Raw genomic sequence first — 72,089 nt, 5'->3', positions numbered from 1 at the left:
TTAGAGGGGGAGGTTCATTAAGAGGGCCACTGAAGCTTGCATCAGTACAGTCAGGCACATGAATAAGAGAACATTGTTGTCTGCATGGAGCGATCTTCACACACTATCAGTGAAGAAACACAATGAATGGCATCGAAACGGTAATGAACTTCACACCCAGTTTACGTTCTCCAAACTCTTCAGAATTTGATATGCTGGTTTTAATCCTGTTGGTGACCCGTATCTGATCTAGTAGGATGCAGCCGGGCCAGACAGGACACTGTGTCCCTTCTCCTCCCACTCTATCTCTTTGATGCTGCTCTACCTGTCCTCAGCCTGCCCTAGCCTCATCTCATCACCACAAGGTTGCGTTCCAAATGGCACCCAATTTCCTATGTAGTGCATGCACTTCTTTTGACCAGGGCACATAGGTCTCCGGTCAAACGTAGTGCACTATATCGGGAATAGTGTGCCCTTTGGGACGCATACCATGGCTTAGGTTAAAGTACGAGGGATAATAGCACATGGTAATGTGGATGGCGGATGGCGCCTTATGAGTTAGCAGCTCTGTCCTGACTGAGAGATTAGCTTACTGTATGTCCTGGTCTGCTGAGAGATTAGCTTACTGTATGTCCTGGTCTGCTGAGAGATCAGCTGGCACCACGCCCTATCAAGACAATATTAGAAGATAGAGGGACACCATTTTTACTGACTGGAATATCATGTTTGAATAAATTAAACAAAATAACATTTGTCCTACCCCATCAAACTAATAATGAGAAGAGAACGGAGAATGTTGGGGGAAAAACAACCCTTCCATGTTTGGCGATTATATTAAATAGTTAAAGGGAATGTTTGTTTCTGGTAGAGACTGAGAACAAAGGATGATGTCCTTCGTGATGAGAGAGAGCTATGAAAACATTAAATAGTCAGTCACTGTCTATGTTAAGCCAGAGGACTTATTTTAAAAGTAAGCTACCTAGTCGCCTCTCCCACACACACGTTCCATTATCACCAATCTACCAGGTGATTCAATGGGAGTTTGTAATTACTCACACGTTAGTAGATGTTTAGAATAGAACAGTGACCTAACCAGTGTCCCATGCATACATAAATGTTGACACAACACACTCCTCAGCTCTGATTCAGTCCCAATATCAATGCTTGTGTTTGCGTTACTGTGCCGTCTCCATAGATACCTAGTCAGTTGCACAACAGAATGAATTCAACTGAAATGTGTCTTCCGCATTTAACCCAACCCCTCTGAATCAGAACATCTGAACATTCTGTACATTTTCATTATCTTGAACAGGCCCCAGGTGTAGATAATCAAGTCAAACCAATCCACCAATGATATTGTGTACAGATAAGTATAAAAAGTTGTGACACTGTACTGCACAGCAAATTCTCCAGTGTTACTTAAAAAATATATCATTTTTAAGGCTTTACACTAAGCAGTGTTAAATCAAGTGTTGAGTCTGTGGCTCCATATAGACACCGGAACAGTGTTAAATTAACACACTGCTTAGTGTAAAGCCTTATTCAAATATTTCCCAGAGTGCCCTGTATTTGTTAAGGACAGAGAAATGGTTGTTGCATTCATCCATTTTCTGTCCGATGGACTTCACCAACTCAGATCCTAAGCTATCATAAAATTGTTTTGTTTAAAATGTTAATAGCATGCTTATTTCATAAGGCCTTATTTGTTTTATCCTAATACTTGAAACTCATACACTTGAAACTCATACACATCACTTTAAACAAAAACCACGCCCATCATTAAATAATTTCCTAGCATGCACTATTGCTGGTTTATTTTTAGAATTGTTTGTTTTAATATCTATGTTTGTGCATGTACATATATTAATTCATTCATTAATTTATCTGCTGCTACTCATATAAATTGCAAACAGTTTCTAAACTAATGCAATATGTTACTCGGACTTATTGCACCCATTACTGAAATGGTTGTTCCAGTTTAGATGCTTTAGGTAGTCTCATAGTTTAGTCTTCCAAACTCTGGCAGTCATTCTGAATACAGGTTGCAGGTAATAAAAAATCTAATAGGTGGATGTCCCCACACTGGGTGGATTACAATAGGAATTACACAACACTTTATGGCCTTTAAATGTCACGCCCTGACTTTAGTTATATTTGCTTTCTTTATTATTTGTTTAGGTCAGGGTGTGACAAGGGGTGGTTTGTTTAGTTTTTGTATTGTCTAGGGGTTTTTGTTATCTATGGGGATGTTGTATTGTCTAGGGGTTGTAGGTTTATGGTGGCCTGAGTGGGTTCCCAATCAGAGACAGCTGTTTATCGTTGTCTCTGATTGGGGAGCCTATTTTGGTTGCCATTTTCCAAGTTGGTTTGGTGAGTAGTTGTCCATGTTTAGATGCCGGTGAGCACTACGTTGGTGGTTCGTTTGTTAAGATTTCTTTGTTGAATGAAAAGATGTATTCCAATTGTTTTCACCTAGGTCCACTCTTGTTAAGATTTCTTTGTTGAATGAAAAGATGTATTCCAATTGTTTTCACCTAGGTCCACTCCTTTAAACGTTCGTGACAGTAAACCATGATTTCCAGGCTGTTGTATAGCTCTCTAATATATATATATATTTTTTAGATTTGTTCTTAAAGGGGTGCAAACACTTCCCAGTAAAGTTATCCTTTGTACCTTTTAATTGGGAGTGCATAATTGGCATGTGAGTAGGCTCGCAAAATCCTGTTTGAAGGATTCTGGATATCCTGCTTCCATTTCCAGAAAACTTCCAAAGAAGACTTTTGCAGAGTTTTGGAATTCTAACTGCAAGTCATACAGTATTAATCTGGCTTGCAAATGGAGTGTCTAATTTCTACTGGAATCCAGCAGGAGTTATGCTACCAAACAGTTAGAATTGTTATTCACCTACAACCTGCATTCAGAATGAGCACCAGGGTTAGAAATATTGGGTCGAGACTACCTAAGTCAACTAAACTGGAACAAACAGTTCAGTAATGGTTGCAAAAAATCTAACTGAATGGATTTGTTTAGAAAAATATATGTTATGTATCTTCGGGTAGCATAAGATTAATCAATGTGAATACAAAAGCATAGCTATTGAAGCAAACAATTCTAAAAATCAAACTGCAATAGAGCATGCTGGGAAATATAATATAATGATGGGCAAAGTTATGTGTATGCGTTTCAGACCCCTTTATTACGGTGAAAGTAGGCTCTCAAAAGGCCTGATGAAATACGTATGGTATTGGGTTCAATAAAGTTTTTTTAATGATAACATGCTCACTTAGGATTTCACATTGTGAAGTCCATAGGACCGAAAATGTATTGTATGAGTAAAACAACCATGTCTCGGTCACTAACAAATCAGTCATGGATGGTAATGGTACGATTTTCTCGAAAGGCACTCTGTCAAATATTTGAAAAAGGCTTTACACTAAGCAGTGTGTTAATTTATTACTTTTCCGGTGTCTATGGGTCAACAAACTCCACACTTTCAGTGTTTATTCAACCCTGTCAGTGTTTATTATTATTATTTATTTTTTTTGAACACAAAAATGTGTCTTACAAGTCCATGTCCCAGGTCATTTGTTGTGTAGTTCCATGTATATTCCTCAATGCTAAATGGAAAGATAAGTGCTATGTAATTCCCTGGTTCATTCTGTGCTTATCTTTTCCATTAATTTGGGAATGAGGGATGTACCTGAACCTACATAACTGATGGCATTGGACAGAATAAGGAAATTATGTTTGTTTCAGCATCACTGGAAGAACGTTCAGGTCTGACCGTTGCTCAATGATTGACAAAACATTTGATACGCTGATGTTCATAAAATGCAATCACCATCTTAAATGATTAACCAAGAACCATAGGCAATGACAATGATGTAAACATTAATGTAATGCATGATGTAAAGAAATCCTGAAAAAGAAATGTTAACCAATAAAACAAAATCAGTTTGTATTACTTTCCATAATTTATTTCCATTATTTCAATTGATAAATACTATGTGTTAATGATAATATATTTAGACTAATTAAACTACCTGTTCTAGTTTTTGGTTCTTCATCAAATATTTAGCAGCCAATTAATCGTTTTTTGTTATTTTCAAATAACTTCAAATATCTTCAATAATTATTTGGTTTTCTGAGACCTGTATTTGAATATCAAAGGAAATAGTTGCCAATAGTTGCCTTTAGTTGATTCTCTATATTCGACTACCTCGAGTATTTCAAAAGTTGGCATTTTCAAACAAGCTACAGAATACAACTGTTTCCTGCACAGGTCTGATTTGCACTACCATTGTTTCTAGAGGGTGCACAGTTGAATGCACAATGGAGATAATAGAGTTAGGAGCCAAATCAGACTTAGGAAATCTATACATTTTTTACGTGTTTTCATTTAAGCACTTCACAGTATTTGGTATTCAGACTTACCTTATGCAAGTGCGTAACGAGCTCTTTGTGTGTGGCTCCCTTATGCGCACTGAATAAATTTAGTTAAACCGCCAAAAATCCTCCCACTTGTTGGCCAACAGATTTTGTCATGGAATTTTCAGTAGGTTTACATTTATCTAAAGCTATCCCTTTAAATACGGTGTACCTTTTAATTTTATCGACAGACTCACTAGAATATATTGAGAGAACAGGGCTCAATAAAGAAAGCCATCAAAATACGCATATTAATCTCCTTTTAGTTGATCAAAAAAATATTCAGATATCAGAAAAGTATTGCGACCCCACCATGTAAAAAAAAAAGAAGGTAATGCAGTCAACAGTCAGTGTTAATTTTTTTGATTTGTGGCTATGACAATTACATTATAACAGCCAGCAGCATACCACCGCTGGCTTACTTCTGAAGCAAAGCAGGGTTGGTCCTGGTCAGTCCCTGGAAGTGGTGTTGGAGGGCAAGTAGGAGGCACCCTTTCCTCTGGTCAAACAAATATCCCAGTGCAGTGATTGGCGACACTGCCCTGTATAGGGTGCTGCATTTCGGATGGGACATTAAACGGGTGTCCTGACTCTCTGAGCTCATTAAACATCCCATGGCACTTATTGTAAGAGTAGGGGTGTTAACCCTGGTGTCCTGGCTAAATTCCCAATCTGGCCCTCAAACCATCACGGTCACTTACAGTAATAATCCACAGTTTACATTTGGCTCATTCATCCCCTGTAACTATTCGCCAGGTCGTTGCTGTTAATGAGAATGTGTTCTCAGTCAACTTACCTGGTAAAATAACAAGTCAGTCTGACAGTATTTCAATCAGTTTACCTTGTTGATCGAATGTCATCACATTTAATATTTGTTGTTGTTGTTGAAAGTTTGGAATTACAGACATACAAGGAGTGTAGCGACACGAACAGTAACGTCTTACAAATTGAGTTTGATAGCTCAGCTGCAGTCCAAATATAAACCTGATGACCGCGACAGCTTTAGTTTCCCACTGAAAACTGAACTGCACCCTTAGTATTTGTTTCATTGTCAATATTACAGATATGCATGGATGATAGCAATACTGACGTCTTATAAATTGAGCTTGATAGCTTAGCTGCATCTGAGTCTGAGTATAAACCTGTTTCTCCAGTGACCCCATTCTCAAATAAGGCGACCCTCCATGTTAGGGAAACCCTGATTTAGAGTTAGGAGAGTATTTATGAATCTACCTACTTCATAAAAAGAACAGATCATCCTGAAAGTTGCCATATTCAGTTCAATCCATGAAATATTGGAAGGGGAGAAAAGTGTACAATAGTGGCTGAACAATAGTCATATCAATCTACCTTAATTCTCACTGATGATGGAACTGTGATGACAACGGTCCAGTCGTCATGAACTGTGATCCAGGCTTCAGGCTTAAACTGACACATTTTGTCTGCATTACATAATGATTCAAATAGGCTACATGTTCCTTGTAACTTGTAATTCAAAATGATTCATTATTGCTAGTGACCCTCAGCAACAACCACAGGGACGTGGCAGCGTTTACAGAGGAAACAAATAAAAATGGTCTAAATCGCACTGCATCGCAGTGCTAGCTGCGCCACCAGAGTCTCTGGGTTCACGCCGAGGCTCTGTCACAGCCGGCCGCAACCGGGAGGTCCGTGGGGCGACGCACAATTGGCATAGCGGTTGTCCGGGTTAGGGAGGGTTTGGATGGTAGGGATCTCCTTGTCTCATCTCGCTCCAGCGACTCCCGTGGCGGGCCGGGCCCAGTGCGCGCTAACCAAGGGGGCCAGGTACACGGTGTTTCCTCCGACACATTGGTGCGGCTGGCTTCCGGGTTGGAGGCTCGCTGTGTTAAAGAAGCAGTGCGGCTTGGTTGGGTTGTGCTTCGGAGGACGCATGGCTTTCGACCTTCGTCTCTCCCGAGCCCGTACGGGAGTTGTAGCGATGAGACAAGATAGTAATTACTAGCGATTGGATACCACGAAAATTGGGGAGAAAATGGGATACATTTTTTAAAAATAATAATAATAAAAAATAAAAAAATTGTCTAAATCAAACAATGTATTGAAATGTAAGGTAAGCCTACCAACTGAAAGTAACTAACACTAAATTGGCAGTTAAATATGTGTGGTTATTAGTTACGGTTGCTACCGATATTGGCTTATAACATTGAACATTGAACATGTACTTTTCATTTTGCCGCCATATGACTGATTGTATTTGTTTCCAGCAATCATAGCGTCAAATAGATCTAAAAACAATTACAAATGTATTTATATTTATCCCCTTATCCAAACAGATTACTCATTTACCAACTCCTATCAATAGTTCTCATCACTTATAAATTAAAAATTACAGTGCGTGCAGAACGGTGCTAATACTATTGGGGAAATGAAAGTAGCTGTTTTTCTACTTCGAACTGAAAGGTTAGCTAGACGTTATTCATGGTTTCCTCGTGCATAAGAGTGGTGGAATCATGAGGGAATTAAGTCAAGGTCTAATTATGTGGCATCTGTAGTCACACCTCTGCCACACCTCCATTTATGTGATCTCCACCCTAAACGAATACATGGCTGGCACATGAATTTCCCCATGCTTAAATTGTCAGAATAGACACAGAGAGAAAATTGCATAAATCGGGAATTAAGTTCCACATAACTTAGGTCTGAATTCCACCCTTATAGCCTAAATCAGTGGTTTATGATCTTGTCATGGTGGTTAAAACCATGACTGGTTGCTTGGGAACACTGAATACCTAGAGCCCTCAAACTCAACTCTGCACCTCAAAGCTAGTTCCACTGAGTTTTTCATTGTGCTCCTCTAATCAGGAACTGATCAGTTTGGCACAATTAATTATCACGTAGAACAAAAAACCAGCAGCCGACGGCCCTTGTAGGTTAAGAGTTGAATACCCCTGACCTAGAGGAGGACAACATTTGAGAGCTGAGTATCTGACTAAGTTGGATTGATTGAGATTAGAAGTTGAATATGTATTTATATAAAGAAACTAACCATTGTCCCTACGTATATTATTATTGTTGTCTGTTTTCTTGTTGTACATTTCAGGTCCGAAGGTTGTGTCCCCATACAGCGGCTACAGTGGTCAGCTCCGCAGTTCTGTCTACCAGCCCACAGAGCTAGCTATCATTAGCAAGGGAATGGGGAATGTGAGTACTGGCCATCACGCACACACACACACACACACACACACACACACACACAGACACACAGACACACAGACACACAGACACACAGACAGATAGACAGATAGACAGACAGACAGACAGACAGACAGACAGGTTGTTGTTTTGTTTTTCAATTATCTCTTAAAAAGGAGGAGGACCCTTATTAATATCCATTTGTTTAAATATTCTTCCCTTCTCTTTTGTCTGGATGCTGATCTGCATGTTGTGGCCCATGTGTATCGCTGGCTGCAGCAGGAAATGTCCTATGAGTCTCGCATCCCCCGAGCCTCCATCAACAACAGCTCCCCGGCCCACAGAGGAGGCAGTACCCTGTCAGCATGCACCGACGAGGCCTCAGACACACAGACACAACAGGGCCACAGTGTAGGTGGAGATAGACAACCCATGTCCTCTGCAGTGCGTCCCAAATGGCACAGTCTTCATTTTATATTACACTACTTTTGACCAGAGCCCGGTCAGAAGTAGTGCACTAAATAGGGAATAGGGTGCGATTTGGGACGAACACCTGCTGTACTCGGACACATTCTCCTCACCTTTCTCTAGCCTCTGTCTGCACACAGCACAGGCAATCCTCTCAACTCTGCCGTATACCTGTATCCATAGCAACTTGTTCTACCTACGGGTTCCTCCTCATGAATTCTCTCTTTGTCTGTGTTTCACCTTGACGAGCATGTGTATTCTCTTCCTGCTCTTGTACACGCTTATTGGATGGTGTTTAGTTCTACATTCCTATCGGATGGTTTTTAGTTCTACATTCCCATTGGATGGTTTTTAGTTCTACATTCCCAGGGAATATATTGTTTTTGTTTCTTTCTTTCCATCTTTTTCTCTTATTGAGATGTTCCTGTTTTGGGCCTGTCTTATCTTTCACTTCATTCGTCCTGTGGGTTTCTTACTTCCTTCTGGTGTTATGGACAGTCCTCTTATCAATTCAATCTTTTTTCACATGCACATTGCATTAGGACTATCATTACACTACGCATATTTATGACATTAGCCTCATGTGCAATTCCACGATAACAGAATTACAGTGAGACTCAGATGTTTTACTTCCTTGTTGAAGGTAGACCTTCTGCATGGAGTTGTGTGGTTTGTTAAAGCTTTTGAAATCAATGTTTTTTGTTTGGCATACATTTTAAAGTGAAAAATCTGAGTCCCAGCGTAATTCTGTTACCATGGAATTGCCCCTAAACAGTTTTTAACAATAACATCTCTCTTTTTTTCAGGGTAATGGACTGCACAAGAAATCCCAGTGGTGAACACAGACTTTACGTTACACCTCTCTCCTCGAGACATTTTTGTTCATCCATTTTATTCAAATCTGTTGACTCTATTATGCTGTTGTCCATTGGATTCTTAATATGAGCTGGCTCTAAAGCGACCAGCCTATCAGACTCCAGAGGTGACGTTTGGGTGATCGATACAAACAATTTGCCTATCTATAAATGGACAGTCCTGCACAGCAAAATCAATGGTGTACATTTAACTCTGAAAGTGTTAAATGTACACTATTTTCAGTGAACATATGAGTCCCACTGAACTGGTGTTAATATAACACTTTTGAAACTGCTAAAGATTGAACTCTGTTGCAGTGTTCCCCATTCAACTCTTGCACTGTTCATAGGAACTTGATTGTGGTGTTTGCATAGCTCTACTGTAGAGTAATACGCAACACCTACAGAGTAAAACGTAACACTTGACTAATTTGCTTATTTCCCAGAGTGCCTTATCTTTCAAGTGAATTGTAGAGTTACCACCCATGACTGTATTTGTTAACGATAGAGACATGCTTACTGAATTCTCTCATTTAATAGGCCTGTAGCTTTCACCTACTGAGTATCTAAAACTATGACTCTGATAGTACATGTATCATGACCTAGTTTCATCCTAACACAAAGGTGTTAAGAAAGTCATGGTTTGCACACCAAAGCAGGTCTGCAAATGACATTATGCTGGCTTTCGAAGTGATGTGTAATTCCTATTGAAATCCAGCTAGAGTTGGGATATCCTACAGTTAAAATTGTTATTCACTTGCAACCTGCATTCAGAATGATTGTCAGGGTTCTTCTTCTTTTGCAAATTGATAAGACTACCTAAACCATTTAAACTGAAACAACCATTTTAATAACAGGTGCAATAAATTTAACTTAGTGATTGGATTAGTTTAGAAAAATGTATGTTATTTATCTTTGTGTAGTTTAAGATGAATCAATCAATGTACATGTAAAAACACAGACATTAAAAGCAATCCTAAAACAATCTACCTGCAGTAGAGCATGCAGGGAAATATGATAATGATTAGCGTGCTTTTGATGGGACTGTTTTAATCTCCACAGTGTAAAACAATAACTATGCTTATTAACACTAACACTTGGGGATATTTTACCCAACTGAGTGTTACTTTCACTCTTACAGAGTGAATTCATCTCCTGAATAAACACAAGAAATGTTACACTGAAAAATCAACACTGGCCAATTTGCTGTGTGTGTTTGACATAACCCTCTATAGATCAAAGCAACCTGCAGTCAAAGCAACCCACAGAGCAGACGGTACACCCATGGCTTAGGGAGAAAACAATATATTTTGCAAAGGTTACCATTCCGCTCACTGTGAGCTGAGCTAAGCTCTCCGCTGGACGTACTGTGACAGATGAACTGTGAGAATGCTGGAATGGTGGAAAATAATAGTCAGACTTTCTCTTAGCATGGGGTGGAGGGTATTTTGGCAACAAAGGTGGCTATATAGTAAACATGCACACACTCTCTCACACACACACACACACACACAAACACACACGTCACATGGAAGTGCAGCCAACGACAGGATCAGTTAAGCGAGGGGCCAACAGGTGTGACGGTGTCATGGGATTTACCTGCCATCCCAGGGTTCCCAGACGAGGACTCATTAAGAGTGGAAAATTCCATATCTGGAACTACTCTATGGTTCCATGGAATCTTGGGAAAGGACTCTTCTGTCACTGGGATACCACCTAATATGAATACACTTAGTTATAGGTTAAGCATTAAGCATTCAAATAGTGTGCACTTTCATGCTTTAAATGAAGGGCCGATATTAATAAATCAAAATCCAATCAAATCTAATTTTATTTGTCACATGCGCCAAATACAACAGGTACAGTGAAATGCTTACTTACGAGCCCATTCCCAACAGTGCAGTTTTAAGAAAATACCTTAAAACTATGTCAATGTTTAGTGCTTAGCTTGTGGATATCACTTTCATAAAGTTCACATGGCTATTTCAGTTGTAGCTAAAGGGTGTTGAATGAGTTCATGTAAATACCATGCCAATGAATGTCTCCTCACTACATACTGTATGTATGGAAGCACTTGTTGTCACGATCGTCTTGACTTTGTAGAGAGGACCAAAACGCAGCGTGTGAGAAATACATTCTTCTTTTATTTGAGAAGAGCAACGAATGAAACAAAACAACAAACTGACGACCGTGAAGCTATATAAACAGAAATGGTGCTGACACTGACCACTACACACTGACATAGACAATTACCCACAACAGCTAAAGCCTATGGCTGCCTTAAATATGGCTCCCAATCAGAGACAACAATAACCAGCTGTCTCTAATTGAGAACCAATTCAGGCAACCATAGACTTTCCTAGACACCTACACTGAACACTAAACTATCTACTCTACTTAACCCCCTAAACCATACAACACCCTAGACAATACAAAAAACACACAAAGACAACCCACCCCAACTCACGCCCTGACCAACTAAATATATAAAAGAAAAAGGAACAATAGGTCAGGAACGTGACATAACCCCCCCCCCTTAAGGTGCGAACTCCGGGCGCACCAGCATAAAGTCTAGGGGAGGGTCTGGGTGGGCGTCTGTCCACGGTGGCGGCTCTGGCACTGGTCGTGGTCCCCACCCCACCATAGTCACTACCCGCTTTCGTAGCCTCCTCCAAATGGCCACCCTCCACATTAACCCCACTGGATTAAGGGGCAGCACCGGACTAAGGGGCAGCGCCGGACTAAGGGGCAGCGCCGGACTAAGGGGCAGCGCCAGGATAAGGGGCAGCTCCGGACTGAGGGACGGCAGCTCCGGACTGAGGGACGGCAGCTCCGGACTGAGGGACGGCAGCTCCGGACTGAGGGACGGCAGCTCCGGACTGAGGGACGGCAGCTCCGGACTGAGGGACGGCAGCTCCGGACTGAGGGACGGCAGCTCCGGACTGAGGGACGGCAGCTCCGGACTGAGGGACGGCAGCTCCGGACTGAGGGACGGCAGCTCCGGACTGAGGGACGGCAGCTCCGGACTGAGGGACGGCTCCTGGCTGGATGGCGGATCCTGGCTGGCTGGCTCTGGTGGATCCTGGCTGGCTGGCGGATCCTGGCTGGCTGGCTCTGGCGGATCCTGGCTGGATGACGGCTCTGGCGGATCCTGGCTGGATGACGGCTCTGGCGGATCCTGGCTGGATGACGGCTCTGGCGGATCCTGGCTGGATGACGGATCTGGCTGCTCATGGCTGGCTGACGGATCTGGCTGCTCATGGCTGGCTGACGGATCTGGCTGCTCATGGCTGGCTGACGGATCTGGCTGCTCATGGCTGGCTGACGGATCTGTCTGCTCATGGCTGGCTGACGGATCTGGCTGATCCGGTCTGACGGATCTGGCTGATCCGGTCTGGCGGAAGGCTCTGGCTGATCCGGTCTGGCGGAAGGCTCTGGCTGATCCGGTCTGGCGGAAGGCTCTGGCTGATCCGGTCTGGCGGAAGGCTCTGGCTGCTCCTGTCTGGCGGAAGGCTCTAGCGACTCCTGTCTGGCGGAAGGCTCTAGCGGCTCCTGTCTGGCGGAAGGCTCTAGCGGCTCCTGTCTGGCGGACGGCTCTGTAGGCTCATGGCAGACGGGCGGCTTTGCAGGCTCATGGCAGACGGGCAGCTTTGAAGGCTCAATACAGACGGGCAGTTCATGCGGCGCTTGGCAGACGGACAGTTCAGATGGCGTTGGGCAGACGGACAGTTCAGGCGCCGCTTGGCAGACGGGCAGTTCAGGCGCCGCTTGGCAGACGGGCAGTTCAGGCGTCGCTTGGCAGACGGGCAGTTCAGGCGCCGCTTGGCAGACGGGCAGTTCAGGCGCCGCTTGGCAGACGGGCAGTTCAGGCGCCGCTGGGCAGACGGCAGACTCTGGCCGGCTGAGACGCACTGTAGGCCTGGTGCGTGGTGCCGGAACTGGAGGTACCGGGCTAAGGACACGCACCTTCAGGCTAGTGCGGGGAACAACAGGGCACACTGAACTCTCAAAGCGTACTATAGGCCTGGTGCGTGGTACCGGCACTGGTGGTACCGGGCTGAGGGCACGCACATCAGGGCGAGTACGGGGAGAAGGAACAGTGCATACTGGACCCTGGAGACGCACATTTGGCCTAGTGCGTGGTGCCGGAACTGGTGGTACCGGGCTGGGGACACGCATCTCAGGGCTAGTGCGGGGGGGGAGGAACAGGGCATACTGGACCCTGGAGACGCACATTAGGCCTAGTGCGTGGTGCCGGAACTGGTGGTACCGGGCTGGGGGCACGCATCTCAGGGCTAGTGCGGGGAGGAGGAACAGGGCATACTGGACCCTGGAGATGCACATTAGGCCTAGTGCGTGGTGCCGGAACTGGTGGTACCGGGCTGGGGGCACGCATCTCAGGCCTAGTGCGGGGAGGAGAAACAAGACGTACTGGACTCTGGAGACGCACAAAAGGCTTGGTGCGTGGTGCCGGAACTGGAGGACTGGTACGAGGGGCTGCCACAGGAGAGTTAGCACGTGGAACTGCTACAGGAGGTGCAGGACTAGGGAGGCGTACAGGAGGCCTGGTTCGTGGGACTGTCATTCCCAGACGGTTAGCACGCACCTCAGGACGAGCATGGAGAGCTGACTCAGGTAACATCACTTCCCGCACACGCTCTGTCGGGTGGATTTTGTGCCTCACGCACCAACACAGCAGCTCCCTCATTTCACTCTCCTCCAACCTCCCCAATAAATCCTTAACAGTCTCTGTATCATTCCCATTGCTCACCTCCAATATCAGCCCGACTGGCTCAGGTTCCTTCTTAGGGTCCTCACGGGTAGCACGGGAAGTTGACGCAGATCTCCTATCTGGACTCGCCACACTCCTAATGAGCCCCTCCCCAAGACATTTTTGGCGTTTCCTCGAGGGCTTCCTACCACGCCTTCGTGCTCGTTTCTCCAGCTCCATAATCCTGTAACCCTCCTCGCACTGCTCCAGCGAATCCCAGGCAGGCTCCGGCACTTTCTCTGGATCGCACGCCCACCTGTCTATCTCTTCCCAGGTTGTTCTCCACTTATCCTTTTCCCGGGTCCATTCCTCCACTAAGCGCTGTTCCATCCTTTCACGCTGCTTGGTCCTGGTTTGGTGGGTAATTCTGTCACGATCGTCTTGACTTTGTAGAGAGGACCAAAACGCAGCGTGTGAGAAATACATTCTTCTTTTATTTGAGAAGAGCAAAAAACGAAACAAAACAACAAACTGACGACCGTGAAGCTATATAAACAGAAATGGTGCTGACACTGACCACTACACACTGACATAGACAATTACCCACAACAGCTAAAGCCTATGGCTGCCTTAAATATGGCTCCCAATCAGAGACAACAATAACCAGCTGTCTCTAATTGAGAACCAATTCAGGCAACCATAGACTTTCCTAGACACCTACACTGAACACTAAACCATCTACTCTACTTAACCCCCTAAACCATACAACACCCTAGACAATACAAAAAACACACAAAGACAACCCACCCCAACTCACTCCCTGACCAACTAAATATATAAAAGAAAAAGGAACAATAGGTCAGGAACGTGACACTTGTAGGAACTGTTGTATGAATTTGAAATATATTTTTAACATAGCTATTTACAGTACTTACTTTTTTATCAAATCAGATTTGAGCCTACACTTGTAATTGCAATCCTGAAAGGTAAATCTAATTTGACGTTTAAAAACCACAATTAATTAATTGATTGCACATTCTGTATCAACAGCCATTGATGTCCCAAATAATAAAGATTCACTGGTGAAATACATATAGTACGAAGAGAATCTGTCATAAATAAAACCCTAATTCCGGTAATATCTTATACTGTTAATTACCCTTATACTATAATAAATGCCCATATCAGAGACTACATAATATACTATACACTGAGTGGCCAGTTTATTAGGTACAACACCCTGTTCACAAAAACGGTTCGCTCCTACAGACAGTGAGTCATGTGGCTTGCTATATAAAGCAGGCAGACAGGCATTGAGGCATTCAGCTACTGTTCGACTGAACGTTAGAATGGGCAAAATGAGTGACCTAAGTGAGTTTGAGCATAGTATCATCGTTGGTGCCAGGCGCACCAGTTCCCGTATCTCAGAATCGGCTGTCCTCCTGGGCTTTTCACGCAAGACAGTGTCTAGGGTTTACCGAGAATGGTGCGACAAACAAAAAACATCCAGTCAACGGTAGTCATGTGGATAAAAACAGCTTGTTGGTGAGAGATCGAAGCAAAAATCATGCAAACTAACAGCTAGCCACAAACAGGCAAATAACATACAAATACAAATTGATACAAATTGAGCAATGTTTCCACGCCCTGAATAAGTCATGCTGTTCTGGAGGGAAAGAGGGGTCTGACCTGGTACTAGATGAGTGTATCTAATACACTGGCCACTCAGTGTATATTATATTATAGTTATATTATAGTTGTCAACATTGCTATTACAATGTGTGGCATGCAAATTCATGTGATGGGGAAAAAGCACAGCAAAGCTGTAACCCCGTGTGTTCAGGTCACTGGTCTGTTGCCGCTGTGTGAAGAGACTGTAGACATCAATAGAATAAGGAATTAGTAAATTAATAGGATCTCTCTGGAAAAATGCTAGTTTCCCTCGGCAGACGGGTTGCCTCCCACATTAACAATGTTCCAACATATTGTTGCCCTAGGTATGGGATTTCCCAGACTAGATAGATGCCATCTCAAAGGACACAGTTGATTGGTGGCGGAAAAGTACTTAATTCTCTGCTCTCTCGCTCCCTGTTGCATGGGTTATTTCCATAGCCACCTTTGATAAGGGCCTCTGTGGAACTCCCCTCAGGGTCTCTATGTGTCACACTGAGTGTTCATTCAAAATGGCACCCTTTATCCTATAGTGCCCATAGGGTTCTGGTCAAAAGTAGTTCACCCTGTAGGGAATAGGGTGCCATTTGGGACGCACAGGGTGATATAAGAGTACAACAAAAGGTTAGTTAAGGCCAGGGTTACAAGTTGGATAACAACACAGTTTTTAAGTACTAATTTTATTAGAGTGGTATAATGAGATAGCTAAAAGAATGTAGAGTGGTGTGTTGCATTCACAGCCAAGAATGTGCTATTGTTTCAGGAGTGAGACTTGTGTGTTGACTTTCACACCCCTCATTTGTTTTGCCTATCATTTTACTAATCACGGGGTTCCGTGTGGTTCAGTTGGTAGAGCATGGTGGTTGCAATGCAAGGGTTGTGGATTCCATTCCCACGGTGGACCAGTACGGGAAAAAGTACAAAAATGTATATACTCACAACTGCAGGTCACTCTAGATAAGAGCGTGTACTAAACCACAAAGGCCCGTTGTGTGTTAGAGAAGATAAATCAGGTGTTATAGAGTAGCTGGCCACTACATGGGCAATTTGGTTTAGTTAGGTTGTTGTGGAAAAGAACAAATTAAACTGTTCACATAATCAAAAATGATTATAGTTAAATAGTTTACTATGCCATTATTTGTTAGGTGTCTGATGACACATATACTTCTAATACTCAGACATTATGATACACTAGTGGACAGAGAATTGGGAGACACCCAAAAACAGTTCTGCTTATTTTCATAATAGCATGGCATTAGATCATGTGTGTGGTCATAGTAATATTGTATCCAGTTACACTGACTGATATTAGATCGATGGAACGATACCAGTCATCAAAGGGTATGGAAATAATTCATTTATGTTTGTTGTATAATCTATTCTGTGCTTTCGATATGAAAGATACAGTATACAGTATGTATCCATAGTTCTCTCCCTGGTTGTATTATGACAACATAAGAGAGGCCTAAAATAAGACAGTATATCTATCCAGAGTTCTCTCCCTGGTTGAATTTTGACAACGTAAGAGAGCCCTAAAGTGGTCCAAAATATCCACTCGTCCCTGGTTATAGAGCTTGCATAATACTGTACAAATCAAACATCATACTATCTTACTATCTGGTCCAGTGAATCACCACCCAAGTTACCATTGCAGTTGCCTGTTGTTTATCTGTTATCCTGGCCAGTGTTAGTTGGAGCGATTCCACTCTCTGGGATGGGCTATTCAGGTCTCTATATCTGGGATGGGCTATTCAGGTCTGTATATCTGGGATGGGCTATTCAGGTCTGTATATTTGGGATGGCCTATTCAGGTCTGTATATCTGGGATGGGCTATTCAGGTCTGTATATCTGGGATGGGTTATTCAGGTCTGTATATCTGGGATGGGCTACTCAGGTCTCTATAGGAATACCTAGGATAGGATAAAGTAATCCTTCTGACCCCCCCCCCCCCCCCTTAAAAGATTTAGATGCACTGTTGTAAAGTGGCTGTTCCACTGGATGTCATAAGGTGAATGCACCAATTTGTAAGTCGCTCTGGATAAGAGCGTCTGCTAAATGACTTAAATGTAAATGTAAATGTCTATATCTGGGATGGGCTATTCAGGTCTGTATATCTGGGATGGGTTATTCAGGTTTGTTATGATGACAACTGCTGGTGCTGGCAACACCCTATACAGGGCTATAATCCTAGGGCTGTAATGGATAGGGATAGACTGAGAGGAGGGTATGCTTTGAATGTGTTGTGCATCTGTTGAAGTCTGTCAGTAAGCACATGTGTATGAGCTTCCTACCCTCAAGCCTAGGCCCCATGCCATCGTGGCATAAACTGACTGCTGCCTCCTCAGTCTTGCAACCATGAAAACTAAAGCTAATCAACGCAAACCTTCCATTGTGATGGCACCTATTCTCTCTCTCACACTCTTGCTCTCTCCTGTAAGTGGGCGTCAGGTTGGCTGAATGTGATTTATGTCTGATTCCAACTACAGAAGGTTGACCTTGATATCCTCCAAGCGCTAAATAGCTAGGGAAGGGCTCCCCCACACAAGTCGAAACTATCTCTATCAAGTGTTGTTGAATGCAGCTGGCTCAGGAGGAGGAAAAGCTATATTTTCTTTGATGGGCAGAGAAGAAGGGGAACCGGATATTTTCTAGGACAATCCTACCTCAACAATGTAGGGTCACGAAATGGTTGTAGGCTTACAAAACCCATTCTGTGATGAAAACAATGTAGGATTATGAAACCCATTCTGCGATGTATGTACAGAAATGTGGTTATAACAAAGACTTGATATATTATGTAAGGGTGGGTAGATTAAATAGGTAGATGTGGTTCTTTGTGTTAGCGCCCACACATAGGTTAAGTTCAAATGACTCTGTTACACAATGGTCGCATCCCAAATGGCACGCTATTCCCTATTGTCACGTTCCTGACCTGTTTTCTGGTAGTTTTTGTATGTGTTAGTTGGTCAGGACGTGAGTTTGGGTGGGCAGTCTATGTTTCTGTTTCTATGTTTGTTTAAGGGTGACCTAATATGGCTCTCAATTAGAGGCAGGTGGTTTTAATTTCCTCTGATTGAGAGTCATATTAAGGTAGGTGTTTTCACACTGTTTGTTGTGGGTGGTTGTCTCCTGTGTCTGTGTATGTCGTTGCGCCACACGGGACTGTTTTCGGTTTGTTTGTATGTTCGTTCTTTTATGTAGTCAGTTTCCCTGTTCATGCGTTCTTCGTTATATGTAAGTTCGTGTCCAGGGGCCTGTTGCACAAAACTAGGATAAGGGATTAAGCCAGGATATCTTGGTGATCCTGGCTCAATTGATCCGTAATCCGGTTGCACTAAAGATGGATAGGGGGCAAGAGGATATGTTATGGTATAAATTACCATGGAGATTTATTCTGTGGAGCTAGCCTGCTCCAGACCAGGCTAAATTCCAGGATCTATTTAATCTCATCCCTAATGTCAGTCAGCAGTCACCACAAATGGAAACCAATAGTTATTTCACTGCTCACTATACATTGTTATCACATATAACTAGACCCACTGTCATTATTTAAACGTTTGTGATCATTAATTTCAATGATTTAGGATAAAAAATAATTTTTAGATGATGTTGCTATCATTAGATAATTTACAGTTTCCCATAGACTATAAGGCTATATATAAAATGATAGAATATTAGGGCCACAGAGGGGGAAAAAAACACAAGTAATAATATTGTAACCAGTTGTTTTAAAGGAGGACAGTTGTTAAAATGACAGATGTGGGGCATTTCGTGAAATTGTACTTCAGTATGGTTTCATAAACAAAGACATGCTGATGTGCCAGAATATTAAGTATCACATTGTCATAAGTATCAAAACTGTAAAAACAATATGTAGCTTTTCTGCAGAAAGAACCAGCCTCATAAATTTATCTTCAGTGTGGCCCTAGTACTCTGTCATATAAACAAATACACATTCCATATGAATATAAAAACACAATGTGTAACATTATGTTCCTTTATTGAATAAGGACAAAACAAAGCAGGTAAACCATCAGCTCCTTTCGAAACTGAAGTCACAGTGACTCTACAAGATGGAAAGCACAGAATCCAAGCATATTATACAAAATGATACATACACATTCAAAGGTCTGTATATAACACACCCTGCATGTCTGCACACTAAAATAAATGCAGGACAAATCCATACACATCAACTGAACAGACAAATGAATGGATGCAGTAGCCTCCCTGCAGCCTTGTATTACACACAGTATACCGCACAAACATCATAAGAGGCCAAATTCGTAAAAAAACGAACCCAAAAAAAACCAAATTCCTCTGCCACCGCAGGACATATTTAACCAAAATTGAAAGCACACATACTAACTAAAATAATTCAACACATATTGGTCCCTCAGCAGCCGACCACTGTCGTCATCAGGGAAGATTGCCGGATTGTCCCAGTCCATGGCTGGTGGCACTCTGGGGGCCCTCTCCTTCCTCAGGCAGGCCACATTGTGGAGGACAGCACAAGCCACAGTAATATCACATGCCCTAACAGGGCTGACCCTTAATTTGTGAAGGCAGTGAAAGCGTGCCTTCAGGAGGCCAAAGGTCATTTCAACTCTGGCCCTGGTCCTGGCATGGGCATGGTTGTAGGCCTGCTGTGCTTCCTGGGGGTCTGTGAAAGGTGTCAGGAGAAAAGGCTGGCAGCCATACCCCCTGTCTCCCAGCAACACACCAGAGAATTCACCTGTCAACACAAAATCTCATCATTACTACCTCAAACACAGTGATATTCTTGACACAGCCATGATGGTTATAAATAGGGGTTGTGTGGCTTACCTTGTGATCGGCACTGATAGATTTCAGAGGCCCGAAAGATTCTGGAGTCATGGACTGAGCCAGGCCATTTTGCCACAACATTGCTGATCACACAGTCAGCATTGCAGACCATCTGAAATCATAAGATGAGGAATATTACACCAATCAATGCACATCACTGGCAATGCAGAGTGTTCGTCAATGGACAATATCAAAAAGTTATGTTCACCTGAACATTAATGCTGTGAAAGGATTTCCTATTCACAAAATCGCCCTCAAGGGCACCTGAGGGGGCTTTTATCCTTATGTGTGTGCAGTCCACTGCACCAATGACATTGGGGAAACCTGTCACACAAAGTAATGAGTATCCTACTATGTGTTAACAGTTGTCCTGTAATTTGTAGATCCTCTTACCTGCAATCCTATAGAACTCCTCTTTGATGTCACAGAGTCTTCTGTGGCCAGGGAAGGAGATGAAGACATCTGCTAATGCTTTGATAGCCAGACACACACTCCTTATTGTGCGGCAAATTGTGGCCTTGTTCAGCTGTTCTGCATCCCCCACTGAGTACAGGAAGGCTCCACTAGCAAAAAAGCGCAAGGCCACACAAACCATTTGCTCCACACTCAGTGCATGGCTCCGTGCAGTGCGGTGCTTAATCCTGGGACCCAGTAGTCTGCATAGATACCTGATGCCATCTGCAGAAAACCTGTATCTTTCATATAGATGGTCATCAGGGAAGGCCAGTGGGTCCAACCGGTCCCTGAAGACCCTTTCTCGCCTGAAGGCTCTCCTCAGCACAAGTGCTTCTTCATCCACCACATCTCGCACGAATGGGCATGCCATTGTCAGAGCAGAAAGGAACACACAATTTTGGGCCTTCATATAGGCTAGTGGCCACACCTGGTGCTGGGGGGGTGGGCAAAAGAGGGCGATGCCTTATAACGATGACTTGGTTGTACTGATTGCTGGGAAAATAAAAAAAAACCTTAGAAAGATGCCACCGTCCTGTGTGCTCACAATAAGAGCTCATATGTCATGGCTCACTTGACTTTACGAGAATATACCTAATTTTTATTTTGAGCTGTGTCATCTTCTTGGAGCTGGGGGAGGAAAGAAAAATAATGATTAATACATTTGTGTTACAGTTAGCATACAGTGTACATTGAAGGCATATCTCACCTCCCTCTCAAGTTTTTTTATTTCAAGGTCCAGTTTCCTAATTGTCCTCTTTTTTATTTCGGACTCCAGTGCAAGATTTTCCATCTTTTTCTTCTTGTACTGAATGTCTATGTCTGCCAGTTCTATTTGGCGCCGGAGGTGGTTGCCATACAACTTTCTGATAGCTTGTGAGCTCTGTGAACACAATACAATTAGTGCAGCTGGAATTTGGCAGGATGTGGTGTCCTTTTATTAATACGCACTATGTTGCCAGGCTGGTTTTCCCACTGTATAGCATCTGGGTCCTGTAAAAGAAATTAGATTTTTTGATTTTGATGACTCCTCCTCACCATTGTAGAGTAAATAGTACTTTCACAGTCTTAACATGATACCTCATGCCTTCTGGAATCCAGAGAGATGGTCTCCTCCTCATCATCGTCTCCATCATGTGCTGTTGCTGCTGCACTGGGGCCTTCACCCTATCACATTTAATCGGATTCATATTGAAGCTAGTAGACAAGACATGCCAGGCCTACAGTATGCCTTTGATGGAGTACTCACTGGATCAGCATCGTCTGGTGCTTGTGCTGGTGGCTCTAACAGGAACACAGTGCTGCCAGACACTGCAAGGCAATAGGTAAACCAAAGTCAGACAGTCCAAATTGATTCAATATGAATGTGGTTGTATCCCATGTAGAGATGGAAGGACATACCTTGAATGAAGCGGGTGGCATCTTGGGAGGAACCTATGCTCGTCTCTTTCCCCCCAGGGATCCCCTCTAAGACGGGCCTGCCTTTATTTAGCTCCAAGGCCATGTCCTCTGCTGGGGTAAGGTCAGCCTTTGGTGACCCACCACCCGTGCCTTGTCTGTGGGTATTCTTTTTCACTGCTAAAACAGTACAGACAATGTGTGAGCAGGCACCTTCTGGGTACAATATATGCTTGTGCTTTGTTAAATATTAGTAAGGGACCATACCATTCTGCAGAATGTTCTTGTATTTGATTTTGACCTGCTGCCATGTCCGTTTATGTTTAATCTACACACACACACACACACACACACACACACACACACACACACACACACACACACACACACACACACACACACACACACACACACACACACACACACATTTAATGGAGTCACACTGCAAAAAATTACTAGGTATTTTTGTCTTGTTTTCAGTAAAAATATCAAAAAATTTATCATAGCTTTATACAGTGTGATGGAGTTACTTTACACAATTTCACTCATATCTGCAGTGCATTTCAATGAAAAATTGAACCGTTTCATAATTACAGTACAACTGCATTTTTGGAGATGTGAATTAAATATTTGAATTGTAATTGTGATGTTTCAGCGGAGCGGTGACTGTGTAATTGTGCACTTTTTACGCATTCAGGCGGTCTGCAATACTTTGCCACGCTTTTTCTCTTTGCTTTATCACTGTGGCGGTGTTGCCTTTCTTCTTAATTATATATTTTACCTCCTCGTATGCCTCCATGAGGATTTGTGCTTCCGACGGGGAAAAGTACGCGGCTCTAGTTGCCATGGTAAATCAGTTAATCTGTGATCTGTGGCGGGGTCTATTTGAGTGAGCCGTGAGCGCGCACCTATCCAGGATTGGTTTCACCTGGCTTAATGAATCCGTGTCTGCTCATCCTGGCTTGGTCTTTGTGCAACCAATTAAGCCTGGACGCACATGTTTTGGCTTCATTGAGCTCAGCTGAGTCATTTATCCCGGATGTCTTAATTCTACTTTTGTGCAACAGGCCCCAGGTCTGTCTACATCGTTTATTTGTTTTGTAATTTTCCAAGTGTTTTTCGTGTTCGTCTTCAAATAAATTCATTATGTCATCATACCTCGCTGCACATTGGTCTTCCGATCCCTCTCTCCTCTCCTCGTCCGAGGAGGAGGAAGAGTATGAAAGCCGTTACAGAACCACCCACCAATATACGACCAAGCAGCTTGGGGGAGCGCAACAAAGTAACCAGGACTCGTGGACATGGGAGGAAATATTGGACGAAAAGGGACCCTGGGCTCAACCAGGAGAATATCGCCGCCCCAAAGCAGAGCTGGAGGCAGCGAAAGCAGAGAGGCGGCGATATGAGGAGCTGGCTCGGAAGCAGGAAAAGGATCTGGGCTACACTACGTGGGAGGAGATCGACAGGTGGGCGATCAACTCAGGGCGAGTGCCGGAGCCCGCCTGGGATTCTCTGGCGCAGTGCGAGGAGGGATACCGGCGTATGGAGGCAGCACGACAACGTGGTAGGATGCCTGTGAGAAAACCCCAAAAAATTTCTTGGGGGGGGGGCTTAAAGGGAGAGTGGCGAAGTCAGGTAGGAAACCTGCGCCTACTCCCTGTACTTACCGTGGAGAGTGAGAGTACGGGCAGACACCGTGTTACGCAGTAGAGCGCACGGTGTCTCCTGTACGTGTGCATAGCCCGGTGCGGGTTATTCCACCTCCCCGCACTGGCAGGGCTAGATTGAGTATTGAGCCGGATGTCATGAAGCCGGCCCTACATATCTGGCCACCAGTACGTCTCCTCGGGCCGGCTTACATGGCACCAGCCTTACGCATGGTGTCCCCGGTTCGCCTACATAGCCCGGTGCGGGTTATTCCACCTCCCCGCACTGGTCGGGCAACGGGGAGCTTTCAACCAGTTAAGGTTGGGCAGGCTCAATGCTCCAGGGAGCCTACACGGTCCGGTATTTCCGGCGCCACCTTCTCGCCCCAGCCCAGTACCACCAGTGCCTACACCACGCACCAGGCTTCCAGTGCGTTTCCAGAGCCCTGTTCCTCCTCCACGCACTCTCCCTATGGTGCGTGTCTCCAGCCCAGTGCCTCCAGTTCCGGCACCACGCACTAAGCCACCTGTGCGTCTCCAGAGCCCTGTATGCACTGTTCCTTCTCCCCGCACTCGCCCTGATGTGCGTGCCCTCAGCCCGGTACCTCCAGTTCCGGTACCACGCACCACGCCTATAGTGCGCATTGAGAGTCCAGTGTGCCCTGTTGTTGTTCCCCGCATTAGCCTGAAGGTGCGTGTCCTTAGCCCGGTACCTCCAGTTCCGGTACCACGCACCAGGCCTACGGTGCGTCTCATCCGGCCAGAGCCATCCGTCTCACCAGCGCCATCTGAGCCATCTGTCTCACCAGCGCCGTCTGAGCCTTCCGTCTCCCCAGTGCCGTCTGAGCCATCCGTCTCCCCAGTGCCGTCTGAGCCATCCGTCTGCCCAGTGCCGTCTGAGCCATCCGTCTGCCCAGTGCCGTCTGAGCCATCCGTCTGCCCAGTGCCGTCTGAGCCATCCGTCTGTCCCGAGCCATTAGAGCCGCCCGTCTGTCCCGAGCCGTCAGAGCCGTTAGTCAGTCAGGAGCCGCTAGAGCCATTCGTCAGTCAGGATCTGCCAGAGCCGCCAACCAGACAGGATCTGCCAGAGCCGCCAACCAGACAGGATCTGCCAGAGCCGCCAACCAGACAGGATCTGCCAGAGCCGCCAACCAGACAGGATCTGCCAGAGCCGCCAACCAGACAGGATCTGCCAGAGCCGCCAACCAGATAGGATCTGCCAGAGCCGCCAACCAGACAGGATCTGCCAGAGCCGCCAACCAGACAGGATCTGCCAGAGCCGCCAGCCAGCCATGAGCGTCCAGAGCCGTCAGCCAGCCATGAGCGTCCAGAGCCGTCAGCCAGCCATGAGCGTCCAGAGCCATCAGCCAGTCATGAGCTGCCCCTCAGCCCAGAGCGGCCATTTATCCAGAACTGCCTCTCTGTCCGGAGCTGCCCTTCAGTCCGGAGTTGCCCCTCTATCCTGAGCTACCTCTCTATCTTGACCTACCTCTCTGTCTTGAACTATCTCTCTGTTCTGCACTACCTTATCCTGGTGCTGCCCCTTATTTTGAAGTTACCTATTAAATTAAGTAGGTGTAATAGGAGGGTGGTCATTTTAAGGGGGAGACGTAAGCTGGGATTGACTATGGTGGGGTGGGGACCTCGCCCAGAGCCTGAGCCACCACCGTGGTCAGACGCCCACCCAGACCCTCCCCTAGACTTTTGGTGGTGCGTTCGGAGTACGCACCTTGAGGGGGGGGTTATGTCACGTTCCTGACCTGTTTTCTGGTAGTTTTTGTATGTGTTAGTTGGTCAGGATGTGAGTTTGGGTGGGCAGTCTATGTTTTCTGTTTCTATGTTTGTTTAAGGGTGACCTAATATGGCTCTCAATTAGAGGCAGGTGGTTTTCATTTCCTCTGATTGAGAGTCATATTAAGGTAGGTGTTTTCACACTGTTTGTTGTGGGTGGTTGTCTCCTGTGTCTGTGTATGTCGTTGCGCCACACGGGACTGTTTTCGGTTTGTTTGTATGTTCGTTCTTTTATGTAGTCAGTTTCCCTGTTCATGCGTTCTTCGTTATATGTAAGTTCGTGTCCAGGTCTGTCTACATCGTTTATTTGTTTTGTAACTGTGTCAGGTTTGTAGGCCTCCTTGCTCACACATGCTTTTTCAGTTCTGCCCACAAATTTTCTATAGGATTGAAGTCAGGGGTGATGGCCACTCCAATACCTTGACTTTGTTGTTCTTAAGCCATTTTGCCACAACTTTGGAAGTATGCTTAGTCTTGTCCATTTGGAAGACCCATTTGTGACCAAGCTTTAACTTCCTGACTGATGTGTTGAGATGTTGCTTCAATATATCTACATCATTTTGCTTCCTCATAATGCCATCTATTTTGTGAAGTGCACCAGTCCCTCCTGCAGGAAAGCACCCCCACAACATGATGCTTCCACCCCCGTGCTTCACGTTTGGGATGGTGTTCCTCGGCTTGCAAGCCTCCCCCTTTTTCCTCCAGACATAACGATCATTATGGCCAAACAGTTCTATTTTTGTTTCATCAGACCAGAGGACATTTCTCCAAAAAGTATGACCTTTGTCCCCTTGTGCAGTTGCAAACCGTAGTCTGGCTTTTTTTGGGGCGGTTTTGGAACAGTGGCTTCTTCCTTGCTGAGTGGCCTTTCAGGTTATGTCGATATAGGACTCGTTTTACTATGGATAAAGATACTTTTGTACCTGTTTCCTCCAGCATCTTCACAAGGTCCTTGCTCCAGAGGAGAGATTTCCACCTTGCCACCATCCAGAGGGTAAATGCCAGCCTCTCTTCGGGACTGTGTGCTATGGCCCAATGTACACCTGGCCCACCATCCTACCCTCAGCCTGGACTGTCTTTATGACAATGTACACCTGTACAAAGAGACAGTTTCCACCTTTGCCAGGACATTAAAGAATGTTGCTCTGGGTGGCCAGTTCATCTCACCCCACAGGAGCAGCAGACCAGCCACCAACTCCCAGAGACAAATCAGATGCTCCTTTGGAATGGCATCCGGTGGCACCTAACAGAGACTGGAGAACAGCCAGCAAACACTGCTCCCCACACCACTTCTCTCCCAGGACCTGCATGCAGATACACTGAGCTATGCCCAAGCCGTATGCAGTCAAAGAGGTCCCGTGCAGAGTTTGGAGCATTCAACGGCCACACTGCCCTCCACACCACCCTCTTCAATTTCCCCTACAACCTTCCTCCCATGCTACCAGACCAGATCCACCTCAGCACAGCTATACCAGACGAGGCCCACCTCAGCACAGCTCTACCAGACCAGGCCCGCCTCAGCGCAGCTCTACCAGATCAGGCCTGCCTCAGCATAGCTCAGACCCAGCCTGCCTCAGAACAGTTCTACCAGACCCGGCCCATCACAGCACAGCTCAACTTGACCCGGCCCATCACAGCACAGCTCAACTAGATCCGGCCCATCTCAGCACAGCTCTACCAGACCAGTCCCACCTCAACTTAGCCCAGCTCTACACAGCACTAACCATTACCATAGGGTCTGGCAAACACTGTCGATGGGTAGTGGACCACATGATACAGTCCACACCATGTACAGTATCATTCACATCATCAGCACTCATATGCTGAGAGTTTGGCACTTTGCCAGCTGGGAGTTTCATCCGGGTGAACTGAGCTCTGGCAACACTGCTCTCCCAGTTCCTGCCCGAGCCCCTGCATCCAGTGACTTGATCGAGGTCTGTCAAATGCTTAGCCTGCTCTGCTCTCAAGTGGTTGGCCAGGGACCTTGGCAAAGTTTCAACTTTCTCATCAAATAGCTGCAGATGACCCTATGCCTGTTAGCGCTTATAGGAATGAGCTAAATACCCCATTTGACTTTAAATCTCGTAGGGGGCTTGGGCTATGATTAAAAAAAAACATTTACACAACTGTAATTTGGGTAGAGGACTCTTGTCCTGACATTCTGGTCTCTGAAACATGGTTAATGGTTCTGTCTCTGATAAAGACATTGAAGTGAATGATTATAATGTATTTAGATGTGACAGATTACAGAAAGGTAGAGAAATGACCATATACAGTACCAGTCAAAAGTTTGGACACACCTACTCATTCAAAGAGTTTTTCTTTATTTTTACTATTTTCTACATTGTAAAAAACTGTGAAAAAAACTATGAAATAACACATGGAATAATTTAGTAACCAAAAAAGTGTTAAACAAATCAAAATATATCTTATATTTGAGATTCTTCAAAGTAGCCACCCATTACCTTGATGACAGCTTTACACACTCTTGGCATTCTCTCAACCAGTTTTTCCAACAGTCTTGAAGGAGATCCCACATATACTGAGCACTTGTTGGCTGCTTCTCCTTCACTCTGTGGTCCAACACATTGCAAACTATCTAAATTGGGTTGAGGTCGGATGATTGTGGAGGCCAGGTCATCTGATGCAGCACTCTATCACTCTCCTTCTCGGTGAAAAATCCCTTACACAGCCGCAAGGTGTGTTGGGTCATTGTCCTGTTGAAAAACAAATGATAGTCCCACTAAGCGCAAACCAGATGGGATGGCGTATTACTGCAGAATGCTGTGGTAGCCATGCTGCCTTGAATTCTAAATAAATCACTGACAATGTCACCAACAAAGCACCATCACACCTCCTCCTCCATGCTTCATGGTGGGAACCATACATGCAGAGATCATCCGTTCACCTACTCTGCGTCTCACAAAGACACGGCGGTTGGAACCAAAAATCTCAAATTTGGACTCATCAGACCAAAGGATAGATTTCCACCGGTCTAATGTCCATTGCTCATGTTTCTTCGCCCAACAAGTCTCTTATTATTATTGGTGTCCTTTAGTAGTGGTTTCTAAGCAGCAATTCGACCATGAAGGTCTGATTCACGCAGTCTCCTCTGAACAGTTGATATTGAGATGTGTGTGTTACATGAACTCTTTAAAGCATTTTTTGGGGAGCAATTTCTAAGGCTGGCAACTCTAATGAATTTCTGCTCTGCAGCAGAGGTGACTCTGGGTCTTCCTTTCCAGTGGCGGTCCTCATGAGAGCCAGTTTCACAGCACTTGATGGTTTTTGCAACTGCACTTGAAGAAACTTTCAAAGTTCTTGAAATTTTCCGGATTGACTGACCTTCATGTCTTAAAGTAATGATGGACTGTCATTTGTCTTTCCTTATTTGAGCTGTTCTTGCCAAAATATGGACTTGGTCTTTTACCAAATAGGGCTATCTTCTGTATACCACTCCTACCTTGTCACAACTGATTTGCTCCAACGCATTAAGAAGGAAATAAATTCCACAAATTAACTTTTAACAAGGCACACCTGTTAATTGAAATGCATTCAAGGTGACTACCTCATGAAGCTGGTTGAGAGAATGCCAAGAGTGTGCAAAGCTGTAATAAAGGCAAATGGTAGCTACTTTGAAGAATCTCAAATATAAAATATATTTTGATTTGTTTAACACTTATTTGGTTACTGCATGATTCCATATGTGTTATTTCATAGTTTTGATGTCTTCACTATTATTCTACAATGTAGAAAATAGTAAAAATAAAGAAAAACCCATTAACCTTGACTGGTCCTGTATGTAAAATCAAATGTCATGGCATCCCAATCTTTAAATACTTTTATTCCCAAGAAATCTGAGCTCCTGGTTGTAGATGTGTCCATAAACCAGAATACACATTGCTGGGATTTAATGCACACCTGCTGCCATGGCAGACGCTATTGGTGCTATATCCGAGTGTTTAACAGCTTTTCTGTCCTCGGGATTTGTCAGTTTAGGTCGATTTGAATCTGGATTGGCTATCCCCGGCCAATTTAAGACTATGTGCATTGATTTTAATCTCTCAGTTGATCTCAAAACCCATATGGCTAAATGTGAAGAAAAAAAAACTTTTTTGTAGAAATCCTCATTGATTGATTTTATTCTTACTAGTAATCCCCAAAAATATTTGTCTAGTGGAGTATTTGCATATGATCTCAGTGATCATTGTCCTTTAGCATGTATTAGAGATACCAAACAGCAAAATACTAATCCTCGTTTAATTAAGAAGATACATTTTAAAATGTTTTCTCCTCAATGGATTTTACATGACATGTTCTACTATGATTTAGCCACCATCTCCTGTATTCCTGACTCTGACTTGGCTCTATAAAATGTGTTCTCCATTATTTATTCCTCTGGCAGATAAACAAGACACTTTTAAACAATTCAGAGGCTATTCGGGGCTATTAGCTATCTGAGCTCATTCCTTGCTCAGGCCTGGGCCAAAGCAAGGAAAACTGACTCTGAGTGGACTGGCAATCTTTCAGACAATTGAGAAACAGATTTACTATCTCAATTAAGAAAGCTAAATCAAGCTACTTTTTAAGCTCTATCTCGGACTTTGCTGGTGATCCTTTTAAATATGACATCATAACTGAGAAGAATGGGATAAGTGATGCTTTTAATCATAATTTTATCTCGGCATGCCTGGGCCAAAGCAATAGCGGTCTCTGACTTGTGGTCAGACTCACTCAGTTGGAACAAACATAAACTTGCGCCTATTTTCAACGCTGAATAAAATGTCTTTGAGAAAACATAAAAGTGTCATAATGTAGTATTTCACAAACATCCTTTCTGAATTTAAATGTATTCCAAGAAGTAATGATCTATTTTTTCAAAAGTATCTGTAATCTGATTACAGTATGTTTGCTGGTAACGTAACTGATTACAGTTACAGTTGTTTTGTAATCAGATTACATGAAACTGATTACATGAAATCAGTTACTCCTCAACCCTCGTAGACAAAAATATGACTTCAATGGGAAAATCAACACCATTCCTGGATAAGCTTACATTACTAGGAATCAGAAATGACTGTGTGTATTCTGGTCACTGAAGCCTTAGTATCTCTCACAACAACAATTTGCATATTTTCCAGTGTGCCTTTCAAGTGAATAGGAGTTACCACCCATGACTGTATTTGTTAGCGACGGAGACATGGTTGTTCTACTCTATGGCTTTCAGTACTGTAGCCTTCACCAAGTGTGTCCAAAGTGAAGGTTGCGTCATTCAATGTATACTCTGTCTGACCAGACATGCAGTGTCCTCAGAAAGTATTCAATTCAAACCCCATTACTATTTCCAAATCTATTGTGTTACAAAGTCAGATTAATTGATTTAGTTGTCATTTCTTGTCAACAATCCACACAAAATACTCTGTGATGTGGAAGAAAAATGTTGATCTTTGTAAAAAAAGAAATATGAAAAAAACACATATCGCTTGATTAGATAAGTATTCAAACCCGTGAGTCAATACATTTTAGATACACGTTTGGCAGCGATTACAGCTGTGAGTCTTTCTGGGTGAGTCTCTAAGAGCTTTCCACACCTGGATTTTGCAACATTTGCCAATTATTCTTTGAAAAATTATTCAATCTCTGTCACATTGGTTGTTGATCATTGCTAGACAACCATTTTCAGTTCTTGTCATAGATTTTCAAGCAGATTTAATTAAAAACTGTAACTCGGCCACTTAGGAACATTCAATGTCTTCTTAGTAAGCAACTCCAGTGTAGATTTGGCCTTGTTTTTTTTAGGTTATTGTCCTGCTGAAAGGTGAATTCATCTTCCGGTGTCTGGTGGAAATCAGACTGAACCAAGTTTTCCTCTAGGATTTTGCCTGTGCTTTGCTCCTTTAATTTTTATCCCGAAAAACTTTGCAGTCCTTAACGAGTACAAGCATATCCATAACAAGACACAGCCACCACTATGCTTGAAAAAATATGGAGAGTGGTACTCAGTAATGTGTTGTATTGGAATTGCCACAAGCATAACACATTTACTTGCCACATTGTAAAAGTGTGTTGCTTTGCTACATATTTTGCAGTATTACTTTAGTGCCTTTTTGCAAACAGGATGCATGTTTTGGAATATTCTTATTCTGTACATGCTTCCTTCTTTTCACTCTGTCAAATAGGTTAGTGTTGTGGAGTAACTAAAACGTTGTTGATCGATCCTCAGTTTTCTTCTTCTCGCAGCCTTCGAACTCTGTGTTTCAAAGTCACCATAGGCCTCATGGTAAAATCCCTGAGTGGTTTCCTTCCTGTCCAGCAACCGAGTTAGGAAGGTCGCCTGTATCTTTGTAGCAACTGGGTGTATTGATACATCATCCAAAGTAATAACTTCACCATGCCCCAAGAGATATTCAATGCCTGCTTGTTTTTTTATACCAATCTACCAATAGGTCCCCTTCTTTGCGAGGCATTGGAAATCCTCCCTCGTCTTTGTGGTTAAATCTGTGTTTGAAATTCACTGCTCGACTGAGAGACCTTACAGTTAATTATATTTGTTCGGTACAGAGATGATGTAGTCATTCAAAACAAATGTTAAACAGTATTATAGCACACAGAGTACATGCAACTTATTTTGGGACTTGTTAAGCGAATATTTACTCCTGAACTTATTTAGGCTTTCCATAACAACAGGGTTGAATACTTATTGACTCAAGACATTTCAGCTTTTCATTTTTATTTAATTTGTAAAAAACTCAGAAAACATATTTCCAATTTGACATTATGTGGTATTGTGTGTAGGCCAGTGACGAACAAAATCTAAATGTCATTTATTTTAAATTCAGTCTGTAACACACGAAAAATGTGGAAAAAGTCAAGGGGTGTGAATACTTTTTGAAGGCACTGTAAGGCATTTATTTGAAGTCCTAGTTACACCTAACACAGTGGTCTGAAACTCCTGGTTTAGAGGCCACAGCAAGCCACATTATCAAAGTGATGTGTAATTCCTATTGGAATCCAGCCAGAATGAGGATATCCAACAACTGTAACTTTTAATCAACTGGGCCCGGATTCACAAAACACCACTTACGTAAAAACGTAAGAAGCTTCTTAAGGGAAAAAATAAGAAGTTCATAAGATAGTTCTTAAGTGCAATTCCTCAAAATGTTCTTAGGAATTCATAGTTGTCTTAGGAACTTCGGAAATATCTTAAGAACTTCGTAAATATCTTCTTATGTGGCATTGACATTAGTGATGTGCTTGAAATCAATAAATGAGCCTGTGTGACAGGGATGATAGGATTTGGGCCACTATAATAAAGTGTCGATATTTCCATTTTATTACATTTATTTATCTGCTTTATGTCTCGAGAATAAAAAAAATGTTGTTGGCTCGCGAACCCTTTATACACACACAAAAAAGTTTTTTTCACACATCTTAGCCATCAGACTAGCTATATCAAAAACAAAATGGATAAATAAGTAAAGCGCAATAAAAACTTCAGCAAACAAGAGCTTAAAGTAATGGTGGAGGAAATAGCAGCCAGGAAAAGTTTGCTATTGGGGAGGATGGGCGAGAATGGCCAAGTCCAGTCGTGCAGCTAACGTTACACTTGTTACTTCTCTCATCATATCAAGCCTACAGTTCTTGAAACGTTGTTGTCATGCTGACATGATGTGCCTGACCTTCCAGAAATAACACTAGACCTCATCCATATGCCCCTGTGCTCAGATGTGGGAGCCATAGATCATCATGATCATATGACAGAGGTAGTTGTTTGTTTGATTTCTAATTTAACAAGTGTATTATTCTTCTATAATAGGCCTACAACACATAATTTCCATAACAGATTCAATGTATTTTCTCAACAGATATCACTGAAGACAGAGAAGAGATGAGCCTGTCTCGGATCCTTATCCATCATACCCTAATCATACCCTAATGTACGAGCCAGTGCCACCCCGGACAAGGAGGCTTGGTGGTGTGGAGGAGATGGTGGCTGTCCAGAGGATGCTCCTGGGGTAGGTCACAGCCCTGCGCAGGGTACAGGAGGAGCTGCTAAAGGTGGAAGGCGAGAGATTAGCCCTGGAGAAAAGGAAGCTAGCCCTGGAGAAGAAGTTTGCCATGGAGAAGCAAAAAAGACTTGAAGATTAATTACCTAAAATAAATCTGTTTCGATATCATACAAAACTTTTTGTCATGTGAATCTCCTCCTTATGAGGTCATTTCTTGTTTGTAGGCCATCACTGCATCAACCAGTGGCATTGTGGTCAGCGGCAACATCCTGATCAGGTACAGCTGGTGGAATGTCAGATGTATTGGGATGTGGCATCCTGTTTTGTATGCAGATGTAGCGCAAGATACATGCTGAGGTTATGATCTTGCATGTTTTTTCTGGTCTGTATGAAATAACGCCCCCAGATCGGTCAATGCATCTGTATCTGGATTGTAGGAATCCAATAGTTCTCTCTACTAAACTCCTCATTTTCATCTGAACATTGTTGTAGTTATCTTCTGCATTGTTGTTAGTGTGTAGGATTGGTGTCTTGAGCCACGTTTTTTGTCCATAGGCACTATCTTCCTTTCCAGGTTGGTGCCCCCCCCCAACCTGGAAAGGTTTGTGCCGTGGGGGAGATCTTCGTGGGCTATACTCGGCCTTGTCTCAGGATAGTAAGTTGGTGGTTGAAGATATCCCTCTAGTGGTGTAGGGGCTGTGCTTTGGCAAAGTGGGTGGGGTTATATCCTGCCTGCTTGGCCCTATCCGGGGGTATCGTTGGACGGGGCCACAGTGTCTCCCGACCCCTCCTGTCTCAGCCTTCAGTATTTATGCTGCAATAGTTTATGTGTCGGGAGGCTAGGGTCAGTCTGTTATATCTGGAGTGTTTCTCTTGTCTTATCCGGTGTCCTGTGTGAATTTAAGTATGCTCTCTCTAATTGTCTTTCTCTCTTTAACTCTCTCTCTCTTTCTTTCATTCTTTCTCTCTGAGGTCCTGAGCCCTAGGACCATGCCTCAGGACTACCTGGCCTGATGACTCCTTGCTGTCCCCAGTCCACCTGGTCGTGCTGCTGCTCCAGTTTCAACTGTTCTGCCTGCGGCTATTGAACCCTGATCTGTTCACCGGATGTGCTACCTTGTCCCAGACCTGCTGTTTTCAACTCTCTAGAGACAGCAAGAGCGGTAGAGATACTCTGAATGATCAGCCATGAAAAGCCAACTGACATTTACTCCTGAGGTGCTGACCTGTTGCACCCTCTACAACCACTGTGATTATTATTATTTGACCCTGATGGTCATCTATGAACATTTTAACATCTTGGCCATGTTCTGTTATAATCTCCACCCGGCACAACCAGAAGAGGACTGGCCACCCCAATTGCCTGGTTGCTCTCTAGGTTTCTTCCCAGGTTCCGGCCTTTCTAGGAAGTTTTTCCTAGCCACCAAACAGCATTGTTTGCTGTTTGGAGTTTTAGGCTGGGTTTCTGTACAGCACTTTGTGACATCAGCTGATGTAAGAGGGGCTTAAAACCCTTTCTCAATAGGGGGTGCTGTTGGGACTTTGTAATAATAACGTTCCCAAATTAAACTGCCTCGTACTCAATTCTTGCTCGTACAATATGCATATTATTGGATAAAAAACACTCTCTAGTTTCTAAAACCGTTTGAATTATTTCTCTGAGTGAAACAGAACTCATTCTGCAGCACATTTCCTGTCAGGAAGTGAGATTTATGAAATCGAGGTCCCTGTTCTAGGGTCAGTTGATAAGTCCCCATGCAAGCTATGGGGCTATATGCACTGCATACGCCTTCCTCTAGATGTCAGTAAGTGGGGAGAATTTGAACGGAGTGGATTGCGCAATCTGGGCCACTATAAATGATCATGGAACGGAAGTTCCATTCTTTTCAACTGGACATCTGGCGCAAGAAGACATCACAATGGCGTCCTGCAAACGCTTTCGTTTTAGCAGTTCTATATCTCCGGTCATGTTTTTATTCGTAATAGGTGTTAAAGACATCAAAAGGTAGTTAATTTAAACCGACTTATAGCAGTTTATATCAGTTTATTGCGATTTTCCTGGATTTCTTTGTGACGCGCTTTCACTAGTTGGGCACCTATCCAGTGGGTGGCTGTCGTTAGCTGCTATTTAGCATTGAGAAGAGGACATCTTTCAACCAAAAGACGATTGTTCTGGAGAAAGGACACCTTGCCCAAGATTCTGATGGAAGCTCGGCAAATAGTAAGCAATCTTTATGTTGTTAATTCGTATTTATGTTGACAAATGTCAAATAATAATTCCGCCATGAGACCGGTGCGGTCTCGCTTTAGCGCACGCTGTATGCTTGAAGTAACGTTAATTTTAAAAATGTAACCCAGCGATTGCATTAAGAACTAATTTGTCTTTCAATTGCTGTCCAACCTGTATTTTTTTAGTCAAGTTTATGAATAGTTTTCGATTAGAATAGGTGCCTCTCCAAGATGGCGCCGGACAGATTTCTTGAAGTTTTGGCCACTAATCACATTGTATAACCACGAATTGTGCCGCTAAATATGCACATTTTTGAATAAACTCTATATGCATTGTGTAATATGATTTTATAGGACTGTCATCTGAAGAATTCTGAGAAGGTTAGTGAAAAAAATTAATATATTTTGGTGGTTTATACGTTATCGCTATTTTTGCCTTGAATCAATGCTGTTGTGATGTTTGCTATTGTGGTAAGCTAATATAACGCTATATTGTGTTTTCGCTGTAAAACACTTAGAAAATCTGGAATATTGGCTGGATTCACAAGATCTGTGTCTTTCATCTGCTGTAAGCTGTGTATTTTTAAGAAATGTTTTATGATGAGTAATTAGCTAATACACGATGGTCTCTGTAGTTATTCTAGTCGCTTTGGTGAGAGTTGTGATGGTGCCTGCAATGGTAAACTCTGATTTATACCTGAAATATGCACATTTTTCTAACAAAACATATGCTATACAATAAATATGTTATCAGACTGTCATCTGATGAAGTTGTTTCTTGGTTAGTGGCTATTTATATCTTTATTTGGTCGAATTTGTGATAGCTACTGATGGAGTAAAAAAATGGTGGAGTAAAGAAGTGGTGTCTTTTGCTAACGTGGTTAGCTAATAGATTTACATATTGTGTCTTCCCTGTAAAACATTTTAAAAATCAGAAATGATGGCTGGATTCACAAGATGTGTATCTTTCATCTGGTGTCTTGGACTTGTGATTTAATGATATTTAGATGCTACTATTTACTTGTGACGCTATGCTAGGCTATGCTAGTCAGCTTTTTTACTGGTGGGGGTGCTCCCGGACCCGGGATTGGGAGGAAGTAGAAGTTACTAAATACATTTGATTGATTGATTGATTGATCACCTGAAACCCCAAACATACAAAGTAGTAAATTGATATCATAAGAAGCAACACTATTTTAAGTGTGCTGTGGACCACAAAACAATTACACAGGTAACAGGTAAAGGAAAGAAGGGGTTAGTGATTTCTGATTTCTTCACCTAATAGCCAGCCATTTGGGGGCTCCCGAGTGGCGCAGCGGTCTAAGGCACTGCATCTCAGTGCTGGAGGCATTACTACAGACACCCTGATTTGATTCCAGGCTGTATCACAGCTGGCTGTGATTGGGAGTCCCAAAGGACGGCGCACAATTGGCCCAGCATCATCTGAGTTTGGCCTGTGTTGTCACGATCGTTATAAGGAGTGGACCAAGATGCAGCGTGGTATGTTTCCATACTTTTATTTGGAAGAGAAACTTAAAGAAACAAAAACAATAAAGCTTCTCGGCAGCTCAGGGTAATTGTTCGAACTTCTAATTTTAAAAATTAATCTCTCCAGAAATAAGTCTCTCACTGTTGCCACCTGCTACCGACCCCTCTCAGCTCCCAGCTGTGCCCTGGACACCATTTGTGAATTGATCGCCCCCCATCTAGCTTCAGAATTTGTTCTGTTAGGTGACCTAAACTGGGATATGCTTAACACACCGGCAGTAATACAATCTAAGCTAGATGCCCTCAATCTCACACAAATCATCAAGGAACCCACCAGGTACAACCCTAAATCCGTAAACATGGGCACCCTCATAGACATTATCCTGACCAACTTGCCCTCCAAATACACCTCTGCTGTCTTCAATCAGGATCTCAGCGATCACTGCCTCATTGCCTGTATCCGCTACGGGTCCGCAGTCAAACGATCACCCCTCATCACTGTCAAACGCTCCCTAAAACACTTCTGTGAGCAGGCCTTTATAATTGACCTGGCCCGGGTATCCTGGAAGGATATTGACCTCATCCCGTCAGTTGAGGATGCCTGGTCATTCTTTAAAAGTAACTTCCTCACCATCTTAGATAAGCATGCCCCGTTCAAAAAAGGCAGAACCAAGAACAGATATAGCCCTTGGTTCACTCCAGACCTGACTGCCCTCAACCAGCACAAAAACATCCTGTGGCGGACTGCAATAGCATCGAATAGTCCCCACGATATGCAACTGTTCAGGGAAGTCAGGAACCAATACACGCAGTCAGTCAGGAAAGCAGAGGCTAGCTTTTTCAAGCAGAAATTTGCATCCTGTAGCTCTAACTCCAAAAAGTTCTGGGAGACTGTAAAGTCCATGGAGAACAAGAGCACTTCCTCCCAGCTGCCCACTGCACTGAGGCTAGGTTACACGGTCACCACCGATAAATCCATGATAATCGAAAACTTCAACAAGCATTTCTCAACGGCTGGCCATAACCCTAACCCCCCCCCGCGCAGCTACTCGCCCAAGCGTCCCCAGCTTCTCCTTTACCCAAATCCAGATAGCAGATGTTCTGAAAGAGCTGCAAAAAGAGCTGGACCCATACAAATCAGCTGGGCTTGACAATCTAGACCCTCTATTTCTGAAACTATACGCCGCCATTGTCACAACCCCAATTACCAGCCTGTTCAACCCTCTCTTTCATATCGTCTGAGATCCCCAAGGATTGGAAAGCTGCCGCGGTCATCCCCCTCTTCAAAGGGGGTGACACCCTGGACCCAAACTGTTACAGACCTATACCCATCCTGCCCTGCCTATCTAAGGTCTTCGAAAGCCAAGTTAATAAACAGATCACTGACCATCTCGAATTCCACCGAACCTTCTCCGCTGTTCAATCCGGGTTCCGAGCCTGTCACGGGTGCACCTCAGCCACGCTCAAGGTACTAAATGATATCATAACCGCCATCGATAAAAGACAGTACTATGCAGCCGTCTTCATCGACCTGGCCAAGGCTTTCGACTCTGTCAATCCCCATATTCTTATTGGCAGACTCAGTAGCCTCGGTTTTTCTGATGACTGCCTTGCCTGGTTCACCAACTACTTTGCATACAGAGTTCAGTGTGTCAAATCGGAGGGCATGTTGTCCAGTCCTCTGGCAGTCTCTATGGGCGTACCACAGGGGTTCAATTCTCGGGCCGACTCTTTTCTCTGTATATATCAATGAAGTTTGCTCTTGCTGCGGGCGATTCCCTGATCCACCTCTACGCAGACGACACCATTCTGTATACTTCTGGCCCTTCCTTGGACACTGTGCTATCTAACCTCCAAACGAGCTTCAATGCCATATAACAGTCCTTCCGTGGCCTCCGACTGCTCTTAAACACTAGTAAAACCAAATGCATGCTTTTCAACCGTTCGCTGCCTGCACCCGCCCGCCCGACTAGCATCACCACCCTGGACGGTTCCAACCTAGAATATGTAGACGTCTATAAATACCTAGGTGTCTGGCTAGACTGTAAACTCTCCTTCCAGACTCATATTAAACATCTCCAATCCAAAATCAAATCAAGAATCGGCTTTCTATTTCGCAACAAAGCCTTCTTTACTCACACCGCCAAACATACCCTAGTAAAACTGACTATCCTACCGATCCTCGACTTCGGCGACGTCATCTACAAAATAGCTTCCAATACTCTACTCAGCAAACTAGATGCAGTTTATCATAGTGCCATCCGATTTGTTACTTAAAACACCTTATACCACCCACCACTGCGACCTGTCTGCTCTAGTCGGCTGGCCCTCGCTACATATTCGTCGCCAGACCCACTGGCTCCAGGTCATCTATAAGTCCATGCTAGGTAAAGCTCTGCCTTATCTCAGTTCACTGGTCACGATAACAACACCCACCCGTAACACGCGCTCCAGCAGGTATATCTCACTGATCATCCCAAAAGCCAATACCTCATTTGGCCGCCTTTCCTTCCAGTTCTCTGCTGCCTGTGACTGGAACGAATTGCAAAAATCTATAGTCCATTTGTAAACAGCCCACCCAATTTACCTACCTCATCCCGTTACAGTTTTTATTTATTTACTTTTCTGCTCTTTTGCACACCAGTATTTCTACTTGCACATGATCATCTGATGATTTATCACTCCAGTGTTAATCTGCTAAATTGTAATTATTCGCTCCTATGACCTATTTATTTCCTACCTCCTCATGCCTTTTGCACACAATGTATATAGACAATTTTTCCCCCCTACTGTGTTATTGACTTGTTTATCGTTTACTCCATGTGTAACTCTGTGTTGTTGTCTGTTCACACTGCTATGCTTTATCTTGGCCAGGTCGCAGTTGTAAATGAGAACTTGTTCTCAACTAGCCTACCTGGTTAAATAAAGGTGAATAAAAAAAATAAAAAATACAAATTGTGGTCGAATCATGAGAAAAAGGTGTTTAGCTCCTCTAGTAGGGTGGCGTTGGTGACCGCGATGTGGCTGGCTTTCTTTTTATAATCCATGATCGTTAGGAGCCCCTACCACATACGCCTTGTGTCCGACCCACTGAATTGCTCCTCCACTTTGTCCCTATACTTGTGTTTTGCTATGTTGATCAATCTGCGTAGGTCATATTTCTACTGTTTAAGTGTTGTTACCATGTTGTCTTGTCCTATGTTGCTGCCAAGCTGCTGTTGTTTTAGGTCTCTCTTTTTGTAGTGTTGTGATGTCTCTCTTGTCGTGAAGTGTGTTTTGTCCTATATTTTTATTTTTATTTTTAATCCCAGCCCCTGTCACAGCAGGAGGCCTTTTACTTTTTGGTTGGCCGTCATTCTAAATAAGAATTTGTTCTTAACTGACTTGCCTAGTTAAATAAAAAATAAACTATTGTCCCCAGTCACCTTGCCCTGTTTATAAGCAGCATCTCTCTCTTTCAGGTTTCCTAAAAGGCTGTTATCAATCCAAGTTTCTTGATTCGGGAATGTTTGAAAGACACTATCAGTATCACGTCATCTATGTATTTTTTTATGAATCCGGTAACTGAGTCGGCGTATTCACAGATTTTATCTCCAGAGGCGACCCGGAACATATTCCAGTCCACGTGATCAAAATAGTATTGGACTGTGATTTCTGATTGGTCGGACCAATGCTGTACAACCCTGACCAACAGAACTTTCCTCTTGAGTTTTTGTTTGTAGGCGGGGAGAAGCAAGATGGAGACATGGTCAGATTTGCCTGAAAGGAGGACGGGAGAGGGCCTTATACCCATGTCGAAAAGGCATGTAGCAGTAGTCAAGTGTAGAATTTCCACGAGTTAGACAGTCCATATGTTGGTAATAATTTGGAAGCAAGGTTCTAAAATTGCTTTTGTTAAAGTCCCCCGCAACAATGAACGCTGCCTCACCGGAATGCAGTCTCCAAATTGTTCAGTGTCCAATGAAGATCTTAGAGAGCATTTTTGGTGTTAGTTTGATCCTGGATGTAGACAGCCATGGCAATAATCCCTGAGAACTCTCTAGGAAGGTTTAAAGGGCGACATTTGATGACCATGTATTCCAAGTTGGGGGATCAGATGCTCAAATCAAATCAAAGTTTATTTGTCACGTGTGCCGAATACAACAGGTGTAGACCTTACAGTGAAATGCTTACTTACAGGCTCTAACCAATGGTGCGGGGGAAAAAAGGTATGTGTGTGTGTGTGTGTAGGTAGGTAAAGAAATAAAACAACAGTAAAACGACATTTGAAAAAAGAGTAGCAAGGCTATATACAGACACCTGTTAGTCAGGCTTATAGAGGTAGTATGTACATGTAGGTATCGTTAAAGTGACTATGCATATATGATGTACAGAGAGTGGCAGAAGCGTAAAAAGAGGGGTTGACGGATGGTGGGACACAATGCAGATAGCCCGGTTAGCCAATGTGCGGGAGCACTGGTTGGTAAGGCCATTTAGGTAGTATGTACATGAATGTATAGTTAAAGTGACTATGCATATAAGATAAACAGAGAGTAGCAGCAGCGTAAAAGAGGGGTTGGGGGGGCACACAATGCAAATAGTCCAGGTAACCATTTGGTTACCTGTTCAGGAGTCTTATGGCTTGGGGGTAAAAACTGTTGAGAAGCCTTTTTGTCCTAGACTTGGCACTCCAGTACCGCTTGCCATGCGGTAGTAGAGAGAACAGTCTATGACTGGGGTGGCTGGGGTCTTTGACAATTTTTAGGGCCTTCCTCTGACACTGCCTGGTGTAGAGGTCCTGGATGGCAGGCAGCTTTGCCCCAGTGATGTACTGGGCCGTACGCACTACCCTCTGAAGTTCCTTGCAGTCGGAGGCCGAGCAATTGCCGTACCAGGCAGTGATGCAACCGGTCAGGATGCTCTCGATGTTGAGGCTGGAGAACCTTTTGAGGATCTCAGGACCCATGCCAAATCTTTTTAGTTTCCTGAGGGGGAAAAGGCTTTATCGTGCCCTCTTCGCGACTGTCTTGGTGTTTTGACCAATCTAATTTGTTGTTGATGTGGACACCAAGGAATTTGATGCTCTCAACCTGCTCCACTACAGCCCCGTCGATGAGAATGGGGACGTGCTCGGTGCTCCTTTTCCTGTAGTCCACAATCATCTCCTTAGTCTTGGTTACGTTGAGGGATAGGTTGTTATTCTGGCACTACCCGGCCAGGTCTCTGACTGTAACGGCTGTCTTCGGGTGAAAGAGAGGAGGACCAAAATGCAGCGTGATGATAATCCATATTTTAATAGGCTACTTAAACAACGAACAAAAACAACAAACTGACAGAAAGAACCGAAGACGCTACAGTCCCGAACTAGTGAACACAGAACAGATGAACAGGAACAATCACCCACAAAACACACTACAAAACAGGCTACCTAAATATGGTTCCAATCAGAGACAATGACTAACACCTGCCTCTGATTGAGAACCATATCAGGCCAAACAAGAAACCCCACATAGAAACAGACAACATAGATCATACCCACCCAACTCATGTCCTGACCAACTAAATAAAGACTAAACAATGGAAAATAAGGTCAGAAACGTGACACTGACCTCCTCCCTATAGGCTGTCTCGTCGTTGTCGGTGATCAGGCCTACCACTGTTGTTTCGTCAGCAAACTTAATGATGGTGTTGGAGTCGTGCCTGACCATGCAGTCGTGGGTGAACAGGAAGTACAGGAGGGGACTGAGCACACACCCCTGAGGGAGCTCCAGTGTTGAGAATCAGTATGGCAAATGTGTTCTTAGCTACCCTAACCACCTGGGGGCGGCCTGTCAGGAAGTCCAGGATCCAGTTGCAGAGGGAGGTGTTTAGTCCCAGGATCCTTAGCTTGGTGATGAGCTTTGAGGGTACTATGGTGTTGAACTCTGAGCTGTAGTCATTGAACAGAATTCTCACATAGGTGTTCCTTTTGTCCAGGTGGGAAAGGGCAGTGTGGAGTGCAATAGAGATTGCATCATCTGTGGATCTGTTTGGGCGGTATGCAAATTAAAATGGTTCTAGGGTTTCTGGGATAATGGTGTTGATGTGAGCCATTACCAGCCTTTCAAAGCACTTCATGGCTACGGACGTGAGTGCTACGGGTCTGTAGTCATTTAGGCAGGTTGCCTTTGTGTTCTTGGGCACAGGGACTATGGTGGTCTGCTTGAAGCATGTTGGTAATACAGACTCAATCAGGGACATGTTGAAAATGTCAGTGAAGACCCCTGCCAGTTGGTCAGCACATGCCCGGAGCACACGTCCTGGTAATCTGTCTGGTCCCACAGCCTTGTGTATGTTGACCTGTTTAAAGGTCTTACTCACGTCGGCTACGGAGAGCGTGATCACACAGTCGTCCGGAACAGCTGATGCTCTCATGCATGCCTCAGTGTTGCTTGCCTCGAAGCGAGCATAGAAGTGATTTAGCTCGTCTGCTAGGCTTGTGTCACTGGGCAGCTCGCGGCTGTGCTTCCCTTTGTAGTCTGTAATGGTTTGCAAGCCCTGCCACATCTGACGAGCGTCGGAGCCGGTGTAGTATGATTCAATCTTAGCCCTGTATTGACGATTTGCCTGTTTGATGGTTCGTCGCAGGGCATAGCGGGATTTCTTGTAAGCTTCCGGGTTAGAGACCCGCACCTTGAAAGCGGCAGCTCTAGCCTTCAAATCAAATCAAATCAAATCAAATTTATTAGTCACATACACATGGTTAGCAGATGTTAATGCGAGTGTAGCGAAATGCTTGTGCTTCTGGTTCCGACAATGCAGTAATAACAACAAGTAATCTAACCTAACAATTCCGCAACTACTAATATGTACATAAAGATATATGAATGAGTGATGGTACAGACGGCATAGGCAAGGTGCAGTAGATGGTATAGAGTACGGTATATACCTATGAGATGAGTACTGTAGGGTATGTAAACATAAAGTGGCATAGTTTAAAGTGGCTAGTGGTACATGTATTACATAAAGATGGCAAGATGCAGTAGATGATATAGAGTACAGTATATACATATACATAAGAGATGTGTAATGTAGGGTATGTAAACATTATATTAGGTGGCATTGTTTAAAGTGGCTGGTGGTACATTTTTACATAATTTCCATAAATTCCCATTTTTAAGGTGGCTGGAGCTGAGTCAGTTTGTTGGCAGCGGCCGCTAAATGTTAGTGGTGGCTGTTTAACAGTCTGATGGCCTTGAGATAGAAGCTGTTTTTCAGTCTCTCGGTCCCTGCTTGGATGCACCTGTACTGACCTCGCCTTCTGGATGATAGCGGGGTGAACAGGTAGTGGCTTGGGTGGTTGTTGTCCTTGATGATCTTTAAGCCTTCCTGTGACATCGGGTGGTGTAGGTGTCCTGGAGGGCAGGTAGTTTGCCCCGGGTGATGCGTTCTGCCGACCTCACTACCCTCTGGAGAGCCTTCCGGTTGTGTGCGGAGCAGTTGCCGTACCAGGCGGTGATACAGCCCGACAGGATGCTCTCGATTGTGCATCTGTAGAAGTTTGTGAGTGCTTTTGGTGACAAGCCGAATTTCTTCAGCCTCCTGAGGTTGAAGAGGCGCTGCTGCGCCTTCTTCACAACGCTGTCTGTGTGGGTGGACCAATTCAGTTTGTCCGTGATGTGTACACCGAGGAACTTAAAACTTTCCACCTTCTCCACTACTGACCCGTCGATGTGGATAGGGGGGAGCTCCCTCTGCTGTTTCCTGAAGTCCACAATCATCTCCTTTGTTTTGTTGACGTTGAGTGTGAGGTTATTTTCCTGACACCACACTCCGAGGGCCCTCACCTCCTCCCTGTAGGCCGTCTCGTCGTTGTTGGTAATCAAGCCTACCACTGTAGTGTCGTCCGCAAACTTGATGATTGAGTTGGAGGCGTGCATGGCCACGCAGTCGTGGGTGAACAGGGAGTACAGGAGAGGGCTCAGAACGCACCCTTGTGGGGCCCCAGTGTTGAGGATCAGCGGGGTGGAGATGTTGTTACCTACCCTCACCACCTGGGGGCGGCCCGTCAGGAAGTCCAGGACCCAGTTGCACAGGGCGGGGTCGAGGCCCAGGGTCTCGAGCTTGATGACGAGTTTGGAGGGTACTATGGTGTTAAATGCTGAGCTGTAGTCGATGAACAGCATTCTCACATAGGTATTCCTCTTGTCCAGATGGGTTAGGGCAGTGTGCAGTGTGGCTGCGATTGCGTCGTCTGTGGACCTATTGGGTCGGTAAGCAAATTGGAGTGGGTCTAGGGTGTCCGGTAGGGTGGAGGTGATATGGTCCTTGACTAGTCTCTCAAAGCACTTCATGATGACGGAAGTGAGTGCTACGGGGCGGTAGTCGTTTAGCTCAGTTACCTTAGCTTTCTTGGGAACAGGAACAATGGTGGCCCTCTTGAAGCATGTGGGAACAGCAGACTGGGCTAAGGATTGATTGAATATGTCCGAAAACACACCAGCCAGCTGGTCTGCGCATGCTCTGAGGACGCGGCTGGGAATGCCGTCTGGGCCTGCAGCCTTGCGAGGGTTAACACGTTTAAATGTTTTACTCACCTCGGCTGCAGTGAAGGAGAGCCCGCAGGTTTTGGTAGTGGGCCGTGACAGTGGCACTGTATTATCCTCAAAGCGGGCAAAAAAGGTATTTAGCCTGTCTGGGAGCAAGACATCCTGATCCGCGACGGGGCTGCTTTTCTTTTTGTAATCCGTGATAGACTGTAGACCCTGCCACATACCCCTTGTGTCTGAGCTGTTGAATTGCGATTCAATTTTGTCTCTGTACTGGGACTTAGCCTGTTTGATAGCCTTGCGGAGAGAATAGCTACACTGTGTGTATTCGGTCATGTTTCCGGTCACCTTGCCCTGGTTAACCTGTCTAGGATCAGCGTGGCGCTAGCGGCACACCCCCCCCCCCCCCCCACTGAAAAACCAGTGCCGCGAAATTCAAAAAAGATATTTTTTTTAAATATTTAACTTTCACACATTAAAGTCCAATACAGCTAATGAAAGACACAGATCTTGTGAATCCAGTCAACATGTCCGATTTTTAAAATGTTTTACAGGGAAGACACAATATGTAAAGATGTACATCTATTACCTAAAAACACATTAGCATAATCCACCATCTTTTATTTGTCCACCAACACCAGTAGCCATCACCAATTCGGCTAAACTAAGATATTTATAGCCCCTAACCAACAAAAAAACTCATTAGATGACAGTCTGATAACATATTTATGGTATGGGATAGGTTTTGTTAGAAAAAAGTGCATATTTCAGGTAGATGGCATAGGTTACAATTGCACCCACCGTCACAAATGGAATAGAAAAACTACTTAGAGCAACGTGTTTACCTACTTACTAATCATCAAACATTTCGTAAAAATACACAGCATACACAAATCGAAAGACACAGATCCTGTGAATACAGACAATATTTCAGATTTTCTAAGTGTCTTACAGCGAAAACACAATAAATCGTTATATTAGCATAGCACATAGCACATAGCAGCCCAGCATTGATTCTAGCCAAAGTGAGCGATAAAAGTCAACATCGCCAAAAGATATTAATTTTTTCACTAACCTTCTCAGAATTCTTCCGATGACACTCCTGTAACATCATATTACACAATCCATATAGAGTTTGATCGCAAATGTTTATATTTAGCCACCAAAATCATGGTTAGACAATGTGAAATGTAGACAAGCTGGTCAGAAAATGTCCTTGCGCCACTTAGACAGTGATCTACTCTTATACATAAATACTCATAAACGTGACTAAAAAATATAGGGTGGACAGGGATTGATAGACAATTTAATTCTTAATACAATTGCGGAATTACATTTTTTAATTTATCCTTACTTTTCAATACAGTTTGCGCCAAGCGAAGCTACGTCAAAAAACATGGCGTCCTAAGCCACTAAAATGTTTCGACAGAAACACGATTTATCATAATAAAAATGTCCTACCCTGAGCTGTTCTTCCATCAGTATCTTGGGCAAAGGATCCTTTCTTGGGAGTGATCGTCTATTGGTGGAAAGCTGTCCTCTTGCCATGTGGAAATGCCAACTGCGTTCGGGATGAACTGAAAAGCGTGCCCAGCTATTCACATCGTTTCAAAAATAAATGTCCCAAAATCGCACTAAACGGATATAAATTGCTATAAAACGCTTTAAATTAACTACCTTATGATGTTTTTAACTCCTATAACGAGTGAAAAGATGACCGGAGAAATATAACAGGCTAAACTAACGCTTGGAACAGGAGCGGGTCGGTGTCCAGCACGCGCGTTACGCACCAAGGAAAGACTTGCTAGCTACAGGGTTTTTTAATTTATAGGGCCTGTGAACGCGCAATCGACCCCATTGGAATCGTCATCACGTAAAGGCATCCAGGGGAAGACGTAAGCAGTGTCCGTATAGTCATAGCAAAAACAGTGCCCTTTTAACTGACTTCAGAACAGTGGCCAACATTTCTGAAATCTGACTCCATGTCAGGGAAATTGCTGTAGAATGGGCTCTGTTCCACTTAGAGACAAAATTTCAACTCCTATAGAAACTATAGACTGTTTTCTATCCAATAATAATAATAATATGCATATTGTACGATCAAGGATTTTGTGGGAAGCCGTTTCAAAAATTACCCAATTAGCATAAATAGTCTAAACAGCGCCCCCATCCCCAACAGGTTAAAAGCAGTGGTTTGCGCTTTCAGTTTCACGCGAATGCTGCCGTTAATCCACGGTTTCTGGTTTGGGAATGTTTTAATCGTTGCTCTGGGTACGACATCGTCAATGCACTTCCTAATGAACTCGCTCACCGAATCTGCATATTCATCATTGTTGTTGTTGGACGCCGTGCGGAACATATTCCAATCCGCGTGATCAAAGCAGTCTTGAAGCGTGGATTCAGATTGGTCGGACCAGCGTTGAACAGACCTGAGCGCGGGAGCTTGTAGTTTTAATTTCTGTTTGTAGGCTGGAATCAACAAAATGGAGTCGTGGTCAGCTTTTCCGAAAGGAGGGCGGGGGAGGGCCTTATATGCGTCGCGGAAGTTAGTATAACAATGGTCCAGAGTTCTGCCAGCCCTGGTCGGACAATCGATGTGCTGATAGAATTTAGGGAGTTTTGTTTTTAGATTAGCCTTGTTAAAATCCCCAGCTACGATGAATGCAGCCTCAGGGTGTGTGGTTTCCAGTTTACAGAGAGTCAGATAGAGTTCGTTCAGGGCCATCGATGTGTCTGCTTGGGGGGGAATATATACGGCTGTGATTATGACCGAAGTGAATTCCCTTGGTAGATAATGCGGTCTACATTTGATTGTGAGGAGTTCTAGATCAGGTGAACAGAATGACTTTAGTTCCTGAGTGTTGTTATGATGGTCACACACACGCCTTTAGCTCAGTGCGAATGTTGCCTGTAATCCATGGCTTCTGGTTGGGGTGTGTACGTACAGTCACTGTGGGGACGACGTCCTTAATACACTTATTGATAAAGCCAGTGACTGATGTGATGTGGTGTATTCCTCAATGTCATAGGAAGAATCCCGGACCATGTTCCAGTCTGTGATAGCAAAGCAGTCCTGTAGTTTAGCATCTGCTTCATCTGACCATTTTTTTTATAGACCGAGTCACTGGTGCTTCCTGCTTTAATTTTTGCTTATAAGCAGGAATCAGGAGGATAGAGTTGAGGTCAGATTTACCAAATGGAGGGCGAGGGAGAGCTTTGTACGCGTCTCTGTGTGTGGAGTACAGGTGATCTAGAATTTTTTTCCCTCTGGTTGCACATTTAACGTTGATAGAGATAGTTGATAGAGATTTGGTAGAACTGATTTAAATTTCCCTGCATTAAAGTCTCCGGCCACTAGGAGCGCCGCCTCTGGGTGAGTGGTTTCCTGTTTGCTTATTTCCTTATACAGCTGAATGAGTGCGGTCTTAGTGCCAGCATCTGTCTGTGGTGGTAAATAAACAGCCACAAAAATTATAGCTGAGAACTCTCTAGGCAAGTAGTGTGGCCTGCAGTTTATCACAATATACTCTACTTCAGGTGAGCAAAATCTAGAGACTTCCTTAGATTTTGTGCACCAGCTGTTGTTTACAAATATGCACAGACCACTACCCCTCGTCTTACCGGAGTGTGCTGTTCTATCCTGCCGGTGCAGCGTGTATCCCGCTAGCTGAATATCCATGTCGTCATTCAGCCACGATTCCGTGAAGCATAGGATATTACATTTTTTGATGTCCCGTTGGTAGGATATTCGTGATCGTACCTCGTCTAGTTTACTGTTTGGAGAATATCGTGTGAGTCCTGCTTGTTGTTGTTGTTGAAGACATCTTTGTCTAATACGAGGTGAATGATCGCTGTCCTGATATCCAGAAGCTCTTTTCTTCCATAAGAGACGGTTGCAGAAACATTATGTACAAAATCATTTACAAATATCGCGAAAAAAAACACATAATAGCACAATTGGTTAGGAGACTGTAAAACGGTGACCATCTCCTCCGGCGCCATTTTCGCAAGTTCCTGTACGGATTATGTGTTGTTGGTCATAAAGCATAGCCCACCACCGATGCTCTTGCCAGGGAGAGCCCGCTTCCTATCCACTTCAAAAAATGTAAAACCTGGAGGAAAGCCAAGTCTCAGAAAAACAGAATATGTTGCAGGATTTGATGTCCCTTTGGAAGGAGATCCTCGCTCTGAGTTCGTCAAGTTTGTTCATTAATGATTAAACATTGGTTAGTAGTATGCTCGATAATGGAAGACGGGTCGCCCGGAGTCTTAAACTCACTAAGACCCCCGCCACAGCTGCCTCTCGGTCATTGTCTTTCCTTCCTAATCTATGGTAGGACTCCCAAGCAGTTCTGCACCTCGTCGAAGAAGCTAGTCCATTGTTTTGTCGTCTCAGGGAATTTGTGACCGATTCAGGAAACTAGGCGTATGTCGCAAGTCACGACTTCACAGGATAGCCATTTAAATGTGATTATTTTTTTGTTGCCAGAATTGCCTTCTCGAACTTGTGAACTTGCATGAGCCTTAATATCAAACTTGTATGCCATCTGTAAATACAAATAATATTGTTAACCTGTCTAGCCCCGGGGTGCCGCGAGCGGCCCCCCCCCCCCCCCCCACTGAAAAGGCAGAGCCGCGAAATTCAAAACATTTTTTTTTTTTTAAATATTTAACTTTCACACATTAAAGTCCAATACAGCTAATGAAAGACACAGATCTTGTGAATCCAGCCAACATGTCCGATTTTTAAAATGTTTTACAGGGAAGACACAATATGTAAAGATGTAAATCTATTAGCTAAACACATTAGCATAATCCACCATCTTTTCTTTGTCCACCAACACCAGTAGCTATCACCAATTCGGCTAAACTAAGATATTGATAGCCACTAACCAAGAAAAAAGCTCATCAGATGACAGTCTGATAACATATTTATGGTATAGGATAGGTTTTGTTAGAAAAATGTGCATATTTCAGGTAGATGTCATAGTTTACAATTGCACCCACCGTCACAAATGGACTAGAATAAATACAATGAGCAACGTGTTTACCTAACTACTAATCATCAAACATTTCGTAAAAATACACAGCATACACTAATCGAAAGACACAGATCCTGTGAATACAGACAATATTTCAGATTTTCTAAGTGTCTTACAGCGAAAACACAATAAATCGTTATATTAGCATAGCACATGTGCAAACATTACACCAGCATTGATTCTAGCCAAAGAGAGCGATAACGTAAACATCGCCAAAATATATTAATTTTTTCACTAACCTTCTCAGAATTCTTCAGATGACACTCCTGTAACATCACATTACAACATACATATACAGTTTGTTCGAAAATGTGCATATTTAGCCACCAAAATCATGGTTAGACAATGAGAAAAGTAGCCCAGCTGGTCAGAAAATGTCCTGCGCCACATTAGACAGTGATCTAGTCGTATACATAAATACTCATAAACGTGACTAAAAAATATAGGGTGGACAGCGATTGATAGACAATTTAATTCTTAATACAATCGCGGATTTACATTTTTTAAATTATCCTTACTTTTCAATACAGTTTGCGCCAAGCGAAGCTACGTCAAAAAACATGGCGTCCTAAGCCATTAACATTTTTCGACAGAAACACGATTTATCATAATAAATTGTTCCTACTTGAGCTGTTCTTCCATCAGAATCTTGGTCAAAGAATCCTTTCTTGGGTCTAATCGTCTTTTGGTCGAAAGCTGTCCTCTTGCCATGTAGAAATGCACATTGCGTTCGGCATGAACTGGAACGGTGCCCAGAGATTCACAGTATCTCAGAAATAAATGTCCCAAAATCGCACTAAACGGATATAAATTGCTATAAAACGCTTTAAATTAACTACCTTATGATGTTTTTAACTCCTATAATGAGTAGAAACATGACCTGAGAAATATAACTGGCTACACTAATGCTTGGAAAAACAGTAGGTCGGTGTCCTCCGCGCGCCTTACGCACCTAGAAAAGAGTTCCTACCTACACGTGTTTTTGTTTTATAGGGGCTGTGATTGGGCAATCGATACCATTCAAAGCGTCATCACGTAAAGGCATCCAGGGGAAGACGTAAGCAGTGTCCGTATACTCATAGCAATAACAGTGGCCTTAAAACTGACTCCAGAACAGGGGCCAAAATGTGTGAAATCTGACTCCATGTCAGGGAAATTGCTGTAGAATGAGTTCTGTTCCACTCAGAGACAAAATTTCAACGGCTATAGAAACTATAGACTGTTTTCTATCCAATAATAATAATAATATGCATATTGTACGATCAAGAATTTTGTAGGAAGCCGTTTCAAAAATTACACGATTTCCATAAATAGTGACAACAGCACCCCCTAGCCTTAACAGGTTAAATTACGAGCCTAGTTGGTTTAGCCACAGAAAAAGTCAGCAACCTTCCCGCTAGCCATGATTGGCTGAGATAATGAGTGGGCTGGACATGCGGAGAGATGAGTTTGTTGTGATGGACTACTTTCTGGAGGACGATCGTGCCATGCTGAATCTCTCTGAAAATGAATCAGTCTGCCGTGAAGCTTTCATCCATGTATACGGGTAAAAATCTAACATTGAACCTGTTTGGTTAACTTTATTTAGCTATGAGAATCGGTTTATATTGCTAGTTAAAGCTTGCTGTTAGCTAGCCAGCAGGAGTTTGATGGCTGGCTTGCTAACGTTACTCTATGGTTTGGGATTTTAGTTAATTTTTTAGCTAGCAAGCTAGCGAACATTTAATGTTACATGTCTAAACAAAAAACACCAAGTTAAAGCTTGCTGTTAGCTAGCTAACGTTAGCGAAGGTTAGATGGCTGGCTTGCTAGCTAACATTGTACCTGTTTAGTTAACTTTAGCTTGCTATGACAATCAGTTTGTATTGCTAGCTAAAGCTTGCTGTTAGCTAGCCAGCTGGAGTTTGATGGCCGGCTTGCTAACGTTACTCTATGGTTTTTGGATTTTAGTAAATTTTTTAGCTAGCTAGCTAACTAACATTAATGTTACATGCCTAAACAAAAAACACCAAGTTAAAGCTTTCTGTTAGCTAGGTAACATTAGCGGAGGTTAGGTGGCTGGCTTGCTAGCTAACATTGAACCTGTTTAGTTACTTTACCTAGCTATGACAATCGGATTGCATTGCTAGTTAAAGCTTGCTGTTAGCTAGTCAGCTGGAGTTCGATGGCTGGCTTTCTAACGTTACTCTATGGATTGGGATTTTAGTTAATTTTTTAGCTAGCTAGCTAACGTTAACGTTACATGTCTAAACAACAGACCATAGATAGATAGATAGATATACACTCCAAAAAATATATATATAAAAAATATATATTTTTGGGAGGCATACCCAATCTGTGTAAAGACAGATTGACAGGGGTGAGATAATTAATTGTAATTTATCTTAATGTTCTTTTGTTGTTTGCAGGTGCACTATCCTTCTGACCATATGCAGCCAGGTCCCATCTACTTTTTAACTCCTCGCAAGTGTGGCTTGTTTGGTTTCTGCTGTGAAAGAATACCATAACAATTCAACTACTTGATTGATGAAGGCATGTCATCCAGCAAAGGCAACAGTGCAGTCATCAACTACATGCACCATTTCTTCACCAACTATGGAGTGTGTGCTCTGGTATTGTGCCTGGCGAACCCTGCACAAGCTGCACCACAGTCTGGACCTTCACTTCCTGATCACAGGCCACACCAAATTTGCCCTCAACTGGTGCTTCGGCCTCATAAAGCAGCGCTTCAGAAAGACCAGAGTGAACACTTTGTCTGAGATTGCTGGTGTTTTGAAGGACAGCACTGTGACAGGGGTCAACATCCCACAGCTGGTTGGACTGGAGGATGGTACGGTGCTGACGTAACGGTGCTGATGGAACGGTGCTGATGGAACGGTGCTGATGGAACGCTATGGCTGGCAACAACACCTGACTCTGTACTTCAGGCCGCTGCCACAGATCAAGCTGTACCAGCACTTCAGGTGAATATCATTTTCATTGCATTGTATGGGGTTACTCTTCTTATCTAAACTTGGGAGGTGAATTGATGTTGTGCAATGTTGTAATGTCTTCAACCTTTTTTTTGTTATTTCCTGTTTTACAGCTTCGATGCACTGGAGCAGGGTGTTGTTGTTGCCAAGGAGTGTTCGGAATCAGTCAGGACCAGGTTTCAGCTGCTGCGCAATGCTTACATCCTTCCTCCCATAGATGGTCTGCCTGTACAAGCACCACCTGGACTGGACACAGCTAGACTAACTTATCTTTTTGAGAAGATCAGGGAGTTTTGCTATGGACATCACATGCCCTGCACCAAAGTCAAGGGCAGGACAGAAACAGGCTTTCCAAATATAGATTCCCTTCTTCATGCGTAGTTCGGACGGACCAGTCATCAGCACTATCTGCAGTGCCTCTATTCAAATGACTCTCTCCTTACACACACGCCATACGTTGCTGCTACAAAATAGAAATATCCTGCTGCTCAGACACTTTACCCTTGATTGTATGCATACAACTACCTCGTTTATCACTATCGTTATTGATATTGTTCGTGTACATACTGTATAATATTTTATTTATATTGACACTATCTATTCTGATATTGCTACTACTATGCAAGTTACCATTTGGCTGTACCGTTACACCTTCTGTAGAGACCATCCACTTAGCAAGACTTAGCAAAATATTGATATATAAAATTAATATTGATATGTGTGGTCGTAATATAGTTTGGGACAGAGCACACAGACTCACTAAACACAAATGCTTCGTTTGTAAATTATGTCTGAGTGTTGGAGCGTGCCCCTGGCTATCTGTCAATAAAAAAAAATTGGGCCATCCAGTTAAAAAAATTAGAAATGATTTGTACTTTTACTTTTGATAGTTCAGTACATTTTAGCAATTCCATATACTTTTACTTTTGATACTTAAGTACATTTTAGCAATTCCATTTTCTTTGATACTTAAGTATTTTTTTAAACCAAATACTTTTAGACTTTTACTCAAGTAGTATTTTACTCGGTGACTTTTACTTTAGTCATTTTCTATTAAAGTATCTTTACATCCGGACACTTTCTGTTTACCTGGAATGTTTCCTTATTGTAGGCTACTACCACTTTTAGTCTTCATCTTTCCTACACTACTCACTGGTTAGCACGTGACCTCACATGTGAATCCTTAAAGAGATGGGTGGGGCTGGCTTAAGAGGGTGTGAACAATGCTGAATGGGTGTAGACAAAGGAGAGTTCTCCAGTAGGTACCAAAACATTTAAAGGCCCTTTTCTAAAAAGTGAGTTACAAGTGTTTCAACTTTCAAAGCAGAATTACTTTCCCATTGTTCCTCAAAAATACAGTGTATGATATACCATTGTGTAGCTCTGAGTCTCTACTTTTTACCATTGTAAAAAACCCAAGTTCAAATTTTGCTACATAAGACCGAATCCAGGTGGTTAGTCACATTTGGGGAGGCAGATGGATGGTGAGTACCCAGCGATTCATATTCGAATAGTTCTAGTTAAGTGTATATAGTAATGCACGAAAAACAAACTGATTAAGAACATTTTAGAAAAACACCAGTAAACACACACAAAAAAGTTTTTTCGGAGCTCAAGATGAGGCCCTCTCTGTTAGCACCATCTTAACCATAGAATTGATCCTAAAGAGGTACAACTGCTTCTCACTGGGATGGTATTGTGTAGGGTACTCCTTTGTACTTTTAGGTACCTAATTGTACCCAAGTTCATCTCTCAGATAGTAACTTTCTCCACAAATACTATAGCACACTTTTTGCATTTACAGAGTACCACCACAGTGATGAAGCTATTTGTTCCTAAATAGTGACAAAAGTGTACCTCTACCATAGAACAATTAAAGTGGCACAAGACTTCCACTCAGAGGTGGCCAAAAAGTACTATCGGAAAGCCACGCCTCCAATATATTTGCCAGTATGCCTTGCCTTTAAGATAATTGTAGAGTTACCATCCATGACTGTATTTGTTAGTGACAGAGACATGGTTGTTGAATTAATTTACATACAGTCCTGTAGTGTTCACCAAGTGAGTTCCTAGACATATATTATCATTACAGTTAAACTTGGCTGTCCTCAGGTATTTCATCCTCACTCTTGTCAGGTTCCATCTCTAAGCTACTGGAGCGTGTATTCATTCCTCTTTCTGCTCTTGATGCCAAACTTCCTCACCGCACCACTGCACTCAGCTCCTTCTCTGTGGTCATCACTGCACCCATCACATTCAATTTCCTTCTGTAGCTCTTCCAAAAGTTCTGTGTTACTCTCCATTCCATATTCACTCAAACCATATTCCACTTTCCTCCTTGTCCCCCACTCCATATTTACACATCACATGTTTCACTTTCCTCCTGTCCGCCATCTTACCACCAACCTCTCCATGAGATTATTTTCAAGAAAAACTTCCCTAACTTTGAAGAGCGGGCGTGCACACCCACATCCCTAGTGACTGTCAGGGTTAGAAAACATTGTAAGTAGACCAACTAAGCCATTTAAACTGGAACAACCATTTCAATAACAGGTGTAAAACATTTAACTGATTGGATTAGTTTAGAAGAATGTTTGTTATTTATCTTTGTGTAGCATAAGATTAATCAATCAATCAATGTACATGGAAAAACACAGGTGTTAAAACCAATTCAGAATAATATACCTGCAGTAGAGCATGCTGGGTAATATGATGAGGATAATAATTATGGCACAAGTTTCCCTTTTTAGGGTACCACCCCAGTGACAAAGCTGTTAGTTCCTTTAAGTTAGCAAAAATTAATCATTATACCTTGTGAGAGTGTGATGATTGTGCATTTATATTCAAAATATGGGTTACAAAAATGGATAATTATACTCTTTATCCACACATGTACTCTAAAAGGTACCGAACAGTACCATGTGACATCATTATGTGTACCTCTGAAGGTACATTATGTGTATTGTGATACTTTTTATACCCCAGGGAACAATACCGTAGCCTTATTTCTAAGAGTGTAGGCCTACGTGAGAGAGGACCTTTGCCTCTGTGGTCTGATGTTTACCCAGGTAGAGCTCTGCCTGATAAACTTAGTTCAGGAACATGTTCTCTCTCTGACTGAGAGTAAGACACACACACAGGCACCTGCACACACGCACATACCTGCACACACACGCACATAATCTATGGCAGTGCAGGATCAGGCTTCCCATCAAAGCCCCTCTGTCCCAGTGCAATAACAGTCCAGGCCAGCCCCCGTTCAGCCAGCCTCCAGCCCACCTCTTGTCCACTGCCCCAGGCCTAAGGCCAGGGCCGAGGGCCCCTCAGCAAACAAACTAAGAATCACCAGCAGCCATTGATGAATGTGGTAACATCAGGAACTAGCTAATACACTACACATCCAAGGCAAACATATCCGGAATATTCTGGACGAATGAACAGTCCTCCTCCTCTGCAACTGCAGACCTGGGCATAACTGATCTATAAAATAAAGCCAGGCAATAAACTAAATAGCACAATCTGGACTAATGAATCAGTGATAGCGAGACATCGATTGTAGTGTTTTTGTTTATTGAAGCTTAGTAGGATTGTTTACATTTACTAATCTCTTCCTCCCACTACTTTGACATTAATTTACGTTTTTGTTATTGGCTTTTCCACTAATCCTATCTATTATTTATCAGAAACAGTTTTGAAATGTCAGTGAAACATACTGCATTCGGTTTGGATTTCAAGGTTAGCAGTGTGACGTAAGCAGGTGTAAGCAGGGTGTTGGGATAAAGTGGTGTTTGACAAATGCTCTTCCTGAACATATAGGCTACCTGTTCCCCCTCTATGTAAACAAAAAGCCTCTCATTATGGACTCATGAACCTGGCCTGAACCTCTGTCCTGTTTACCAACAGGCTTACATCACTACCACTAGCTGCTCCACGCGGCCCTTGCCCTGCCAGAGGCCCCCGAGGGTGAACTAACTGTTGGTGTGAGAAGTGACGACTGACAGCATTGCTACGTAGGACTGCTGTGCAGTCACTGGTCAATCAGGTTATACAATACTAGTCAAAAGTTTGTCACACCTACTCATTCCAGGGTTTTTCTTTATATTCTATATTTGAGATTCTTCAAAGTAGCCACCCTTTGCCTTGATGACAGCTTTGGACACTCTTGGCATTCTCTCAACCAGCTTCAATTGTCATGCTTTTCCAACAGTCTTGAAGGAGTTCCCCACATATGCTGAGCACTTGTTGGCTGCTTTTCTTCCACTCTGTGGTCCAACTCATCCCAAACCATTTCAATTGGGTTTAGGTCGGGTGAATGTGTAGTGTGTAAAGCTGTCATCAAGGCAAAGGGTGGCTACTTTGAAGAATATAAAATATATTTAGATTTTTCTAACACTTTTTTGGTTACTACATGAGTTGGTATGTGTTATTTCATAGTTGTGATGTCTTCGCTATTATTCTACAATGTAGAAAATAGTAAAATTAAAGAACAACCCTTGAATGAGTAGGTGTGTCCAAACTCTTGACTGGAATGTACATCACTGGAAAAACATAGGATGTTTACCAAATGGCACCCTATTCCCTATATGGTACACTGGGTTTGACCAGAGCTATTGGTCCATGAGCCACATCATGGGGAATAGGGTGCCATTTTGTATTAGATTAGTTGAATTTATTAGTCACATGCACTGGGTCGCAGATGTAATCACAGGGTACAGTGAAATTCTTATTCTCCAAAACTCAACAGCACAGGTAAAAAAGAGAGATGTGAATGAGAAAAAAAACACTATGAGTTTTAGTCCCCCTCAGTGCGAGTTTCTGAATCAATAAGGGGATCGGTTTGGAATTCAGTTACGACCTAGAGCGAAGGCGACTCTTTCTCCCTCAGGAAGGCTTTACCAGAAGTTTGCATATAGCTGGTGACAGTTAAAACAGCTCTGTGGTCAAGGCAAACAGAGAGAGACCTGTTGAAGCATGTGATATAGGAATACAGATTTGTCTCACAACTACAGTCATTAATTGTGTATATCAGAGCCAAATGTTATATCTTTTTTTGTTTCAAGTGAGAAGTAAGCATTGGACTGAAGCCGAAAAATAAACGACATTTTACATTTGAGTAATTTAGCAGATTGTCTTGCCCTGACTTTAGTTATATTTGCTTTCTTTATTATTTGGTTAGGTCAGGGTGTGACAAGGGGTGGTTTGTTTAGTTTTGTATTGTCTAGGGTTTTTTGTTATCTATGGGGATGTTGTATTGTCTAGGGGTTGTAGGTTTATGGTGGCCTGAGTGGGTTCCCAGTCAGAGACAGCTGTTTATCGTTGTCTCTGATTGGGGAGCCTATTTAGGTTGCCATTTTCCATGTTGGTTTGGTGGGTAGTTGTCCAATCTAAGCTAGATGCCCTCAATCTCACACAAATGATCAATAAACCTACCAGGTACAACCACAAATCCGTAAACACGAGCACCCTCATAGATACCATCCTGACCAACCTGCCCTCTGAATACACCTCTGCTGTCTTCAACAAGGATCTCAGAGATCACTGCCTCATTGCCTGCGTCCGTAATGGGTCTGCGGTCAAACGACCAGCACTCATCACTGCTCTCTAAAACACTTCAGCGAACAGGTCTTTCTAATCAACCTGGCCCGTGTATCCTGAAGGATATTGACCTCATTCCGTCAGTAGAGGATGCCTGGTTATTCTTTAAAAGTGCTTTCCTCACCATCTTAAATAAGCATGCCCCATTCAATTTTTTTTAACCAGGAACAGATATAGCCCTTGGTTCACTCCAGACCTGACTGCCCTTGACCAGCACAAAATCATCCTGTGGCGTACTGCACTAGCATCGAATAGCCCCCGCGATATGCAACTTTTCAGGGAAGTTAGGAACCAATATACACAGGCAGTTAGGAAAGCAAAGGCTAACTTCTTAACCTATTAGTGAATAGGGGGCGCTGTTTTCACTTTGGGGAAAAATCGTGCCCAAATTAAACGGCCTCGTACTCTGTTCTAGATCATACGATATGCATATTATTATTACTATTGGATAGAAAACACTCTGAAGTTTCAAAAACTGTTTGAATTATATCTGTGAGTAAAACAGAACTCATTTGGCAGCAAACTTCCAAACCGGAAGTGAAAATTCTGAAAATGGGGCTCTGTGTAAGGCCTTGCCTATTCAATTGCCTTTTATTTATGGATCTGTATGCACTTCATACGCCTTCCACTAGATGTCAAAAGGCAGTAGAATGTTGAATGGGGTGTCTAGCTTGATGTGAGGCCGAAAGAGAGCTTTTGGAGTGACAGGTCCGCCCTATTGGCAGTATTCAGCTGTGCACCAGGGAACACGACATTGTCTTCTGAAATGCGTTAGGTATACACGACGAAATGCTCCGTCTCGGACTTTATTGGATACATATGGGGAAAACATCATAAAGATGGATTTTCAACCGAGTTTGACCAGTTTATTCTACGTTTATTGTGACTTTTGGAATTTTTCGTTCCATGCTCCAAGAGTTGATGGACATGTGCCCTCCACAATGCTAGCCAAAGTTGCTAATTCGACAGAAGAAATGGACATTCTAAAACAAAACAACGATTTATTGTGGAACTAGGACTCCTTGCACTACATTCTGATGGAAGATCATCAAAGGTAAGAGAATATTTATGATGTTATTTCGTATTTTTGTGGAATATGTTGGCTGCAACATGGCGGAGAATGGCTGGGCGCTGTCTCAGAATATTGCATGCTGTACTTTGTACTAAAGTTATTTTTTTAAATCTAACACAGCGGTTGCATTAAGAACCAGTGTATCTTTCATTTGCTGTACAACATGTATTTTTTAGCAACGTTTATGATGAGTTTTTTGGTTAGATTACGTGACTGTCCAAAATATCTCCGGACAATTTGGTGCATTATGGCGCCGTATTCACAATGTAAAACCAGGATTTGTAGCTATAAATATGCACATTTTCGAACAAAACATAAATGTATTGTATAACATGATGTTATAAGACTGTCATCGTTGTTCAAAGGTTAGTGATTAATTTTATCTCTATTTGTGGGTTTTGTGAAAGCTATGTTAGCGGTGAATAAATGGCGTTGTGTGTTTGGCTATTGTGGTGAGCTAACATAAATATATATTGTGTTTTCGCTGTAAAACACTTTTTTTTAAATCGGAAATATTGGCTGGATTCACAAGATGTTTATCTTTCATTTGCTGTATTGGACTTGTTAATGTGTGGAAGTAAAATATTTCAAAAAAATATTTTTGAATTTCGTGCGCTGCGGAATGTTGTGGGTGTTCCGCTAGCAGAACCCCGGGGCGAGAAAGGTTAAAACAGAAATGTGCATCCTGTAGCACAAACTCCAAAAAGTTCTGGGACACTGTAAAGTCCATAAAAGCACCTCCTCCCCGTTGCCGAATGCACTGAGGCTAGGAAACACTGTCACCACCAATAAATCCACGATAATTGAAAACTTCAATAAGCATTTTTCTATGGCTGGCCATGCTTTCCACCTGGCTACCCCAACCCCGGTCAACAGCCCTGCACCCCCCACAGAAACTTGCCCAAACTCCCCCATTCTCCTTCACTCAAATCCAGATAGCTGATGTTCTGAAAGAGTTGCAAAATCTTGACCCCTACAAATCAGCTGGGCAAGACAATCTGGACCCTCTCTTTCTAAAATGATCTGCCACAAATGTTGCAACCCCTATTACTAGCCTGTTCAAACTCTCTATCGTATCATCTGAGATCCCCAAGGATTGGAAAGCTGCCGCTGTCATCCCTCTCTTCAAAGGGGAGACACTCTAGACCCAAACTGCTACAGACCTATTTCTATTCTACCCTGCCTTTCTAAGGTCTTCGAAAGCCAAGATAACAAACAGATCACCGACCATGTCGAATCCCACCGTACATTCTCCGCTATGCAATTGGCCTCCCGGGTGGCGCAGTGGTCTAGGGCACTGCATCGCAGTGCTAGCTGCGCCACCAGAGTCTCTGGGTTTGCGCCCAGGCTCTGTCGCAGCCGGCCGCAACCGGGAGGTCCGTGGGGCAACGCACAATTGGCATAACGTCGTCCGGGTTAGGGAGGGTTTGGCCGGTAGGGATATCCTTGTCTCAGTATGTAAAATGTAATGAAATGTAAAAAATGTAATAAAATGTATGCATTCTACTGTAAGTCGCTCTGGATAAGAGCGTCTGCTAAATGACTAAAATGTAAATGTAAAATGCAATCTGGTTTCCGAGCTGGTCATGGGTCTACCTCAAGGTCCTAAACGATATCCTAACCGCCATCGATAAAAGACAATACTCTGCAGCCGTATTCATCGACCTTGCAAAGGCTTTTCGTCTCTGTCAATCACCACATTCTTATTGGCAGACTCAACAGCCTTGGTTTCTCAAATGACTGCCTCGCCTGGTTCACAAACTACTTCTTAGACAGAGTTCAGTGTGTCAAATCGGAGGTCCAGTTGTCCGGACCTCTGTCAGTCTCTATGGGGGTGCCGCAGGGTTCAATTCTCAGGCCGACTCTTTTCTCTGTATACATCAATGATGTCGCTCTTGCGGCTGGTGATTCTCTGATCCACCTCTACGCAGACGACACCATTCTGTATACTTCTGGCCCTTCTTTGGACACTGTGTTAAACAAACCTCCAGACGAGCTTCAATGCCATACAACTCTCTTTCCGTGGCCTCCAACTACTCTGAAATGCAAGTAAAACTAAATGCATGCTCTTCAACCGATCGCTGCCCGCACCTGCCCACCCGTCCAGCATCACTACTCTGGACGGCTCTGACTTAGAATATGTGGACAATTACAAGTACCTAGGTGTCTGGTTAGACCGTAAACTCTCCTTCAAGACTCACATTAAGCATCTCGATTCCAAAATTAAATCTAGAATCGGCTTCCTATTTCACAACAAAGCTTCCTTCACTCATGCTGCCAAACATACCCTTGTAAAACTGACCATCCTACTTGACTTCGGCGATGTCATTTACAAAATATCCTCCAACACTCTACTCAGACTGCATCCAATTTGCTATCACAGTGCCATCCGCTTTGTCACCAAAGCCCCATATACTACCCACCACTGCGACCGGTGTGCTATTGTTGGCTGGCCCTCGCTTCAAATTCGTCGCCAAACCCACTGGCTCCAAGTCATCTATGTCTTTGCTAGGTAAAGCCCCACCTTATCTCAGCTCACTGGTCACTATAGCAGCACCCACCCGTAGCACGAGCACCAGCAGGTATATTTCACTGTTCACCCCCAAAGCCTATTCCTCTTTTGGCCGACTTTCCTTCCAGTTCTCTGCTGCCAATGACTGGAACGAATTGCAAAAATCACTGAAGCTGGAGACTCATATCTCAATCACTAGCTTTAAGCATCAGCTGTCAGAGCAGCTCACAGATCATTGCAGCTGTACATAGACCATCTGTACATAGCCCATCCAACTACCTCAACCCCATATTGATCATTAGAAAGCAAATTATAGACTCCTCTTTAAATCTGCATATTCCTCCAAAGCTCAGCTGTCCTGAGTCTGCACAACTCTGCCAGGACCTAGGATCAAGAGAGACACTCAAGTGTTTTAGTACTATATCTCTTGACACAATGATGAAAATAATCATGGCATCTAAACCTTCAAGCTGCATACTGGACCCTATTCCAACTAAACTACTGAAAGAGCTGCTTCCTATGCTTGGCCCTCCTATGTTGAACATAATAAACAGCTCTCTATCCACCGGATGTGTACCAAACTCACTAAAAGTGGCAGGAATAAAGACTCTCTTGAAAAAGCCAAACCTTGACCCAGACAATATAAAAAAACTATCGGCCTATATCGAATCTTCCATTCCTCTCAAAAATGTTAGAAAAAGCTGTTGCGCAGCAACTGCCTTCCTGAAGACAAACAATGTATACGAAATGCTGCAGTCTGGTTTTAGACCCCATCATAGCACTGAGACTGCACTTGTGAAGGTGGCAAATTACCTTTTAATGGCGTCAGACCGAGGCTCTGCATCTGTCCTTGTGCTCCTAGACCTTAGTGCTGCCATTGATACCATCGATCACCACATTCTTTTGGAGAGTTTGAAAACCCAAATTGGTCTACACGGACAAGTTCTGGCCTGGTTTAGATCTTATCTGTCAGAAAGATATAAGTTTGTCTCTGTGAATGCTATGTCCTCTGACAAATCAACTGTACATTTCGGTGTTCCTCAAGGTTCCGTTTTAGGACAACTATTGTTTTCACTATATACACTGCTCAAAAAAATAAAGGGAACACTTAAACAACACAATTTAACTCCAAGTCAATCACACTTCTGTGAAATCAAACTGTCCACTTAGGAAGCAACACTGATTGACAATAAATTTCACATGCTGTTGTGCAAATGGAATAGACAAAAGGTGGAAATTATAGGCAATTAGCAAGACAACCCCAATAAAGGAGTGATTCTGAAGGTGGTAACCACAGACCACTTCTCAGTTCCTATGCTTCCTGGCTGATGTTTTGGTCACTTTTGAATGCTGTCGGTGCTTTCACTCTAGTGGTAGCATGAAACGGAGTCTACAACCCACACAAGTGGCTCAGGTAGTGCAGCTCATCCAGAATGGCACATCAATGCGAGCTGTGGCAAGAATGTTTGCTGTGTCTGTCAGCATAGTGTCCAGAGCATGGAGGCGCTACCAGGAGACAGGCCAGTACATCAGGAGACGTGGAGGAGGCCGTAGGAGGGCAACAACCCAGCAGCAGGACCGCTACCTCCGCCTTTGTGCAAGGGGGAGCCTGCCAGAGCCCTGCAAAATGACCTCCAGCAGGCCACAAATGTGCATGTGTCTGCTCAAACGGTCAGAAACAGACTCCATGAGGGTGGTATGAGGGCCCGACGTCCACAGGTGGGGGTTGTGCTTACAGCCCAACACCGTGCAGGACGTTGGCATTTGCCAGAGAACACCAAGATTGGCAAATTCGCGACTGGCACCCTGTGCTCTTCTCAGATGAAAGCAGGTTCACACTGAGCACATGTGACAGAGTCTGGAGACGCCGTGGAGAACGTTCTGCTGCCTGCAGCATCCTCCAGCATGACCGGTTTGGCGGTGGGTCAGTCATGGTGTGGGGTGGCATTTCTTTGTGGAGCCGCACAGCCCTCTATGTGCTCGCCAGAGGTAGCCTGACTGCCATTAGGTACCGAGATGAGATCCTCAGAGCCCTTGTGAGACCATATGCTGACACAAGCACATTTGTGGCCTGCTGGAGGTCATTTTGCAGGGCTCTGGCAGTGCTCCTCCTTGCACAAAGGAGGAGGTAGCGGTCCTGCTGCTGGGTTGTTGCCCTCCTACGGCCTCCTCCACGTCTCCTGATGTAGTGGCCTGCCTCCTGGTAGTGCCTCCATGCTCTGGACACTACGCTGACAGACACAGCAAACCTTCTTGCCACAGCTCGCATTGATGTGCCATCCTGGATGAGCTGCACTACCTGAGCCACTTGTGTGGGTTGTAGACTCCGTCTCATGCTACCACTAGAGTGAAAGCACCGACAGCATTCAAAAGTGACCAAAACATCAGCCAGGAAGCATAGGAACTGAGAAGTGGTCTGTGGTCACCATCGGATAGGGCCACAGTGTCTCCTGACCCCTCCTGTCTCAGCCTCCAGTATTTATGCTGCAGTAGTTTATGTGTCGGGGGGCTAGGGTCAGTTTGTTATATCTGGAGTACTTCTCCTGTCTTATCTGGTGTCCTGTGTGAATTTAAGTATGCTCTCTCTAATTCTCTCTTTCTCTCTTTCTTTCTCTCTCTCGGAGGGCCTGAGCCCTAGGACCATGTCACAGGACTACCTGGCATGATGACTCCTTGCTGTCCCCAGTCCACCTGGCCGTGCTGCTGCAGTTTCAACTGTTCTGCCTGTGGCTATGGAACCCTGACCTGTTCACCGGACGTGCTACCTGTCCCAGACCTGCTGTTTTCTACTCTCTAGAGACCGCAGGAGCGGTAGAGATACTCTTAATGATCGGCTATGAAAAGCCAAATGACATTTACTACTGAGGTGCTGACTTGCTGCACCATCGACAACTACTGTGATTATTATTATTTGACCATGCTGGTCATTCATGAACATTTGAACATCTTGGCCATGTTCTGTTATAATCTCCACCCGGCACAGCCAGAAGAGGACTGGCCACCCCTCAAAGCCTGGTTCCTCTCTAGGTTTATTCCTAGGTTTTGGCCTTTCTAGGGAGTTTTTCCTAGCCACCGTGCTTCTACGCCTGCATTGCTTGCTGTTTGGGGTTTTAGGCTGGGTTTCTGTACAGCACTTTGAGATATCAGATGATGTAAGAAGAGGTATATAAATACATTTGATTTGATGATTGGTATTATTTATTTTTTCTCCTTTGCACCCCAGTAACTCTACTTGCACATTCATCTTCTGCACATCTATCACTCCAGTGTTTAATTGCTGAAATTGTAATTACTTCGCCACTACGGCCTATTTATTGCCTTACCTCCCTAATCTTACCTCATTTGCACACACTGTATATACAGTTGAAGTCGGAAGTTTACATACACTTAAGTTTACATACACTCGTTTTTCAACCACTCCACAAATTTCTTGTTAACAAACTATAGTTTTGTCAAGTCGGTTAGGACATCTACTTTGTGCATGACACAAGTCATTTTTCCAACAATTGTTTAGACAGACTATTTCACATATAATTTACTGTATCACAATTCCAGTGGGTCAGAAGTTTACATACACTAAGTTGACAGTGCCTTTAAACAGCTTGGAAAATCCCAGAAAATGATGCCATGGCTTTAGAAGCTTCTGATAGGCTAATTTACATCATTTGAGTGAATTGGAGGTGTACCTGTGGATGTATTTCAAGGCCTACCTTCAAACGCAGTGCCTCTACTTGACATCATGGGAAAATCCAAAGAAATCAGCCAAGACCGCAGAAAAAAGAGGAAACAGGTACAAAAATATCTATATCCACAGTAAAACGAGTCCTATATCGACATAACCTGAAAGGCCGCTCAGCAAGGAAGAAGCCACTGCTCCAGTACCACCATAAAAAGCCAGACTACGGTTTGTAACTGCACATGGGGACAAAGATCGTACTTTTTGGAGAAATGTCCTCTGGTCTGATGAAACTGTGAAGCACGAGGGTGGCAGCATCATGTTGTGGGGGTGCTTTGCTGCAGGAGGGACTGGTGCACTTCACAAAATAAATGGCATCATGAGGAAGCAAAATTATGTGGATAAATTGAAGCAACATCTCAAGACATCAGTCAGGAAGTTAAAGCTTGGTCGCAAATGTGTCCTCCAAATGGATAATGACCCCAAGCATACTTCCCAAGTTGTGGCAAAATGGCTTAAGGACAACAAAGTCAAGGAATTGGAGTGGCCATCACAAAGCCCTGACCTCAATCCTGCAGAACATTTGTGGGCAGAACTGAAAAAGCATGTGCGAGCAAGGAGGTCTACAAACCTGACTCAGTTACACCAGCTCTGTCAGGAGGAATGGGCCAAAATTCACCCAACTTATTGTGGGAAGCTTGTGGAAGGCTACCCTAAACGTTTGACCCAAGTTAAACAATTTAAAGGCAATGCTACCAAATACTAATTGAGTACCTGTAAACTTCTGACCCACTGAATGTGATGAAAGAAATACAAGCTGAAATAAATCACACTCTCTACTATTATTGTGACATTTCACATTGTTAAAATAAAGTGGTGATTCTGACTGACCTAAAACAGGGAATTTTTACTTGGATTAAATGTCAGGAATTGTGAAAAACTGAGTTTAAATTAATTTAGCTAAGGTGTATGTAAACTTCCGACTTCAACTGTAGATGTTTTCTATTGTGTTATTGACTGTACGTTTGTTTATTCCATGTGTAACTCTGTGTTGTTGTTTGTGTCACACTGCTTTGCTTTATCTTGGCCAGGTTGCAGTTGTAAATGAGAACTTGTTTTCAACTGGCCTACCTGGTTAAATAAAGGTGAAATAAAAAATAAAAGACATTGACGAACTAGAGTGAAGGTAACTCTCTCTCCCTCAGGAATGATTTACCAGAAGTTTGCATAAAGCTGGTGACATTTACAACAGCCCTGTGGTCAAGGCAAACAGAGAGAGACCTGTTGAAGCATGTGATATAGGAGTACACATTTGTCTCACAACTACAGTAATTAATTGTCCATATCAGAGCCAAATGTTACCTATACAGTGCAAATCTACACTGAGTGTACAAAATATTAGGAACACTTTCTTAATATGAGTTGCACCCCCTTTTCCCCTCAGAACAGCCTCAACTCATTGGGGAATGGACTCTACAAGGTGTCGAAACCGTTCCACGGGGATGCTGGCCCATGTTAACTGTTTTGTCAAGTTGGCTGGATGTCCTTTGGGTGGTGGACCATTCTTGCAACACACGGGAAACTGCTGAGCGTGAAAAACACAGCAGTATTGTTCTTGACACACACAAAGCGGTGCGCCTGGCCTAGTACAGTACCATACCCTGTTCAAAGGTTCCTATATTTTGTCTTGCCCATTCTCCCACTGAATGGAACACATACACAACCCATGTCTTAAAAAAACGTATTTAACCTGTCTCCTCCCCTTCATATACAGTGATTGAATTGGATTGAATATGTGACACCAATAAGAGATCATAGCTTTCACCTTGATAGTCTGTCATGGAAAGGTGTTCCTAATGTTTTGTACACTCTGTGTATATGCTATGGTCCATTAAAGCTGTTACTGTGTACATCAACTGTGTGTAACTTGACTTATTGTGTTGATGGTATGGTAGGGTTATGTCAAGGCCAAGGGCACTCCACTCACTGCATCAGCAAACATAAGCACCAGTGAGATGAACAGTCAATTTACAGAGGAAACCAAAGCAACACTAGAACCTGTGATATGGAGTGAGTGAGTCATACAGTATAGCTGACACTCAAATGCTTGAACTGCTTTTTCATTTTAAAGAGAGCAATAAAAACGAGTCTATTTTTAATTTATCTCTGAACCCAGAACCAAGTGCTAGACTGCTTTACTGTAAGCAAACTCTTGGTAATCAACCAGATCCTTTTGGAGAAAGATGTTTGGGGGAATATAACACCTATCCCTGTGAGGATTTTCATTCTACTCTCTATCCCTTCGGGGGTTAGCTCTAGTCACTACTAACTGTCCATGTGATTGTCTCTCTATTCATGTGCTTAATTGGAGTGTTCTGATGTCTCCCTCCCTTGTTTACCTCATTATCTGCTCTGGGCTCTACCTCTCTGTGGAGAAGGGCTTTGTTGTACCAGATCATCACCACTACAGTCATTACCGTTAACTGTTTCACACTATTGATGGATTTTAAAATGTTAAAAATTTTACCTTTATTTAACGAGGCAACTCAGTTAAGAACAAGTTCTTATTTACAGTGACGGCCTACACCGGCCAAAACCGGATGACACTGGGCCAATTGTGCGCCGCCCTATGGGACTCCCAATCACGGCCGGTTGTGATACAGCCTGGATACGTAGTGTAGTGACGCCTCAAGCACTGAGATGCAGCGTCACTACTTAGACTGCTGTGCCACTCGGGAGTCCATAACTGTGGGGTGATAACCACAGAGTTATACCATATCAACATATCTGTCATGGTCTTGATGCATGAGAAACATAGATACCCACACATTGTATAAAAATCCAAACGGATGCTCTAGATGCAAAAAAAATATAAAATACTGCCAACTACTGTAGGAACAGACATGCTCAAAAATATCCCCTCAGGACAGGTCTCTGTGTCCTCCTCTTCCCCTAATCCTGTCTACCCTCCCTCTTGCTTTAAACACTGTGGCCTGTGGCCATCCTGACAGGTGAGGAGTTTGGGGTGTCACTAAGATGTCATTTTGGATCTGTGGCTACTCCACTGCCAGAGGAGATGAGATGAACAGTGTGGTCTTTGTGTGTCTGGGACAAAGCTGGTCCTGTGAGAGAAGAGAGCCAGGGGAAGGCAGGGCCACGGGAGATATTCCACTGACGGCAGGACTTTGAGGAAGGGCATCATCTGAACACCACAACAGCCACCTGTCCTGCTACTACGGACAACCACAGTGTCATCCCCTGAACAGCTCATCTCACAACCCAGAACCAAATCTCACGTGCACTCAGTGGCAATTTTAGCATGTAAATCTTGGTGGGGCAAAAACAATTATTGGTTGGGGAGGCATGCCAACAAAGCCACTACACAACAAGACACCAAACAATACATTAATTGCACTATACGGTGACAAACAGTCCCACAAACTGTTAGGGCCTACATAAAGCTGTGCCAAAAGCAGAGTCCCAACACCTTACCACTGCTACAACTGTCTATCAGCGGAGCCTTGTCTGGCAGCGAAACAGCTCATTCAGCCTCATTTACTGCCTTTTTAAACAAATGTTGTTTCTACGGACAATTGAGATGTACAAACTATTGCATAAGGGGACGACAAGTGGATAAGAGACAATCCATAATTTCGATTAAGACATTAATGAGCAAGCTAGCGACTTACGTAGTCAATATAACCATTTGTTCAGCACTTTTGAAATGTACAGCGACAGAATTCAGAACATGGGCCGTTTTTATAGTGTTCTCCATGTACACCAAGTCAGAACCCTAGGATAAATAGAGGGGGCATATAAGCAGACAATAAAAGCTCTTACAATATTCAATTATTACATTTCTCTAAAACAGGTTATAGGCTACATGTGTACCACCAAGTCAGAACAGAAGGTGAAATTAAGAGGGGGAAATGGACCAAAATATTAGTACATGGGCTACTAACACAACATACACTTCGTATTACTTTCTTAGCTAAAGTATACAAATCTCACCTGGCATATTACATAATTTATGCTGCAGCATACAAGACAGTTTTGGACTCACCTTGTTGTGCTGTGCCTTCATGGGCAAATTTTGTCATCAAACTTTGTCATCAAAGTCTGTCATTCTCTGGATTTATGGTGCTTTTAAGACACCTGGGAATTCAGAAAAAGGTCAAATCATGATGAGGTCGTAGCTCTAGAAAGAGGCCCCAGTTCCCGATTTACAATTCCGAGTTGGATGACCGTTCAAAACGTTTTTTCCCAGTCAGAGCTCGTTTTTTCCCCCGAGTTCCCAGTTGTCTTGAACTTTCCCATCAGAGTTAACAGTTATTTTGAGCGAGGCAGAATTCATGCTGGATTGACAGCAAGGCCAATGTTGAATGTTTATCATTTTAAACTTGGAAAATAGACCATTTAAGCCATACTTGGGACCACACAACAGTGGTGGGAAAAGTACTCAATTGTCATACTTGAGTAAAAGTAAAGACATCCTTAATAGAAAATGACTCAAGTAAAAGTGAAAGTCACCCAGTGAAATTGTACTTGAGTAAATGTCTAAAAGTATTTGGTTTTAAATATACTTAAGTTCCAAAGTAAATGGAATTGCTCAAATAAAAGTATAAATCATTTCAAATTCCTTATATTAAGCAAACCAGATGGCCCAATTACATTTTTTATTTGTATTTACAGATAGCCAGGGAAGCACTCCAACACTCAGACAATTTACAAACAAAGCATTTGTATTTAGTGAGTCCACCAGATCAGAGGCAGTAGTTATGACCAGGGATTTTCTCTTCATAAATGCGTGAATTTGACCATTTTCCTGTTAAAAACGAGTACTTTTGGGTGTCAGGAAAAATGCATGGAGTAAAAAGTACATTATTTTCCTTAGGAATGTAGTGAAGTAAATGTAAAAGTTGCCAAAAATATAAATAGTAAAGTAAAGTACAGATACTCCAAAAAACTACTTAAGTAATATGTTAAAGTGTTTTGTTGACATCAGTCCAATCAAAGCTACTGTAGATATAACGTGATTTTATGTCATTTTATCTGTGGCCAATGACATTGAGCCTTCTTAGATGGGCACTTCTAATGTAACTCTATGGCAGCACCTAGGGGCTTGAATTTTCGAGGTCTACCCTTAGATTTGGTAGTAACGTAGTGTCCCCATGAGTGACAGAACACTGAGCCAATCACGGCGCAACTAGAGAACATTACCCAATCACGGCGCAACTAGAGAACATTACCAACACCTACGCTCCATATTTTTCACTGGCTGCCCCACTCATTCCATTCACCAGCTCCGGAGGTCTACGTCACCGGCCTTCTAGGCGTCACTGAATTGGATTCATTACCATCAACCCTGGACTGTCTTGTCTGATTACCACCACCCACCACCCGCCAACCCCTCTTTTACGCTACTGCTACTCTCTGTTAATCATATATGCATAGTCACTTTAACCATATCTACATGTACTGTACATACTACCTCAATCAGCCTGACTAACCGGTGTCTGTATGTAGCCTCGCTACTTTTATAGCCTTTTTACTGTTGTTTTATTTCTTTACCTACGTATTGTTCAC

General features: G+C 43.4%; 2 protein-coding genes and 2 long non-coding RNA genes across 7 annotated transcripts in view; 2 read left to right on the top strand and 2 right to left on the bottom strand.

Annotated features, from left to right (window-relative positions):
- Positions 1–10,095, top strand: part of gprc5c (G protein-coupled receptor, class C, group 5, member C) — a 17,181-nt gene extending 7,086 nt beyond the window's left edge. The window contains exons 3-5 of one of the 3 annotated variants that reach the window (XM_055932038.1): positions 7,490–7,590; positions 7,864–7,992; positions 8,856–10,095. In XM_055932038.1, coding sequence (XP_055788013.1) covers positions 7,490–7,590; positions 7,864–7,992; positions 8,856–8,888 — 263 coding nt within the window. In that variant the 3' untranslated portion in view covers positions 8,889–10,095. Of the gene's footprint in view, positions 1–7,489; positions 7,591–7,860; positions 7,993–8,855 lie in introns of all 3 variants that reach the window. The other 2 variants (XM_055932028.1, XM_055932047.1) reach the window with 2 other exon arrangements.
- A 9,174-nt stretch (positions 10,096–19,269) lies between these two features.
- Positions 19,270–20,473, bottom strand: LOC129861001 (putative nuclease HARBI1). The gene is made up of 2 exons (XM_055932010.1): positions 20,114–20,473; positions 19,270–20,021 (listed from the first exon to the last, which is right to left on the bottom strand). The coding sequence occupies exons 1-2, from the start codon at positions 20,223–20,225 to the stop codon at positions 19,651–19,653; spliced, it is 483 nt and encodes a 160-aa protein (XP_055787985.1). The 5' UTR covers positions 20,226–20,473; the 3' UTR covers positions 19,270–19,650.
- A 1,324-nt stretch (positions 20,474–21,797) lies between these two features.
- On the bottom strand, positions 21,798–24,726 carry LOC129861008 (uncharacterized). Its single transcript, XR_008760492.1, has 3 exons — positions 22,232–24,726; positions 21,968–22,144; positions 21,798–21,877 (listed from the first exon to the last, which is right to left on the bottom strand). It is a non-coding gene; the product is annotated as an uncharacterized LOC129861008 (long non-coding RNA).
- Positions 24,727–51,253: 26,527 nt separating this feature from the next.
- LOC129860994 (uncharacterized) lies at positions 51,254–54,723 on the top strand. 2 transcript variants are annotated; one of them, XR_008760489.1, is made up of 3 exons: positions 51,254–52,222; positions 53,085–53,639; positions 53,762–54,723. It is a non-coding gene; the product is annotated as an uncharacterized LOC129860994 (long non-coding RNA). The 2 variants fall into 2 exon arrangements; XR_008760488.1 differs by having other exon boundaries at positions 51,254–53,639.
- Positions 54,724–72,089: the final 17,366 nt, after the last annotated feature.

The sequence above is a fragment of the Salvelinus fontinalis genome, chromosome 1 (assembly GCF_029448725.1).
Source record: "Salvelinus fontinalis isolate EN_2023a chromosome 1, ASM2944872v1, whole genome shotgun sequence".
Taxonomy (NCBI): domain Eukaryota; kingdom Metazoa; phylum Chordata; class Actinopteri; order Salmoniformes; family Salmonidae; genus Salvelinus; species Salvelinus fontinalis.
This window is presented reverse-complemented; position numbering and strand designations above follow the sequence as displayed.

Coding starts and splice junctions, on each gene's coding strand:
- LOC129861001 (XM_055932010.1), bottom strand. CDS start 20,225: ATGGTCTGCAATGCTGACTGTGTGATCAGCAATGTTGTGGCAAAATGG. Junction 20,022..20,113: donor CTATCAGTGCCGATCACAAG/GTAAGCCACACA, acceptor TTGTGTTGACAG/GTGAATTCTCTGGTGTGTTG.